Source organism: Hippichthys cyanospilos, unplaced genomic scaffold, assembly GCF_059441005.1.
Source record: "Hippichthys cyanospilos isolate Australia breed blue-spotted pipefish unplaced genomic scaffold, RoL_Hcya_1.0 HiC_scaffold_73, whole genome shotgun sequence".
Taxonomy (NCBI): Eukaryota; Metazoa; Chordata; class Actinopteri; order Syngnathiformes; family Syngnathidae; genus Hippichthys; species Hippichthys cyanospilos.
The window spans coordinates 76-72,164 of record NW_028283429.1 but is presented as its reverse complement, the minus strand read 5'-3'; the positions used below and the strand labels follow the sequence as shown (position 1 = coordinate 72,164).

At 38.8% G+C, this 72,089-nt stretch overlaps 1 protein-coding gene across 1 annotated transcript; it reads left to right on the top strand.

Annotated features, from left to right (window-relative positions):
- Positions 1 to 13,233: 13,233 nt before the first annotated feature.
- LOC148405053 (receptor-type tyrosine-protein phosphatase U-like) lies at positions 13,234 to 71,450 on the top strand (the record flags this gene model as incomplete). Its single annotated transcript, XM_088407296.1, has 15 exons — positions 13,234 to 13,500; positions 26,347 to 26,428; positions 30,515 to 30,630; positions 32,205 to 32,379; positions 35,856 to 36,149; positions 45,494 to 45,811; positions 48,019 to 48,128; positions 51,303 to 51,504; positions 55,925 to 56,027; positions 56,120 to 56,393; positions 62,652 to 62,688; positions 67,281 to 67,419; positions 68,956 to 68,979; positions 69,169 to 69,323; positions 71,263 to 71,450. Coding segments are annotated over exons 1-15 (2,481 nt in total), but the record flags the coding sequence as incomplete, so codon positions are not given.
- Positions 71,451 to 72,089: the final 639 nt, after the last annotated feature.

Sequence of the window (72,089 nt, the reverse complement as noted above, 5' to 3'; positions counted from 1 at the left end):
GCTGTTCTGATGTTGAGGTCTTACTTGAAACCATTACAATATGCAAAATGTTCCTGATTTTACTAGGTTGTCATGTAAAAACACTTTTTTAGTTGCTTTTTTAAAAGCTAGACTCTGACAGTGCTGCAGTGTGTGATAACGGCGATAATAAAAGCAAACTTGAGTACAGATTGCAAGGTTCATGGATTTGAAGGACAAAAATCTGCTCGTCTCTTTGTCTGCATGTACAGAATGTGCAGGGGTTTTTTTTTTTGCGCCTCAAGTACATTCAACAGATAAAATGCCACTCAGAATCCACCAGTCACAGATAATAATAACATAATAACAGTCATAAATCATTTTCCCTCGCAACAGGTGTAAACATGCACATTAACATAGAAGAAATGCATTTCAATTTCCCAGCAATGCATCAGGCAAGTGTCCAAAGCATGTCCATTGTGAGCTTGAAATTTCACCGAGCTGCTAATCGCAATGCATAGGTCGTTGGAGGCGGGCAGCTTCTTGTGCCTGCAAATTCAGTCAGACCGTGTTGGTTATCGTTTGTGTGTGTGTGTGTGTTAGAGTTTACAGCTGGACCACATGGTTGATTGTATTACTCACTGACCGGCGGAGCCCCCGGGGTGATCTTATCCTTGTGGTGGTGCGTGCACATGCATGTCTTAGACCTAGCAGAGTAACAAAGATGGCCCTTGTGTACATTGAAATGCAGTTAGCCCACCACATGGGGCCGAGTGAAAGTCTCATTTTGTATTTCTTGTATTGCATCACACTTAATTTAAGTGCATATGGCCTGTTTGTCCCACAATATTGCAATGCACTATGTTGTGCCCTTGCTGCTCTCGCAGGATGTAGCCTAAAGAATCACACCCACGAACACCTTCGCAAACTACATTTCTCTTTTGTCATTTCTCTTTTGTCAAGAAGCTGCTCGATACTGTATCCCCACATTTGATGATCACATAGCTATTAGTGCGGTGTCAGTCCAGAATTGGAAGACATTTAAGCCCCCATGATATTTGAAATAATTCACATGCAATTTAAAACATTCTATTTCTGAATAAATTCCATGTCCTGAGACCAACAGGAGTAAATGGAGGTTGATTTTGGCATTAGCATTTAGCCCGCCTCACACCAAAACCATTAAAACATTGAGTAAAAACTGTTTCTTAGTTATTTTTATGGTTTTATTATTATTTTAATTCTGCATTTTTCCCATAATGTCACAGGCTATTCACATGTGCAAATCTATGCACTGTGGCATTATGGGAAAATATGCTTTCTTTTTAGCATTTAGCCTACAAGTACATTAAAATATTTGCAAGTGTAATTGAACATACTGTATTTACAGATTTGTTCTAACATATTTACAGTTGTTTGAACATATTTCTAAGTACTATTGAAATCACTTGCAAATATGTTCAGTATTTAAACACATTCAAAAAAACACTCAATAAAAAAGAGAAAAGAATGCTTGGCTATAGTTGTAAATAATGTGTAAGTCTGGAATACCCCCTAAAATCCCATGTTTCACTCGTTCCACTTCACGAATGGCCACATTGCTGTGGGAACATTTGTTTTAATGAACATGATATTGCTCATAATAATTGCTATTCAAGCAGCGTGTGTCCCACAACATGATTAACTGTTACGATAACCATTTCAGATCAAACAAATTAGCAAAAGGATGGGTAGAGCAAAAGTGTATCTATCTCTCCTTTTTTTCATATTTTTATAACAGATAACCTGTTACAGTCCTGTTGGTGTGATTAAAGTGACCGCACTGCAACCACCAAATAAATAATGTAATACAAAAAAATGCCAGTGATCTGTAAAATGAGTTCAACCAGGAATTTGATCCTGTATCTTTCAATCATGAATATGTAGCAGGAATTTGGAATTGAAGCTTTGTTTTTCCAGAATCTTTAAACGTGAACGTCCCCCAATTTTGGAATGACCTAGATCTTCTTACTTATTAGTTTGCAATGCCATACTCATATCTTTTAGCATTTCTGCCATAGGTCCAAATATAGACTGGAGTGAAAAGGATTCTCCACATATTTGTATGAAATGCAAAAGGAACACCATTCTCTGGCTGCGGCTCAGGATGACAGATGGTGTTGAGTCATGTACGCTCAAATAAAGTGCATGGTTTGTCCCATGGTTTGAATTTCTCTGTATATTGTTCATCAAACATGCGCTAGAAGGTTTCGGGTCCAGTATACGAATGATTAAAAACTGCCGTTTTTGAGGTTCATTTACAATAGGGGTGCCCAAACCTTTTTGCCCAAAGATCCACTTTTCCAGCAGCCCTCACCCTGCGTTAGACACATGTACCTAAACTTGAAGTGGCCTCTGAAGATATTAGTTCTCTTAGTTCATCACCAGATGGCACTACATTCTACACACTGTCACATTAAAAGTAAACTAATACAAAGCATTTTAAAAACTTCGGTGCCCTTGGATTTTTTTTTTTTTTTTTTTAAGAGATGTGATGACCATCCATCCATCCATCCATTCATTCTCCATGGTCACTTTTCCTCACTAGGGTTGCTGGTTTGCTGGTTTGCTGGTTTGCTGGTGCCTATTCCAGTTATCTTTGGGCAGTAGGCCTGAACTGATTTCAGGGCACACAAGGATAAATAACATGCGATCACACCTAAAGTGTCCAAAACACATACTACACTTTGTTTTGGGAATGTGGGAGGAAGCCGGAGTGCCCAGAGAGAACCCACGTGGGCACGGGGACAACATGCACACTCCACACGGGAAGGCCGGAGCCAGCTAGAATTGAACTCAGTCTCTTAACTATGGGCGGACATGCAGACATGCTAACTACTCTGTCTCTGTGCCGCATGTGACAACCAAAGATATTAAAACACACAGTGACCGCACTTTACCACACTATAGGCCTGACATGCATTTTATGTTTTCGGCATGTGGGGTTGGTAGTTTTTCCTTTCTTTTTCATTTGTACAAGATCATTTAGTCCTTTATGTCCTTGAAAATTAGATTGATTTATTATTTTAACACGAGCAATAGAATGGGATTTAAACATAAAAATTCCAAAACAGTTTGACTAGCGACTTTTGTCATATCTCTTAATATTGTAGACAAGGATAGCCAGCTTAATTTCTTCTTTGCTCTCACTCAGTTTTTATGAAAATTACTTTTTTATACCCTTATTTGATAGCCATGTACATGGCTATCAAGCCATGTTCTTCTTTTTATTTTAAGGTAATCCACAATAAGATGAAGGCCTCCCCTCCCTAAGGAGCTTCGGTTTTATCGCGCATAACCTTATTGCCGAAACTATATGCTAATGGACTACACAGCACAGTGAATTTCCTCAATCGAAGCGCTGTGTTCATTGGTGTTACATAACACTTATAAGCATTGAACTTCAAGCTGTACTTTATTTTTTGAAGTATGTATTATTTTACCTTTTTGATGCATTCCAGTGTCAAATATATTGGCATCCTTTTGTGTCTTTCTGAGTCATAGAACCACCAAGCCACTTGTACAAGGTTTTAAGACAAATGAAAAGTACATCTTCCCTTCTTTGTGTGTCCGCTCGCTCGCTCGTCCACAGAAGCGTCCCTCCTGGGTAAAAAGGACAGCTGATCGTGAACCGCCTAAGAGGACAATTTTAAAGGTCAGCATAGGCAGTCTGTTGAGAGTACATCTCTTTGGAAAGACGACAACACTCACCGGCGTTGTCTTATCTAACTTAAATGCTGGAAGGCACAGGCTACTGTGACAAAACCACCGCTTGTATTTAATTTATTTTCCACCTTAAAATCAGTCCTCTGCTGTCGGATTCCTTCTCGTTCATTTCCAGCCCTAACCCATCTCAAAATCACCTGGGGGGTTCGTAATGGTCTCCTTGGTTTCTGCTTAGGGCGACAAAGCCCCGCCGAGAAAGCAATCACAACTCTTACTTGGGGCAAGGGAATACAATAAAGTTAAAAGCAGAAATGGTGGAAGTTTTGTCAAGTGTTTTTCAAGTGAGGGAAACCAGAAAAAAGGGTAAGAATGCCCCGTGGCCTGAGAGCCTAATTTTATTCTCTTCACATCGTCACCCATAGGTTTGTGTTTGCATTTACAGTATATGAGAACAGCCAAAACTGGGATCCGAGAACGAGGTTTACAGATGACTCAAGTGTTTTAAAGTAGCCGTGGATACATGATGTACTGAGAGAAAATTGCAGCTTTGATGAAGTGTGTGAGGCCTCTTCCATTATTCAAAATGAAATACACAAGATATGCCATTTGAAATTGATCTTTGGTCAATGAAAAAATACCACAGCCAGAGGGCTACATTGTTTCAAAGAGGGAAAACGTCAATACAGACTGTGTTCACTGGAATTTTTTTCCCTTTAAAGTTCTGCAAGAAACTGTGACAATGACAAACTAAATAAGAAGAGGCCAACAGGTATGTCAGTGGAGAAGTGCACAAAGACACACCTGTTTGGATGATGGCACCGCGCCATCTCAAGGACTGAAAACTATTTTCATTTCATTTATTTCCATAATATTATTGAATACAACAAACACCACACACAAACCCAAAAAGCCATACATGACATGGTTCAATTTGTTTTACTCAAGGAACCACAAGCAAAAAGTCATTATAACAATAATATACAGTGGACCCCGCCATATAAAATTAATCCATTCCAGAGTTGGGATTGTAAAGCAAAATAGTCTTATAGCGGGCAATAAAAACCTATAGTAATTACCTCATGCATGCAAAATCTTGAAAACATTGAGTCTTTATATACGTACTAAAAATGTGTAACAAAATAGTATAGTAAGTACTACTGATATATAAAATACATGTATATAACTAAATAAAATCCTGAATAAAAAACATAAAGGAAAAATGACATTTATTTACCTTTGGAGTGAAGTGACTTGAAGCTAGATACAACCATACTCCCTCGAGAGGCTAGTGATGCATATGCCTTCTTTGTATTTCGATTATCTCCATCTTCGTTTCCATAGTAATCATCTTATTACTCCTCCCTTTAACATCACCAGCAATTAACCGATTAAAGTTTGAATTAAGCATGAAGACGCACAATAAATACGATGTCGTAAGTACTCACACGAGATCAAGTCTTTAGCTTAGCCGCATATTAGTGACACCGTGCCGCCGACCAATAGCAGACCAAAATCCTACGACGTATGCAATGATGCATATAGTGACGTAGGAGTACACAGTAATACGGACACACACACTAACCAGCAAGTTTGAATTTTGGAATTGTTGTTTGTGCTGTAAAGCGGGAAAAATGCCGTAACAAGGGGATGAAAAAACTTCGTATTTCACTTCGTAACGTGAAAAAACAAACAAACAAAAAACGTAACCTGGGGACACCGTAAACTGGGTTACGGCGGTCCACTGTAGTTGAAAGTTATACAAAATAGTTGCGACCCTTGTTCTACATTAATGTCCCTGGCTTTGCCAAAAAAAAAAAGGGGGGGGGAAATAAGACACACAAGCAATTACTACAATGACCGACTTATATTAAACTGAGTTAACCTTCTGCCCCATTCTTGTCCCTGATCCCACATCCTGACCGACCGTACCTCCTATTAAGCACCCCCGAGATATGAGAGCAACGGATGCCAAATTTGTCCAGATTACCTTTGATTGCATATCTAATTTTCTCAAGGTGAAGCGTGTTTGTGCCACTTTTGCAATTATCAGTGCATACGATAACATGCATTTCTGCGCAGGCCTCAGCCAACTTTTTTTGTGTTAACACACACCCACCCACACACGCACACCGGTGTGTGTGTGTGTCTTTGTAATGATTCCCTCACGAACGTTGGCCCTCATCTTTGTCCTTACATTTAATAACATCTGCTTTTACATCAATTGTTTTTGTTTGCTTGTTTGTTTGATTTTTTTTATTTTTGGTGAGGTTTCAAAACAAATGCCTGTGAATTAACAGTGGGTATTATTATATCATTGGTCTATATGTATTGCTGCACCAGTTGTGAATAAAATTTAGTTTATAGCACCGATTCAATGGTAGTTTTGTTAGTATGTCTATCATATTTTGTGCATTAGCATTAAACGTTTTGTGCCTTAGCATTAAAGGAGCACATTTTTAATGTTACTCAGCAATAAATGTTCAATACGGCAGTAACAAAATTTACAGTTGACATACTGACACAACTCATCATAATTCTTCTGTAAACCATTTTACTTGGTTGAAATAATGTACTACCTCTATAATCCTGAGATGAATCAAATTCAGCTACAAGTTATTGCTGTATTAATACTGTGTTGATAGAAACTTTTTTTTTTTCTGCCATGAACTGTCATCTTCATGCAAATTAGAACGCTGTTTGTCAGTCGATAAGTCAGGCGAGAGAAGTGATGCGGCATTCAAAACAGCATTGAAAATGGCTGAACGCCAACATCGTCAAATGGTGAAACTATTTTAGTTGCCAGAACCGGAGTGACAGTTTGTGTGATGTTTTTGAAGCTATGTGGCATCACCACAAACTTCCTCCAACATCAGAGAACTACAGACAAGGCAGAATATATTGACATGCCGCAGCCATCCAAAGAGGAGCGGCGAGGTGCAGCAAAGGCAAGACTGATTTTTTTCCTGAAAACTTTGCTTGGGGTAACTTTGAGTATTCATAAGAATACTGAAACAAAATGACATTTCGTGTCCTAGTTCATGTTGCCTCATGTTCAAATTCTAATTACAGTTTTTTCGTCAGGTCACAGTAAGGTCACGCTCTCATCCTTTGAACATTGTTTATTCGGAGCCAGTTTTTTTCTGGCTGTTTTTTTCATTTGGCAGTTAACTTAAGAAAAAAAAACAGATTCTACCAAGTAATAAGTATCACAAAAAGTTATTTTGTAATACTTAACATTTCATTTGCGAACCATGGGTGTGTTTGTTTTCAATGAAAGACAATTCAACTCATAGCTTAATCAATCTGTCAATCAAACAATATTTATATAGCACATTGCACAAAAACTTTATTTGTATGTCTTATCAATATGATCATAAATCACTTTTAGGTGAGCCTTCACTGGTCTGCATCAGCGAAACAACAAAAATGCATGAACAACATTTTCTAGGATTTCTCTCTTAGGCTCCCTCGCCTGCTTTCTACCTTTTTTTTTTTACCTGTTTTTTTTTAAACATCTTTTTTTAAGATTATTATTGTTGTAAGGCAAATTTGCAATTCAAGTATTGCTCTTTGAGCCTAATTTAAAAGTTACCTGTAGCAGTGCATAGTAATGTTAAAGGGGAAGACAATGCAAACGACGTCTCTACAATAATGTGTTCCCTATACTCCAGCTTGTCATAGTATTCTAATTCAAAACTCAATTTTTCTTCAGTTTAAAAAAAACCCAAAGTAAATATGTCATTCTTGTTTAGTTTTTGATGCAGTCCGGTGCTATTCTTAGAAATTTGCTATTTATATTCTTATAATAACAATATTACTACTACTACTACTACTACTACTACTACTATGAATTACGTTTTTTAAAAAAACAAAAAACATGTTAAGACCAAACAAAACCTAACTAGAGTAGAAATGAACATACAATAAGAATTTAGTTTGTTGTACTCTATGTAATTCATAGACAATGATTACCATTACTATTCTTACACCCATTTGTTAGTCCAAAGTAGCCAGAAACATATGAGGAGGTGTTAGGTACTTTTATAGTAGAAAGGTCTTACATCATTTTCTATTAACAAAAGTGTTGGTGAAGTTGAGCTACAAAAGTATATTTCAAGATTTTCTGAGAATGGAATTCTTATTCCTACATCTGCTAATTAAGTACCGGTAACTGTCATTTGAGATGAAGAAAGCATTCTTATATGCGTTTCAAATGAAAGTCGCGATCGGCATGACGGTTCTTGATGGAAGCCAGTGCGCAGTTCTCTTTTGAGCACCGAGGGAGTATGCGCCTCAAAAGTAAGAACACCAATATTGTGCGTCATTATGAAAAGTCAATTATGGCAGTATAATTTGGCATTATTATTCTGTCCCCATAAAAGATGTTCCCAGGAAGGGGACGAACATCCTCACTATAAATGTTTATTACACAACTTCAGACCTGCCTGGAATTATGCATGAAATTAGACAAGCTTGAACAATAAAGTAGTTGAAAGAATAACGTAGCTGTTTACACACATTAGAGTGTTATGACGAGGCATTGATGTTGTTGATGGCTGGCCCGTCTCATGAAAACTTTTAATGCTCTGTGACAGTTTCACAACATAATGAGGCAATTTTCCATCCGGAGGCTGCTCTTCTAACAGCTCTAATACTGCTCTCAGGCCAGCCCCCCCCCCCCCCACCCCCAATCTCCTTTTTTAAAACATATTTACTGGGTATGGGCTGAAGCATATTGCGGGTGGCAGTGAATAAATACAGAGTTAAGGGAACTCCTGCCAAGCCATGAAAATTGAGTCCAAAAATCTACATGACCTTCTCAGAATACAATATTAGACAGAAGATGTGCCGAGAGCGAACCATAGCTCAATGTAACAGTAATGGCACTGCAAGCATCATCGAGGACACCCCTTGAAGTCAAACACAGCCGTAAATCCCATTAAAGTGTGTATTTGAGATAACTGTGTGGCCTTGGATGTCACGGGGACAAAGCTTTAGCCCACCACAAGTTTTATTACAGGGAAAATAGTACTTTACCATTATCGTCTTTCCTTTTCCTCTCCGTGTTCTAATTTGTTCAAATGTAGCTTTGTCATTCTCCTTTACTGGCCAGAGACAGTGTCACCTCTAGCTCGTGACCAGGTTGGAGTCCAGCAAGAACTCTCTATGAATTATGATGTGCTCAATCATTCCTAATCTTGTTACGGATGTTCGTTTGCCCTTGACAGCAGCATCAATTGATGGAATGCAATTTCTCTGCGCTTTGCTCAGTCATGCTGCGAATGCCTGTATGCATTTGTATGTGTGTGGTTTTTTTTTGGTCTTTTTTTTCAAACTGTGTATATTACTAGAATATGTACAGTGCCAAAATGGCTGCCTTATAGATAGTGCGCCAAGGTATATTTGTGATAATTGCGCAATGTGTTACTTTGAAAAATGGAAATGGACCAATCAGATATCAGTGAGTGTAAAGGGTCATCAACTCCAAAAGAGCAAGAAATTCTTGCTTTGCTAGGGTTCATGAGGTAGAGGCTACTGATCCATTATTGCCTAGTTTGTCATCTTTTTTTATCTCGAGTGCTCGTTATGCTAATGGTATTAACAAAAGACTGCATGATCTCCGTTAACTTTTTCAGTGCCAAGCGGTATCTGAAAAGGCACCCTCTATAGTGTCTTGTAAAATTAACATTTTCACTCATCTTTCAAGGTCATCAGAATATTCTGTGCTATAGCTATGTAAACATAAATGGTATCATATGAAAGATTCCATTCCTAAGTTACTTGTAATACATGTGTTGTAAGTGTGAAAACACTGCCATCCATTGGTCACAGTTATCACTACAGTGCTCAATTGGCTTAATATTAGATAGGTACTAGTCAAGGGTGTCAGCCTCTCTCCATTAAAAAAACAAAAACGTATTTGATGAGAATTTTATTTATTTATTATTTTTATTACTATTTTAAAAGATGAGAATTCTCCTCCATGGCACTGAAAAAGGTAAACTATTTATCGAAAGCCAGGAAAATGTACACAGCTGTGGAGCCTTGTTTTCCTCAATACGGAAAAAAGGTCTGATCCCTCACCAAACACTTCTTACTTTTATCTTACCTCGGCAGTCCACCCAAAGGGAGGGCGAGTCTGCCCAACAAGATTATATGTGCAGCGGTGCAGATCTATCGAACAATCCAGTCATATATGTCAAATCATCATATGTCAAAAGGGGCAACATATGAAATTTCTTTGAATCTTGTTTTGAGTCGTCCAGCTCATTTTGCGAAGTCAAACCTGACAAATTGACAAATTCAAGTCCAATCCATAAAAGTATCTCACTGCGTAGTGTAGTCAAACGTGACTATAATAAACCTCTTCAATTAAGGGTATAGCACTGAAAGCTGTTTTTATATTATAAAAAGGATAAAAGCAGACTGATAGTTTTTGGTGAATAAGAACTGATAGTCACTGCTTCAAGTGTTTTTTTTTATTTTTTGAAAGGGGCTATTCAGCATATTCATATCTTAATGCAAAACTAATTTGGCTTTTCTATTATAGTGACATTCCATCTCATATCTAATACCACTTTTACACACCATGGTTGCAGATGTGATGCAACCAATAACTGAAATACTTTCATGTATCGTTGACAGTAGTTCAGTAATACATTAAAATACATGACGTTAAACATTAGCTCTTCCAAAATTCAGTGTTAATTAGTCTTACTTCTTTGGCACTGGTGTGAAATTCAAGGTCAATGTGTAGGCTACTCTATATATAATAATGTTAACTGGCTGATTTCAGAGTCATAACAGCACATCGAGGGAATCTGTAACTACAATGTGACCTACAACAAAAATGTTTTTGATAACCATGTGGTATGGTATGCATTCATTTCTACTTGTACCAGTATATATTTGTATTTGTTTTGTTCTCAAATGCCCCCCCCCCCCCCCCCCCCCCCCACAAGTAGAAAAGGCTATGTTTAAAATAAAAAAGCACAATATTCTGGTTGAAATGTTAGAATTATAAAGAATTGAAGTCTTATTAACTTATTGTTAATATTTACAAGAGAATACAATATAAAGTTGAGTTGGATTGCGAAGAAAAAGGTAATTTAAGCAGCAAAAGAGTTGGATTAAGCAAAGGCTGCCTTTTTCTTTTCCGTTGTATCTCTTTTGCCCCGCTTTACAAGCATTATTGGTTCCGCAGTGAGACAAGACCTTGGATGCTTGGCAAATTACATGAACTAAAATTACACCTAATGAATTGTCTATACCGAATGATTCACTGTGGGCAATCTCACACTATATCAAGATTATAGCACAAAATATCTCCCGGACTTCTTTAATTTGTCACGATGTTTAATTCATGGATATTTCATACATCACATGTCATCTTATAGGGAACCTCATTAAAATGTCACATGGCTGCACATTCATGCTGAATTTGTTAGTCGCTGGTTCATGAACGATAGCTGTGTGGTTGGGCCATGCACAGGTCTTAATAACGTCTCTATACAATATATTATGAAGAAGCACATATAGGGTCCAACTACCAGTGAGGACGGTGCAGCTTTACCACCAGCCCTTGGTATGATTTTATGAGTCCCCTGTGAGCCTGCAGGATGCACGATAGGAGACTGGATTGTGAAAGATCTAATTAAACAGAGCAATATGAGAGTGCAGTGATCCCCAGCCTCGGACAAGACACAAATCAGTGGCTGTTGACAGTGGGCTGCAGGGCAATTGGGCTTTGCTGTAAAATAAGTACTGTAGCCTCAAGATAACGACCAACCCCGGTCCCCCGGTGTGGTCCCCGGTTTAACTTTCTTTACAAGTTAGGGTGATGGGTTGTTAATCTCAATCCTATAGCACAAGACATTAAAGTAAATGTTTGTCCTGTGCACCCTAAATGGATTATTAGTGTTGTCAGGTTACCTTTTGTCCAAAAACGAGATTTTGTGTTTTTCATATATATAAATATATATATATTTAGGTATTTGGACGGCTGATTGAGTGGTTAAGCCATCGGTCTCACAGTGCAGTGGTCTGCACTGTCTGCATGCTCTCCCCGGGCTTGCGTGGGCCTTCTCCAGTGTCCACTCACATTCCAAAAACATGCATGGTAACTATATTGCTATATACTCTAAATTGCCCTTAGATGTGTTGGTGAATGTGAATGGTTGTCTGTCTCTGTGTGCCCTGTGATTGGCTGGCAACCAGTGCAGGGTGCCCCCCGCTGACTGTCCCAAGATGGCTTGGATAGGCACCAGTAAGCCAGCAACTTGAGTGAGGCTAAGAGGCTGGAGAAAATGTGTGAGCGTGTATATGTATACACACACACACACACGCACACACACACATACACACAGCGAGAGAGATAGAGATAGAGAAAACCGTGTCTGTATTGGACTGTATATTAAACTTTTGAAGATGTACGAGAGTTGATGCGATCCTCTTCCTGAGGAACATTCTCGTTTTGTTTTTTTCTTTTTTTAAAAAAGTGTCTTAATCACATTTTATTGTGCTCATCAGCATTCATTTGCTGTTATGTTTGAGTAGAAAATAACGGTCTTCTGGCCACCTGGCGCCAACGCTCGACTGTGTGGTCTCTAAAGACATTGAGTGAAGGAGAAAGGAGAGGCCTCGGAGTACAATGACGACAGGCTTGATTATGCGAGTACACAGGAAGGTCTCCAGCATTGTTGTGCTAATCATGTTAACGGACAGAAACTCAAGGCAGGACAGATGCTCGGAAAGGCCAATGAGGTTATGTTATCATGATTAGGAGGCTACCATTGGGATTTCTCCTGTACAGTTTTTTTTTTTTTTTCCTATCAGATGTATTCCTTCAACAGTTCACACAAATGACTTCCTCAGCCATTATGACTTTTTATTCACCAGAGTACATATTCCCCCATTCATCAAACGCCTACATGCATGGCTGTGATTTGATTGCGAACAACTTCCAATTTTTTATCATGTGGATTTGAACTGCTAAAAATGGTTAAAAGCAGATTTAATCCTTTGTGATATGTGTGTCTTAGTTCACAGAGTGTCTGCTTAACACAAATCTCTCCTGCATCGCGTATAAGCTCCCAGCAGTTATCTACAAATCAGTTTGAAAAGCTATGAGTTTTTGCTTTTTTTTCTTCTCCATGGCTTCATCTCATTTGGTGCGAGGCTCACGCATTGGTGTAAAAGCCAAACCTCTAATGATGTTCTCAATAAGTAAGTGTTTGAGAACACATTGCCATAACGTCGTAATTGTATCCATGAATATTTTAAAACAAGGACGCAAATTACTAGAAAGAGAACACAAATTATTAATATGAATATGAATCATTAAATTTTCCTGTCTGCTGTTTAACTTCACATATAGTCCGAGTCTGTTTGAGATTTATATACTGTACTCTGGCTATATCTAATAAAGATATAACATGCTTTTACATGTCAGCTCTGGAGAGGCCCCGGTGTAATACAAAAGATGTGTTTATATTTCATCACGTCTGTGTTTTATCATTATGGTGCGCATTTACAGATGTATTATTATTTTTCATTCTCATTTTAGGTTCTTATATGTTGGTGAATGCTTCGCAGCACGCAGCGGGCCATTGCGCTCAGCTGCTGCTGCAGAGTTTGAGTGAGAACGACACACACTGCGTCCAGTTCAGCTACTTCCTGTACAGCCGCGATGGCCACAGTCCAGGAGCCCTCAAGGCCTACGTGCGTGTCAACGGCGGTCCGCTGGGCAACCCCGTTTGGAACACGTCCGGATCTCACGGGAAGCAGTGGCATCAGATGGAGCTGGCTGTCAGCACCTTCTGGCCAAATGAATATCAGGTAAAGATGGCCGTGATTATTAGATTTTTTTGACCTCGTTGACATTTGACTTGAATCTGATTCAATTACTTGTGTGGCTTTGTCATATGCACCATTGGAGGATTTGGTCTAGATTTGCCAAGTTTTCTAACCTACACGCAGTCATTGGAAGAAATGAAATACAGATATTAATTTAGTGCTTTAGTAGATTTTTCGGATACTACTTTTTTGTTGTTGTTGTTGTTGTTTCCTGAGTCAAATGATTACCGGTAGTTTAAATGCAAGCTCTGCAGGAGCTTGAAAATGATCCTAATCATTTGCTACAAATATCTCACAGCTAAAAGACGTCCCTCCAATAGTTAAATCGACAATATTTATACACAATATGTACTCAACTGTCATTTTACGCTGTCAGGCCTAATTACAGCCAGCTACAATAATGCTCATCGTGCTTTATAGCCTATTTACAGTATTGATTCATTGGCTGGCACTGAGTGTGTGTCACAGATTTTCCTGTTGGTTTGCAGATGGTTTGTCAGGCGCTTCTAAGGTAGATCCATCTTTTGATTCAATTTAATTTTTCTGCAAACTCAGTGGAACTGTCAAAAAGCAATTAAGTTGAGTAGTGTGCATTTTATCATGAACTGTCAGCGCCTGTAACTTAATTGAATTGTGTTCAACCCTGCAAGAACTGACCTTCACTTTGTAAATAGTAGTTCCTTGTACAAACAGGTGCAAGATTTAAAGTGAGTCTTTCCCATCCTGTAGCCTGACAATGAGGTAAATGGTGTCTCTGATGGACAGGAGTAAACAGTGAACAATGCTGTTTTTTTCCTAAACCAAGTCTACACAGAAATTCCAAGTTGTTTTTAAACTTGAAGTCCGTATTATGTAAAACATGTTTAATTCAAAAGGACACAGTGTCTGAACTGGAGACAGTGTCATGAGAGGTGTTATTAAAGGCTTTATCTTATATTTGCGGAGATATGCCGATTGTATTTCATGAAGAGTAAATGAGAATACCTAAGCTACTGTTTGCAAATTTGAGCAGCAACATATCAGGCCAATCAGACGCTATTGATGTTTGTGTTTACGTTAGCTGCTGTGCCAGTATCAAAAAGGATCAGATCAATATTCATCCTTCTATTATTTTAACAGCTTATCCCATTCAGGGCCGCAGGAAGCTGGATCCTGTCCCGTCTGGCATCAGAGAATGGACAAATACCGATTCAGTCAGAGGATCAGATCAATATTTCATTTCTAAAGAATTATCAATTGGTCATATGCATTGTTAAATGTGCATTATTCAGGGAAGCCGGAGCCTGGGTAAGAGGTCTGCGTGTCTTGGACTGATCGCTCGATTTTGGTGGGGGGTGTTGACATTTTGCGACTGATAAAACATGCGCATAGCCTTCCGATAGACTTGCTTGATTTGGATTAGATTTGTTTGCTATTTTGACTGTAGTAGGTCAGAAATGGAACACAAATGCCATGAGATGCATACCAATGTGGTTATGACTAAGAATGTGCATTTGACAACATTTCCATGATGGGTGCAGAAAATCACTACCAATTAATTATGTATTAGTATTTTTTTTCTTCTTAGGACGCAGTAGCTGTCTTATATGGATTGCCAACTTTGAGTGCACCAAAAATATGTCAGCTGGATTAACTTTAGATGGCAGACCAGAAACATATTTTCCACTTAATAAATATTTCCATGAATAATAAAACATTCTTATTATAGTTTCTGGGAGTTCTGTATGAATATGTTTGCAAAACTGCTACTCAATTGCTCCTCCATACAGAATTCGTGAGCTTCCTAAACTAGCTAATAAGGTGTCAGGGAATTGGCATCTTATTTTAATCATAATAATTCTCCATCCACTACTTAATTTATCTCAGCATGACATCAGCAGTGTGAATCATCCCATCTTTGCCATGCCCTCATTAAAGATTTTAATAGCTGTGGTTCTTGTGTTGGAAATATGACAGTGAATGAGTTGAACAGTGTCGAGTGTCTTGTTGAAGATGGCCTCAGTGGATACTGAGTTGAGGTGACATCACTGGTTTGCAAAGTGGTATTTTGTCCGCATACAGTTTCAACGTAGCTCTCAAGCTATTATGAATGTATAAAGTATTGGCTATGGTTGGGATGGGGAAGTCGACCAACTCGGGTGGATTGACTTTAAAAATACGTTGACTAAAACTATCTGCCTCAAAACTCTGATGAAGCCATGTTTGCGCTACTGTTTTCTAGATGGACTTTTCTTGCGGAGTATCTTGCAGTATTGCAATGATGGCCACAGAGATAGAATCCGCCCCCAAAAAGCTTGATATAACAAGTTTGGACTCGTTTCCTATTTAAAAAGATGGACAAAATAAAATATTGTGTTATTGCAAAGTGGACCTGGCATAAACACTGCATTGCTTCGACTCTTGCATTGTAAGTAGATGTGAACTAAAGAGTAGTTAGTGTTTGTTGACCTTAAATGGTAATTGCTAGCCCACTAATGCTAATTTGTAGAATATATTAGACTAAGTACAGTGGGCCCCAGGTTTACGAGATTAATCCGTTCCGCAGATGGGATCGTAACGCGAATTCACTGTATGGCAGGCAATCCAAACCTATATTAAACAGCAAATGCGTGAAAAAACATTCAAATTGTATATACATATTACAAATTTGTATCAAAATATTATAGTGAGTGCTGCTTACATATAATATACATGTATACAATTAAATAAATCATAAAAAATATAGAGATGATTTATTTACCTTTGAGTGCTGTGAGATCTTGTTATAGCCATATTCCATAGTGAGGGGGGCCTAGCTAAGCTTAGCTTTCTTCATTCTAGTGACATAAGCAGTGACGCTTGTATAGACGTATGAGCGCGGAACGACTCGCAGTCACGCATGCACACTGACCGCCATGTTTGAGGAGGAGTTTTTGTCGTAGTGTGAAAAAAATAGAGGAAAGAGGGACAAAAAAAACCACGCCACGGTCGCCATCGTAAGGTGAAAAAAACACAAGCCAGTGACGTCGTAAACCGGGGGTCCACTGTATCTGTATTAATATGCATCGATTAATTGTTCAGTCTTAGTAAATTATTGAAAAAATGAATACAATCCAATAATAACAAAATAATTTTGTTGGGCTGCTTGGGTAATGAATTTTTAAAAATATTTGCTATTGGCAGCCCTAGTTTTACAGCTTATAAAAACTCGATGGTACTAAACACACTAATACCACATCATCAGCCCAACATATATCCACTTTATTATTACTGGATAAACATTACTGATTTACTACATAACCTGTACCCCCCATAACAGATTTTTGGTAGTTGTTATGAACCTTTGATCTACATTATTTTTTAAGTGAAACTTTGGAGACAAAAATTCACACCTCAGAATGTAACTAATTTGCATTTGTTTGTGCACTGCGAAATTATAACTGAGCTAGCGGTAACCTTTATCTGTGTGTGCGTTTTGTTTTACTTGAATCACTTTTTATATTCTTTTCACGTTTGGCATTTTACTAATCCCGTTGTTGGTCAGTTTAGCAGCCATTCATGTGTACATTCGGCAGCAAGTAATGGCTCTGTGAATGTTCACACACTTTTTTGAAAATAATGTGTTTGTCTGTACAGGATTACAAAAGGGATTATAAAGGGAATTAACATTTATATTGGAAAGCTTTACTTCAAACCACACGATGAATCAGTGGAAAGGATGCTTCTTTTTTGTTTATTTTGTTAGGTGGTAATTATTCACATTCATGTTTAAAAACAAAAAAATTATATATTTGTAAAAAAAAAAAAACATGCCATTTTCAGCAATGTCTCAAGAGGTTATGATTTTAACAAGTAAAGGTGCTCAATATCAGCAACTAAGTTTTTTTTCATGTTATAGTTTCCTCTCGGCAAATGTTTGGCTTTGTTTTGTGAATCGGTCTTATTGTTATTACTTTTTCTCTTATCCCAGCCCACTTACAGTTTCTCGCTAGTCAAAATTTTTCCTTGGCTGCCAAATGAGAGGAGGATGATTAATATGAGGAGGAGTGTAAGTCTCTTAAGACTGGGCAAACACTACCACCTTTGAATAAAGCAACTCAATCGGTCTAATACACAAGCCATGGATTTTTTTTTTTTTTTTTGCACTTGCATTTTTCTTCAAAGTTTTTGAATGATTGTAGCTTGGACATCTTCCTTTCTTCAGCAGTCATAATTTTGTAAAAAGCCAGTTGTTGTTGTCATCACAGCTCTATCAGTGGTTTAGCCACCCTGTGAAGTGTTATGTAGACTTTCACAATACGCTCTCAAATTAGCTAGCTATTAGAAATAAAATGTTCTCTGTCAAAAATTGTTAAAGGTCAGATGATCTTGACACAGTGTTTGCCACACTCACACTTCTTACGCAAGTGTTGCAAGAGTTGCACAATATAGTACAATGTAAAATACTGACAGCATTTTCACCAATTTGTGCCCAACCTTATTCAAGTAAGTTAACCAAAAAATTAAAAACAGCTCTTTCTGTAATGCAATGCAGTTTTACAATACTGACTATAACAGATTAAATACATAATAAATCAATACCTATTTGATGGCCTCAATCAAAGCCTGTGGAAACAAAAAATAAATCACACACTTATAACCATAAACAGCTGGATTGCTTTAGGGCAGGGGCAATATAAGGCCTAAGAGAGCATTTGAGCTGGACTTCCATGCGACACCGAAATATAATAAAAGGCCTGAACAACTGTTATAAAACCTCAGAGCCTTTTACTGCCGGAATACTGTACAATACATCATAGTTATTCTTTACAAAAGAAAAAACAGTGGCACCTGATGGAATAAATCTTACCAATCCCGGGACTAGGGGCAACACAGTTTTCATGAATTCTCATTAAAGTGGCTCCAAAGCACTGGCTCCAAGTAGCTTGCAAATTTGTTTTCAAGTTCTTGCACTCTTCACAGCAATACAATAACTTTATATTTCTGACAAAAAGAGCTATACCATCTCATTAAACAAGCAAAGTGTGTAACAGAGGTGGAGATGGAACCTCTTGTCATTCACCTTTTGTAAAATTGCCTTCAGGTAGTTTTCAGTTCTTTTTTTTTTTATTTTATTTTTTTAAGGTGGTATAACAAGATCTTAGCTTTTTACCATGAGTTCATGTTGCATCCTTTTTCTCGTAGCCTTTTACATGCCATCGAAAAAGAGTAGCCTACTCAAGTTTGTTGTTTAAGTATACTTTATGATGTGTGGAAGATTTTTTTTCAGTCTGTGGTTATGTCTGAAAAATGAAATTGCCACTGCAATTGTTTTCTTTAATATCCACAATCAAGACATGATGATTTAAATTTCATAAACATATGGAGAAAAAAAGTAATTTATGGCCTTCTAAGTGTTTTTTTCTTGTTGAATTTGTTAATCTACTCCTTATTTGAAAAATTATGCTGTAATTAGGGTTTCACAGTTGATTATACAGTACTTCTTCAACTGGGAAAATGTTTGGTAGGATGTATTCTCTGTTAATCTATTTTAAACATTCTTACATTAGATTAGTTTTATTGTCATTGAACAGAAATACAATGAAATTCAATGCACTCACATACTGGATTCATTGAGAAATTTAAAAGCATAATATGAGGTCAATAAAACATGCTAAAATGAACAAGCAATAAAAAAAAAAAAAAACATGCATTTGTCAGCGCCACATTCATGTCTTCATGTGCTGTACTGTCATTCTACTCATCTATTAATGTCACTGATTACAATGGTGCCCAGACTTACAAGTTTAATTCATTACATCCCCATGCTCGTAACCCAAGCCATCATTCCTGCTTCAAAATGATTAAAATACCATTAATCTGTTAAAAAAAAACACTGTTTTCAGTATTGCGCTTTATAAAACTAGATAGTAAACACAATTAAAATAAAATAATTAAAGTCGTTTTATTCTTGTGTGCCTTGGCCCCCGTGCAGCAATCTTATGTATACAGACATAAGTAATTCCCAAAGGTCTGATGATAAAATGCACAAGATGGTCTCAACTGTTTTGTTTTTGCTGTGGTCAAAAAACATGCCTGCGAGTGTTTTTTGCGCTGTCATCCCGTGTTTCTCCAGCTTGTGTTAAATACAGGTTGTCAAATGTTCATTATTGCTGCATGTCAGTGCTAGTTTTGTTAGCACATCTATGGCCTTATGCATTGTGCCACTGCAAGGGCTTATCACTCAAATTTTGGCCACAATGCCTGACAAAAAATCAGTTCATATCTGGAAAACCTAATAGGTCTTGCTACGTCTGCAAAATGTTCTTATATTATTGTTGTCAACAGCACACCTATTGGTTGCTGTCAAGTTATTGAATTTTTTTCACCTTGATTGCTCACTGAAATGATTTACCAACAAACAGTTCCACATAATTCAATATACTTTAAAATATATTACCATTTTCTCCTATTTGTAGTCTGGAGCTTTACAAACTTGTCTTCCTTCTCCCTATGTATTATTGATTTTTCTAGATGATTCTGTGGAAATATAAAGATCACCTTGAAAAGTTTGACCAGAAGATGTATCTGTGATAGTATGCACCCTTCCCCTTCTTGGTCGGCCTTTCAACTACGAGGAGTATCTTCCCATCAAATATTTAAGATGTTATCTAGCCCTCCAGACAGGCTCCCTCCGTGGTTAAACGTTTCCTCGCTTTCTGTGCTTTACATTGAGCAATTCTCTTCTTTCCACTTGTTGATAGTACTTCAATTTCAGAGCGCAAACAAGTTTGCTCGAATAAAGGCAAATGAAGGAAGGCATCATATCGGGGAAGCAGTTGTTAAAAAAGCCGTTGATGAAAAGCAGATAATTTGCTAGTGTCTCTGGTGTCCCCAAACACTATAGTGGCAACACAAAATGAATGTCAGCAAAGAGGTGAATGAATGATGAAGGAATGGAAATCACTGTGTCCCAAAAAAAAAAAAAAGGATAAAATCCTTGAGCACAGCCTAATTGAGAACCCCAGCACCACCAGGACCTAGCATTTGGTACTCACCCCTTCAGTCATTTAAAAGTCTTCCTCGATGTCATACTCCCACATTAAGCGCACTGTCTGTGTGCACACAGCGACTTTGCATTCAAACCCGTGTCCTCGAAAGGTTTCATAAGTCCATCAGTTCTGGTTTTCGCGATTCCCTCGGGACTCGGTCCGAGATAAATTCTCCGTCATTGTGGAGTGACAACATAAACAATCTCATTCACACCCTTACGAGAATGATTCGCAGCCCGGACAGCCAGTCCAAGCCTCTTCAGTAAACAAACAAATAGAATAGTGTTCCCAGGATAGGATAACATGGGACCACCAATGCGCTGCATCATGTTATGTTGCTGTGCCGCGGTCCGTCAACTTTATGCAGTACTTAAAAGATCTGCTGCGCTGCCGTGCACCGCACTTCCACAGTTCAGAAAGCACCAAACAGGAATAAGAACCTGATGTTATCCAGATTTGCAAAGAAAAAAACACTTCTCACAGACTCCACATTTCTTCTCCTTTGATGATTGAATGAGCCTAAAAATGTTTGGTTTCCCTTCTCTGTGCTATTGTCATCAAGACGAAAACAGCAATCACTTTCCTTCTGTTGATTGGCACTGTAACATGTGGACAAATATACATTTCTGTTTGAGTCCTGATTCTATCATTCACTTAAAAGTTAAACTGAATACTGTATGTAGTCACCCATTGGAAATGAAGCATGCACAACTTTACACAAACGGAGTTTGGTATGTTTATGGAAGTTTAGAAAACGTTTTATTTTTTCTATTTATTTTTTTTAATCTTGCAAGTTAACTATTGCTTCTTGATTTGCTTGTTTGTAGCCATAAGTTGCTACCTTCACATGCTCTTTTCAGACTTGTCAAATAAAGGATTTCCACCCTATAGCAAACGTGAGGTTTTTTTTCTCTACCACCATCAACATACCGCTTTTTAAAAATCCTAATCAGTTGCTCTTTAAGGACACTAAGAAACGGGTAGTCAATTACGCTGTCTTACGGCACAAGTAATCAGCATTAGCGTTAGCAGCTAACTACAGTACGTAGTGGATTCAAATGGAGTCTGACATTTCAAACTCAGGTCCATATATGCATTAAACATTAGTAACTGCAAATATTTAAACAATGTGGTCTTTCTCTCGATCTATTAAAGCGGACATGTAATAAGAATGATGAGGGCTTAATTACGTTGATACCGTATATGAATATATTTGAAATGTTTAGTGGAAAAAAGCACCGTCCCTACAATCCATACTTAAATCAGTGTTAAAAAAAAAGGCCTTTTTAATGTCTCAGTTTGTCATTTTATGTATCTCAGAAAGCAGACGGGAGTAAATCATGACGATGCTTTGCACACCTATAGCTTGAAGCCGAAACATTGTTAATCAAATAATTTTGATTCTACATGTCTTGAATCTGTAATAACTTCTGAATTCACTCATATACCTAAATCTGAGTCAAATTGAATTGGGAGAGAGTCAAAGTACCCACCCCTCGTACATTGGGGATGTCACTTCATGCATTCTTCACTGATATACAGCCATGGATTTACAATTTCAATTTATAAGTAAGTTGTTCAGGTGATATCAAAGTTGGATGTAACTTAAAAAACTATTTTGAGGTTGGAATGCATTGTATTTTTTTTTCCATTTTTTGTGTTTTCACTAGTTAATGTGTTTTCATTTTGTCTGATAACCCCCCATGGCGTCAGATTGAATAATTCAGTTGAGCCCTCATGTTTTTTTCCCCTTCATTACTTAACATTAGTTAGCTTCATCGAGGGTCCGCCTCATAAAGAAAGGCAACTGCCTCTTCTTATCAGGAAGGAAACTATCTTCCCTAATAGCCAAAGATGTTTGTTTAGTGGACTGTAGAAACTACCCGACAATTTGAGAGAAAATTGGAGAAGCATGCCTATTTCCAATTTATTTTTATTCTTTGGTTTTCAACTCCACATGATACACTGCACTTTTTTTGTTTATTGTTTTTAACTTGTTTTATAGTTTATTTGATTTTTATCTTCGTACCGCTCTTTGTTATGGAAGTGGATGTTTTGAAAGTGTTTTATAAGTTAAATGGGTTGAAGGAGTCGTAGCATACCAAATTGTATTGCTGTTTGGAAGTGTGATGATAAGAGAGGTAATTACTGCTACAAACTGCTACACTTGTTTTTTGTTTGCTGGGTGAAAGAGGGCATCAATTTAGGGAGAGGATTTATTTGTTCAAGCGGACCTGGCGAATAACGAAGAAAACATGTCATAAGTGAGGCCGCTATTTGAGCAAATGCATTAAAATTGACGAAAAATCACACCGGGTTATTGTTCTGTGATAAACAGTTGTCTTTGCATCACATCTTATCGCAGTAACATCTACTTGTGGCTCCTTCAGTCAAAAAGTTGCTGTCAAAGATTTGTAGGTGATTAAATTCATGTCAGCTAAGTCTGAAAATGTTTCTTTCTCCACGCTGAACCTGTGGCTACGAAAAAGCCCTTCAGCAAATACAAACTGAGGGTTTTAGACTGTGTTCACTGCACTGTCTTCTACCCTCTGGCATTTTCTGCCTGAGCAGATTGAGTTTGGCACATGACCTTTCGTCTATTATATTTAGTGAGCGGTATATCTATGGCAGGTCTAATGTTGGGTGAAAGACCCTGTGTCTAAGGTCTGAAAAGTCAAAAAAGAATTTTATTTTTTGGGCCTTGAAAACCTCTCTTCATGTGTATGCAAACTGTAACTAAAAGCTCATTCTAAAAGCCAACATTGATGTGTTATTTTGATCAATCATTTTTAACTTTTGCTTTATTAGTTGATGTTCTCCGCTTTTATTTTAGTAGAGAGTCAAATAAGTTATCAGATCGTAACACAGGCGTATGATTATTTATCCCACTGGCAAAGAGGCTTTGAATAACAATTTGGAGGTTGCTGAGGTTTCCGAACAATCAAGCTACTTTGCAGTGAGGAAAAATAGCTTCAATTAGACATGAAAATCATTTTTTTAATCTTTTCTTTTGCATGAATTAACCAAATTAGGCTTTCAGGCTAATTTGGATTTCAGTCTAATGGCATGGTGTCAAGTTTCCAACAGCGATTTAGTTTTGAAACATGATGACTTTTACTCTCTGTAAATTGTATGTTCTGTGAGGAAGGCGGAGCATGTAAAATTTGATGGATTGTGACAATAATAATGGTAATCTTTTCTGTGAAACATTGCGGTAGTTGCAATGGTTCTATGAACAGAAAAACAAACTGAACTCTACGAGTAAAATAACATTAAAAATGATATAGAGTAGACTTTATGCTAATCTGATCGGCTTGATCGTGATCGATATTTCCTATGTAATGCATGATGAGTGATCGACCGTAATTTTCCGAGCGATCGGTTATGCCATTGTTCTGTTCCGTATATTATATTTTGTGTGAAGGTTTTGAATGGCGACATCATATCTTTCATTTTCACTAGTCTTTTTGTAGCATCACTTCCTTATTTGCAGATTGAATTCATTTATAACATTATAGTAATTTACCTACAGTAAGATGTTGCATTTGTTATTTCTCTCACGTTGTTTTTGTTTCACCTTACCAAACTTGAATTTGACATCTAGCCAGTTCTTGCATGCCTTCTAAAGGTCATTGATGTTTTTATCTGTGCATCTTTGTCAGGTTTAGGCATGGCAAAAAAATTATTTCTTTTATTTTTATATATATATATATATATATATATATATATATATATATATATATATATATATATATACTGTCTATATATTTTGATACTCCACAAATAGTATTCTAGTATGTGCAGTACTTTAATTCAGTAAGTTATTTAAATAGACATGCCTCATGTCGTTATCGGATCAGTGATTGGTTATTTTAGTTTTGTTTAGTCGGTTATGTTTAAACTCGCTGACGGGTGCTCGTGAAGGGCCCCCAAAATCCTGATCATCTAAAGTCTGAATATAAATGTGTTATTTAATTAATTGGAGTCTGGGTGTGCTCTGGATCAAAAGACTTTTCCCTCCATTAATTCTTTTGACCCTGCGTACACAGAGCAAATTCTTTTCAAATTGGATTTTCCTTCTGATTTCAGCCACTTATCTTTCTGGAACCTTTTCTCATGATCTCATTATTGTGTGTTTCCACGTTTCATGCCTGAAATTTTAATACAATTTGGGTTGAATATGGCACAAATAATTTTGTTTTTAGACAACGCTCCACTTCTATGTACAGAAATTGGCTCATTGCAGGTTACAAACAGCTCAATATCACATGACACATGACATGCCTTGGGTCATAAGCTAGATAAGATAGAACAGTTGAATAGCGCCAAACTCAGTGTTTTTGTGTATTTATTTATTTTTTAGTTCAGTGACATCCATTCTCTTCAAACTGAAAGATGAATTTGAAAAGCTCATTCAAATGAGTTTGGCTTTACAGTCTTATTCTCAGTGACTGATGCAGAATTTAGGGATGGTAAAAAACTTAATTGGTTTTATGTGAAGATTTTATGACTGTATATACCTGAGCAGATTGGGCTCTAGTTTATGACAGGCGCCCCACACATATGGCGCGTAGTTGGCTGTGCCTATGAGAGCACAGTAAAAGTCAAAAATCAGTGATAGTAGCCACAATGTAATCTTTTGGTCAGAGGATTATGAAAAACAATATATCAAAGCAAGGCTTTCGATCAAACGCACAAATGGAACGTTGTCCTTGGCTTTTGAAAAACAAAGCTCACCCTCGTGTCTCATAACTCGCACCATTATTGAGGATGGTGATTTGATATTGATTGGGTTTCACATAGCTTATTGTTCCATAGGATAGTACAGACGTTTGTCCTCCCTTGCGTCTTGCGGCCCTGCGCAGCTGCACGATATGCTGTTATGGTTTCACAGCAGCCTTTGCTCAGGATGTAAAATGACTCATGCGCCACATTGTGTGCTTGCTGATAAAGCTATTATTTCCCTTGGCCCTGCGGACTCAGGCAAAACTTATCCATCTCTGTTCTCTGGCTTGTTTGTTTCTTCTATTTTTTATCTTCTGGCTTGTTTGGTGTCAACAGATGTACTACAAAGTTTTAATAGGGTTGTTTGTAATTAATGTCTCTGCCGCACAAAGTAGGGGAACCAGACGTCCCGGTTTTGAGCCTTGCGTTATGAGTCCCGACAGATTTTTGCTAGCCAGTTTCATCCCACTTTTAAGCAAGACTTGTCCCCGCGTCCCGTTCTTTTTTTTGTTGTGTGTGTTTGCGTGTGTGTTTTTAACTTCAGTCAGCAAGCCAAGTGTTTGGGCTACGGGTATGTCAGTCACAAAATTGTCATTGCGATCTTTGTGAGAATTCAATTGAAAAAACAAAAAAACCCAAAAAACAACAACCGTTAAATTACTTTCGCATACATGTTTGCGGCATAACAGAACTAGAACTGCTTTCTGCTTCCGTATCGGAGAATCATAGAAAATGTAGTCAGACTGAATGCGATCTAAGTGACTCTGGCGGCGTTTCCAGTGTGGGAATATTCTGCCGATTGAATTCAGTTGTATGAAAAATATTGTGCCAGGAAAAAAGTGCTAGCGTTCAATGATCAATTACTTACTGAAGTGGGTGCTTGTTAGAATGTATCGTTGGCTTGATTTTCAGCAAAATTGTGGGGTACTTGTTTTTAACTTTGAAATGCTGGTCACCCTAAGCAAAAGAGAACAGAGTAATGTTGAATGCGAGTTGTCAATTGTGCATTGAGAATGGCTGTCACTCCATTATAAATATGCCTGGGGTTTTATTAAAACCTGCTCATCTTGCTGTCATGTTTCACTTTTTGCAGGTACTGATTGAGGCTACTGTTTCTACGGAACAACAAGGATACATTGCTATCGATGACATCATGGTGCTCAACTATCCCTGCTGTAAGTGACACCTCTGACAATTTGTTGCAAATACAGAAGGTTGCTGTAGGAAAAAAAAAAAAGAAAAAGATTTAACGGTTTTATACACTTCAAAGCACCATGAAACATAAATAGGATGAAGAAAAGTCACGGTTGATCATCCTGGTTATCCTGAGGGATACTGCTATTAAAACATTTTTGAAGGCCGAGTGTGACGGTGAAAGACGCTCACTTTCATGATCTCTTGTTTGGATGTCAGTGTTGAGAGCTTTAGGTCATACATCTCTTTGAAGGATTTCATATATATATATATATATATATATATATATATATAAAAAGTCTCCTTACAGTTGGTGGCTTTTTGTGCCCTAGGAGAGGAAGTAAAGGCACCAGCTCACTATGTTGCTAGCCCATGGGGACTTTGTGTGAAACATTCATTCAGACCCTTGGGCCCGGACGTAGTCTCTCAGGGTCACTGTGTCTGTTTTGCTGAATGTGTGAGCTCTTGCCAGCGCATGCACATTCATCAACTGTGCTTGGCAATGCTTTGAGGTGAACTGCACTGAAAGGTTCTAGGATTCAATGGTATCACTCATTATTGTTGGTGATCATGATAAACCGACACTGGGTCGCACTTTTCTTTTTATCAAACAAAAACAACAACAGCCTGGTTTACAGTCTCGAGGCATGCTCCTACTGGAGTGCCCACTCCTCGTTCCTCTCTGTGACCACAGATGGTCTTTTGAAGGCTCCCACTGTGGCAATTATACAGTTAAGAATCTCATCAAGACCTGTGCACATCTCACAATGTGGCGCACATCCAGTAAGCAGTATTTGGCAGCACGCAGTGTGAGTGAGAGAAGTAAGATGAAATCCGAGGGGAGGGAAAAGTCACTATGAAAATGCTCATCAAGTTCACTTCTGTGTAAATAACTTAGCATTTGTTCTTTCCCAAACTTTCGTAATTAGACTTTGGATTTTTCGAACTTTCCAATCATCATTATTTTTCAATCATTTCCTCTACCAATGGTTCCCTGTCATCATTAAGCCAAAGCACACATTTTACATTGGTGCTTCGATAATGAGATTTTTCCAATCGAAAACGTCAGAAAATCAATGTCAAGGTAAAAGTTCACTTTGGGTCATTCCGTGCCAACTCACCCTCAAAATCTGAAAATCTGAAAACCAAGCCTTTTTGTGGTAGTGATGGTGATTGTGATTGATGGCGATGGTGCAGCACTTACTGTAATTTAAAATTTTAGGTCAGTAGTGGTTTGGGAGCCACGGCTTGGACAGGGCACCGTAGCTACCGAACCCCTGCTTGGATTGACTTAAAGTGTCGATTTTATTATGTCGCCATCACTATCAAGAAGTACACCAAGACAATCAAAATCGGCTTGGTTAAACCCAGCGGGGGAATTGAATGATACCTTCACAAATGACTCACTTTAGGATCTATTCAGTTTACAGGTACAATTTTCAACAGCCGAAAATGACCTTGGTTAATGTTCTATTTTTTATTCATGGTCTTGGTCTAGTTACTGAAGGCTCAGGTGTGCGCCTTCCGGTGCCATGTAAATCCTTTACTGCCATTGATGACTATAGATGTCAGAGTTTCATTTTTATTGGGCTGGCAGGGAATTTGATAAACATCCTGGGCTTCCATGTTTCCCACATTGCTAAAAATTTTTTTTTTTTCTCTCTCTTTTTGTTCTCAATTTGGCTTCAATGTGGTTTCAAAGTACATTCTGTATGCTATTATATTATTATTACATGACAAGAGGTTGCTACACAGGCAAATTGCAACTTTCTACCATCGCACAGATGGTTTAATTGTCCTGTCTGTCACTTTATATGCGTGGCATAGGTAGACTAACAAAAATACAGCACATTATTTGCTGTAAATACAAAAGGCTGAATTAAGTGAGTTTGAATAGTTTCCCGCAGCACACCTAATAATGTCTGATGGCACATTAACTCATTCACTACCGTAGTTGGCTTAAATATGTTAAAACTCATTCATTGTCAGTAACAGCTACATAAGTCAAAAATCCATTTTAACTGTGAATGAGGTAATGTCTCACAGGACAATGGTTGGGAATAGTGTCCTGCACCACATTTTTAGGTGAATTTGGCTTTAGAGCCTATGCCATTATACTCAATGATGAGATACGCCTTAGACAGAAATGCAGGGCTGAGCGAAATCGGGCTTTGACTAGGAATGGCGTATGGACAATGGAGCTACAGGTATGTCAACCACAACACTCTTGATGCCACTTGCTGTAAGTTGTCTCGATTTGAAGAGCTTGTCATTTTGGGAAAAAAATTATATTCAGTATTTATTGGATTTAACAGCTTCACAGACATCAGCGTGAAGCACAATTTATACAGATCTGACTCATTTGTACTTAAATGACAGCTGAAGTAAACCAACCGCACATCAACAGGATGGGAGCCAAGTCCAGTGTGGACTTTTTTTTTTTTTTTGCCAAAAAGTTTAATAGAAATAATATATACATTTACAATTACATTAGATGCTTCTCTCCATGACTGAGGTTTTGCTGCTTTTCTGTTCTGTTTAAACATTAATAATGGGGGGATATTCTTTATTCCTAGAATGATAATTGCATAGTACAAAAATCCTTTCTTCCTGTATTGATGGTTATCTGAAATTTTCTCAATCATCAGTGTAAAGCTTGAGGTGTATCGCAGAGGTTGCTGTTTTTTTTTTTTTTTTAGCTGTAATTGGTCTAAAGACAAGATTGTCAGCTTATCGAGAGTTTCTGCCAGCCTCTCAAGGTCTCTTTTTTAAGCTTATTACTTATGATGCTATTTACCTGCTCTGGAGAAATGTGCTTGCTATCATTGTCTATTGTGCACACACAAGATCAACAAGTCACCATATTCTTGATCTGCTATAGAGTGCACAGTGGTGAATGCGGAAGCAAAAAAAAAATAAAAAATGTTAGCGTCTCCCTTATGCTTCACCTTCACTGTTGCTCTGCCATCTTTTCCTGTCAGTCATCGGGAGTGACAACTACACACATCCTACCCGATTTCTCAGACATGGCAAGCCGTACGGCGGAACTTATACGCTGATTTGGTTCTGCCAGGCCTTCTCTTTTCTGCTCACTTGTTAATCGTGGAATTGGGTGAGAGGGTTACACCCACACTGATTCATTGGCAGCTCAGCTCAGCATGCCAGGACATTATTAGTCAAAACGTGGAGGATTGACGCTTTCGCTGGCTTTTCCTTCACACGTTCACTCCCACACTCTGCTCTGAATAGATTGCCCTTGATTTAAAATGTTATGTTCTCTTACAAATCACCGCACGTATACACAGGAGTAGACTTTTTATTCACGTCTTAGTGACATTTTTTATTGAATTGACATACCTTTCACGATATGGTCATATATCATGGTATTGAAATTACAGCTCTAAAATACATCATTTTAAAGTCTTTTTTGCTAAATAGTTATTTTTTTACATTATAAAGTTTTATTTTTTCAAATGAAATATATAATACATCATTTGGTACAGTAAAAACATGTGCCATGCTAAATAAAAATAAATATTTAAATCAAATCAAAACAAATCTTCAGGCGCAAAATGTGTTTTTGCTCATCAATAAACATATATATGATTTTCTGATTGAACACATCCAATTTAAATGCACACTTAGTATAGAATAAGTAGTAGTATAAATAAAATTCAGAAGCTTAAATTCTGAGGATTAGGACAATTAAAATTAAAACTGTATCTAAAAGATTAATTGATCAGGAAAAATAATTCTCAATCCCTCAATTATCAATTCATTTTCAAACAATCGTTTAATTTTTGAGACCCAACATTTATTTCTTGATGTGTTCAACGTTTCAATGACACACAGAAAAATCCTCTTGAATTAAAACAAGTTGTTTGCTGTACGCACAAACAGTTCCGTACTGAGGCAAAGGAAAGCAACACGGAACAGACCGATTCGTTCTCGCAAACCAAAAATGACTGTGTTCGAGCCTTGATAAGAATGTGTCCTCTGTGGCAGGCTGGCGTAGTGAGTGGCCGAAAGGTAATTCTTCCTTCTCTCTCCTCCATACGCCTTCTTAGATAAGGCGCCACATTTCTCCAGGCTTGGAGATGAGGAGGTCAACGCGGCACAAAATGCAACTTTTCAATGCGTGGCTGCTGGAAAGGCTTCCGAGGCTGAGAAATTTCTACTGGAGGTGAGTGATTCATTTATCCAGGGATGAATTGACTGTAGCCGGTTGGACTTGGATTCCAAATTGAAGCTTTTACATTTTTTTTTATTGCTGTATGCATGGTTAAAAAAAAACAGAAAAATATTGCCCATATTCAATAAAAACATACTTTTCACAACATTTGTTTATAACATGGCTGACTTTGGAAATAACAAGCTTTGCTGTTATTCAGCCCTGGTGGCAAAAGTAGTAGTAACAATTTGAAATAGTTTTCTTTTGCCCTAAAGGTACCAAAGCTTTTATCTATTACCATGCACAAGTGCTTTGTACGCTTGACCTTACACTTACAAGGTTACAAAGGTTGTAATCAATGTTTCTGAAATGCCATTATTGATCCGTCACATCACAACACAAAGAAACTTTTTATTTGAGTGCATAGTATCAGCTGTACAGCAATCTGTACTTAAATTTTACTAATTAAATATTGGCTAACAGTATGGAAGCCACACAGAGTGTAAAAGGCTGCGAACGTTGTCTGACTGATTGCGCAGAAAAATGGGTTTTTGATTTCTTGTGGTCACAAGATTTTTCTCAGTGTAACCTCAATGACTGGCTTCATGTTTGTCCTGTGGTTTGTGTGGTCTCGGGCTTAAGTATAACTGCAAAAGAAGCAAAACCCAAATGTTTCTGCTGTTCTCAACATGCTCACGCGCCAATGCTAGCACAACTGAAAGATTAGTATACAAGCATTCAGTCGACAATTTCTCTCTTTGAGAACAATGTCTCATTTTAATTTTTATCTTCTCATCGTGACCAATTTAACAAAAGTGTGGCACTTTCGGCGCATCACTAATTACTAATGTCTTAAGGGGATTATGTTCACTTTTAATTAAGCATGCCTAATTGTCTAATGAGTGAATTCGCACCATCCGGATCAATGATGTTTTGTGAGCATTAAATTAGAGGAATGCCATTGCCACTCTAATTAGATTGGACAATGGTTTTTACTACCGATTTAACAACTAATATACAAGTCTATTTTTTAAACATTGTCTCACTATTGCTATTCATCATGAATATACTCCTTTAGTTTTTCTGTCATGGTAAGAACCAGTTAGTTTTATAAAATCTATCATGTAATCTGTGGTTGTCAAGTAATTTGCTGGAGCTTAGTTGCTGGCCATTAAAGTATAGTTTACGTTCTACACCATGACAACGGCATTTGAAAGGTACAGACATTTACTCTGTAGGAGGTCAGAACAAATTTCCCCATTTACTTGTATTCTCATTCTAAACACAGACATGGCAAATGTCGATTCAAGATACACTTTTGGAACAAACGGGGGAGGAAAGGAAATTAGAGCATCTTCACTTCACTACTGCATTTTCTTACTTTTTGCAGATACATATGTTAAGGAGATATTTACTGAGGTTGTTGTTGCATGGTCTAAACATTATCGTGCTAAGTACTTGTCTACTAGATCTCTTCTGCATTCAGTTTTGAGAAAGAAGTCAAAATGTGAAGTAAACTTTGCAAACGTGGCTGTCATGGCTCTTGCATGCTGTTTTATCTGACCTGGTCCCTTCCTGTCTTCCAGAGACACAATGGGGAGATTTTAACCGGCGCGTCGGTCAAGCACTTGAGTCACCGGCGTTTTGTGGTATCATTCCAACTCGACAGTGTCCAGAGGTCAGATCAAGACCTTTACCGCTGCATCACGCAGTCCTCTCGGGGATCAGGGGTCTCCAACTTTGCGGAACTCATTGTCAAAGGTAAAGCTTTGACTTGTTTGTCTCTATTTCAATAATGTTCCTTTTTTCTTCTCATTTTTTTCACTTGAGATTATTTGATGGATGATGAGGGGTAGTGGTCCACCGCTCCTGAATACAAACCGCCACCCCAAATTTCTCGAAAGCTAGACACTACGACCATCTGACCCGGAAAGATGTCTAATTGTACAGTGTGTGCTGATAAAAAAAAAAAAAATGTTTTAAATAGCACGTACATGGATAACAATCTTTATATATTTATTTACGTAATGCGCATTATGTAAAAAAGACCTACCAAAGAAAATGCACCATCGTGTCACACGGCAATGATGTTGTGAAGGCCAACTTCAAAATAAGCACACCGAATAATACATGGCTAACAATGCAATAGCCCTGGAGCACTTTTATTTTGAAGTTGGCCACCATAGCTGTGTTCACAAAGTAGCTAACTTAAGTGCTTGTGACTCATTTTTATTTACATCACTTCACCAACTAATACAACACACCACTATTAAAAAGAAGTCATTACAGTTGCAAAAAACCTGCTGGTCTATTACTCTGTCAACGTATGATACAGCGCAAGTCTCCAGCGTTAGCGCTAGCTCCTAACGTGGCACATTCAAATGCAGTCGGACGTTCATACTTAGAGAGAAAAAGTTCATCATTGCATTAAATTTTAATACCTGCCAATGTCCAAACAATGTGGGTTTTCAATCAATCTATGAATGCTGACATATATCAGGAAGAATGATGGATTTGAAATTATTTTGATATTTTACTTTTTTATTACAATGCATGGTACATCTACTTAGCTTTACAATATCTAATCAAGTAACATTCTCCCATTCTAGTGGTGTGTATGTCAATGAATAACAATAAAGAATAAATCTGCCCTAGGTATATATAATGTTTTCATTTCATTTACCTAAAGCAGTTTTAAGATTGAACTAAAAAAAAGAGCAAGTTCAATTATATTCCAAACCACGGTATGCATATTTTCATCAAACATCTGAGCTGTAATTAGTTTTTACATATCCCTAGCAATGCGCGAACTTACTCCTGGTTGGGAAACACTGCATCGCAGGAGTTCATCACACAACAAGTGCTGACCCCTTTTCATTAAAGGACCCAAGGTCTTCTTTTAAAGTTATATAAAATAACCGCCCTGTTTTTCAGTCGCTGCTCGTTGCAGACAGTTCTTGTTACAGTAAAATATCGGTCACGTATAATATAGTGACTTTCAATCGCAAAATGGTGGACACGTGTACCTTGATGACTAATACCTGCCGCTTTTGACTCAAATGGAAAATCTGCGGTTGGAGAATTCAATCTTGCCGACATGTATGTGAGAGCCGGAGTCATCGCCGGCTTCAGCCTCCTGTCATAAAGCTGCTCACTTGACTTGGTCTCCTGCAGCCCTGTCATATCATGTACCACAGATGGTGACCTCAGTCCCATTACTCACTCCAACCCCACAGTCTGACACCGCTTTGACAGCATAGTAATGACATGACTGCGAGGTGGTTTGCTGGCAAAACATATCAGGCCTCAGCAAAGGGACAATGAGAAGTGGAAATAAGAATGTGACATTCTCACTCTTCTTCCCCTTTGATGACCTTTAGCTCCACATTTTTTAAGACCAAGCAAAGAAGACTTGGATACGGAGATGTTTTTCTTTCTTTGATATGTGCAGTGTTTACTTCTTCCATACATCCATTTTCTATAGCCGCTTATCCTCTTTCACAGTATATGTTACATACTGTACATACATGTCTCTTTTTTGATTTTCCGTCATTATTTCACCAGACTCTGTAAAAAAAAAAAAAAAAAAAAAAAAAAAAAAAACAGCTGCTATTTCTCTGCTTTTCTCCCAAAATGTGGACCATCCCATTGGACAGTGGTTGATCTACCTAAAAGCAAGTGGCACTGATTCAGCCCATTTGTTTGTACATTACAGGTCAAAAATTTGAATACACCTTCAAATTCAAATGTTCTCTAACGCAGTAAGGAATTCACGCTTTTCCTGATTATTCAAAGCAATGAACTATCATCTTACTCATAAAGAATCATCCACTTCATTAAGATTACTGAGAACATACTGAAAAAAGATGCTGTTATCCAGGCAAAGCTACCTACTTCTAGGTGATCTAAAAAAAACTTGTCCTGTTTTGATGACCTTTTTTTTTTCTGCCAAGTAAATCTATCAATATTTTGCCATATTGTTGATGAGCCATTAAAAACATGAAATTTTCAAATAATAAAACACTGAATTTGATGGTGTTTCCAAAGTTTTGAGTGCCATTGTAATTTTATATTTATTACACATAAACTACAACTGTTCTGTCTACCCATCTTTTGTATTGCTTTAGACTGATAGATTAACTGCCAGACAATCACAGGGAACATATCAGTTAACAGTCCTCAATTAACATGCGATATATTGTGGAAGAAGCTAGAGTATCTGGGGAAAACCCTCTCATGGATTAGGAGAACATACAAACCGCACACTATATGGCCCAACAAAGATTTAAACCCATATCATAGGTTCAACATTCGATGCAAGTCGTGCTTCTAATGATACAATTGTTGGGGTTTAATGAAAGTTAGCAATTTCGGATGACTCAAAATCGACATTTCTGGTCTGTGCGATTTGTAACATTGCTACTGGTAAGCTTAAACAAAGATGAGCAAATAGTTATAGAGAGACGTTTTTTTTCTTTCTGGTATGGAGCCGTCTAAGAGATTTGTGCCACACTATTTCCCCCTTACCCAAATGCCACTGTCTGGATGGAATTTGGTCTTTCATTTTGGTTCAGTTATTGACGCCTCAAAGACGAGGAGCCGTCGGCGAAGGAAGCTTTAACGGAAAGCATCAGGGTAGAAGAGGGGTGCGCTACCGATGTATAAATCCTGTTAAGCGAGGGCCCTCAAAAGACAGGGGCGCCTCTGCTGCAATGACAGATTAGTCACAGCCACACATCTAACTGTGATCTTTTCTTGTGCTTTGTCCTCATTCCTTTTGCGCTCCCTTCCTTTCCTTACACTCCTGCCCATGTAATTGTTCAGCGGCTTAGCTGTGCGAGTAACTGACCGTTGGGCTTGAAATTAATCCCCAGTGTCCAATCTCAACTGACAGTAAGGAGAGTCTCCTCTTTCATGCTGAAACGGATGAAGGGCGCCTAATTTTTCTGTGGCAAAGGTTGCTTCATTGTGTTCACACCTGTTTTTTCACATTTCCCTCTGGTTAATGTACGCAAGGTTCTCAATGCCTCGTTAATGGGTGTGACTAATCGGCTATTTGAACGCCGCATGACCTGCTCGCATCCTTCGGTCTCTCAGGACCCATTTAATTCTCTGTGGTTAGTCAGGACTGTGTTTTCATGCAACCGATAAGCTCATTAGCCAAACTGTACATGACTGAGGCAAATGCCTTCACTAATATCATTTTTTCTGTTCTTTTTTGAACCATTCCCTGACAGTACCACCTTCGCCCATTGCGCCACCTCAGCTGCTGCGTGCCGGCTCCACTTACCTAATCATCCAGCTCAACACCAATTCTATCCTTGGAGATGGGCCCATTATTAGGAAAGAGATTGAGTATCGTGCCAGTCAGTCTCCGTGGTCTGAGGTGCACGGAGTCAACATGGTCACCTACAAGCTGTGGCACTTGGATCCGGATACGGAATACCACATCAGCGTGCTGCTGACTCGGCCGGGAGAAGGAGGGACGGGCCCTCCTGGACCTCCGCTAGTGAGCAGAACTAAGTGTGCAGGTGAGTTCACATAGCATCTTAGAATTTGAAGTCATGCCTCTGTGAGCTCTGAAAGAAAGTTCACAGATGTGTGACAATGACACAAACTGGCATTTCTACAGAAAATCACTTCACTCTCAAGCGTCTTCAAATATGGGATGTAACAATTAATCGTCTAGCGATCGAGTTTTCAAGTAACCCATAATGATTTTCAAAAATTGATTAATGGTTTGTGTTGCTTAATAACTCATTCACTTAAAGAATGAATGAGTTCATTTAAAATAGTCCGAATGCTCGAAATTTTTGTCTTTTAGCAATAAGTATTTTCATGTGTTTGGAATCCTCCATGATAGCAGAATTCTTATCAATAGTGTTAAGTCAACATAAAACCTTTTTTTTTTTTTTATTTGCGTTGAAACAATAATCAACAGGTATTTTTCTGATGTTAGAGATCAAACCTCAAACTGAATCAATATTTAAGATAGTGTATTTTCTGCATTTCACATAGTACTAGTTTTTTTTAGTTATGTTTTCTTTTTTTTTAATAATGTTACAGGCATTCAAACATGTTTAAAAAAATTTTTTTCATTGATTATAAAAAAAAAAAAATCTGACTTATTCACTTGAAATTTGAATTTTATTTATATTTCCGTTGTGTTTCGGTAACAACATTATGTTCTGTAATATGACATGTCTCTGGATTTTCTATTCTTCAAGCTAAATTTAGTTTGTTGAAACCAACCCTTAGTAATTAAAAAAGACCACTGGACAGAGCTGTTTTGTTAAAAAAAAAATGTAAGCAATATGTATAAAACATCATATACAGTATATTCTAATTCTGTTAATGCATTTGTCAAAGTTTAATTTCATGACCAAATTAGGCAGGAATTGAAGTAATTCCAAAGTTTCAACTTACTCTCGCAACTGTATGAGAATGCATTTGGTTGTAAAAAATGTTTTTGTGCAGATTTCAGTTTTGTGCATTACTCCAAGTTAATGATTATAATGCGTTTTATACAGGGCTGTGTATCACACATATACACACTCTCTGCGAAAATCCCTCTTTGTGTCATTTTTGCTGCTTTGTGTACTCATCTTAAAAGTTGTTTCTCAGCAAAGCAAGGTCATGGTAGCGACCACCAAATTTCTGATGGGCCAGAATCAGAGCTGTTTGAGACGTTGTACACTGCACCACACTTGCCCTCAACTCAAATTGAAAGTGCCAACTAAAAATGTTTAAAAAGGGCGCAAAGCATGCCTTATTTCAACTCAGCTCTTTTAATTTGCTGCTTTGCTGTTATTTCCAAAAAAGATGATTGATTGCGATTTTGGGTGATTCTTACAGATCAAAGCTAAGATGTTCAACAGCAGCTCCCTGACGATATCTAAAATTAAAGTGCGGTATTGTGACCATCGGGTAAAATTCAATCAGAGTGGAAGTGATTGACAAGTTGAGACTCAGTCGCTGTGACACACTTATCTCCTTAGAAAGGCTACATTTGCTCTCACTGCGTTCTCTTAACTCCGGAGCTGAAAGCACAGAATAAGAGACTTTCTCCTGGCAGCACGGTCATATCGATTTGACGCTTATTTGAAAGATAAGAGCTGGCTGACTATATTAGCTAGCCTAAAGCAAGCACCTTTGCTATCTACTGAAGGACATAGAAAGTTATTTTTTTTTTAAATCAAATGAATGACAAGCAGAAAGTTGATAACTGACAGAAAGTATTATCAGTCCATACATGTATTCACTCATAATATTTGAAGAACTTACTTTGCATTGTAATTGGAATATGTTTGTTGTGATAACAGTTGCCATGCAGTTCCTCTATGGTGCTTCCATTTGCTCTATTATGTTATATTGGATTTAATGTCTGGCTATTTAGGCTCTAGGTTCTCAGTGACACATTGCCAGATCACCAAGCTCAAGCTGTTATTTCAAGCAGCCTTCCCAGTTTCTTTTCAGGTCTACTTTCCGAGTCTAGAATTGAATTTCCAGATCAACTATCCTATATGTGTGTGTGTGTGTGTGTGTGTGTGTGTATGTGTATGTATATATATATATATATATATATATATATATATATATATATATATATATATATTTCTACTCTTATTCTGCCTTCCTAAATCATGTCTTTAAAAGTGGGCGTATAGGCTTAACATATGCCAACTAGATGATGCGTAGCTCAAGTCACCTGTCTATTGATCAGTGCTAAAGAGGCCTAATTTAACAATGCGAACAAAACCTTGTGATGCCTCCCTTGCACATACTCTGAATAATGATATTGCAAAATTAATTCCGTGGTCCCCAGTTGGGTTTCCTTCAAAAAGAACATTTTGCTGTGCCTGTCAACATCCGTCCTCCCTTGTCATCTGTCAAAGTTGACATAAAACACCAAGGGGGTTGAGCAGCTGTGCGCCGCTATGCTTCAATCTTGCATAGTGTGCCACGGTAATGTCAACGTACACACTCAGATGAAGACATTACTGCTGCCTGTATCTGTATGTCGCAGACACGCACCGAATGGAGAGCTTTAGGTCGCCCAAAGGCAGTCGTCATGTCATTCATGGTCATCACTCTTTGTGTGCCCAACAGTCTCTTCCTGCCATATACCATCCCTCACAAATCTCTCTACTGTGCTTCAGTGGAGCACACCAGGACCCCTCCCCAATGACATATTAAAGCCACCCTTTTGTCCCCACAGCCAAAAAGAACCTCATTCATCAAGAGCCATGATTGAACTCACAGCCCTTTCTCACCCCAACACCCATGCACATCTCTAGCACTCAAAACATGAAACACAGTAAATAACAATACCAGCAAGGAAGTTAATAGTAGTCCCAAACTGAGTGGGGGACAGGGGGAGGAGAAGCCAGTGTGTGATAGAGAGTGTGGGCGAGCTTATTTTCTCTTTGTGACATTTAATGTGCACAGTGAATGCGAGGAAGGTGAAGCAATAAAAGCTTCATAGTTGCTGGTGTCAGTGTTTGTGAAAGTCATTAAACTCTTTTAATGAGCATTTACATTTCAATGACTGTGGCATTGGTTTGTTCAGTCATGTGGGATAAGTAATATTATGGAGCTGAACACTGATAAAAAGAAACTTGGATGCACACCAAATCAGGATAGGTGAAATCAAACAAGTTTTCTTATTCACTTCCTTCTGCATTGTTTTCAACCGTCTGTTAAAAATTAAAGTGAGGGCTCTGTGTGTGTGTGTGTGTGTGGGGGGGGGGGTGTCAACACAGTTTGTCAGACCTCAGCCTAATTACTTAGGTCTCGGTCAGACAGGCACACAGTGAAAATCAATTTAAAATAGCACAATAAAGGGTGCTTAGATTTCTGAAGATTTGCCTGCAGGATGGTCAACTTATGCCAACAATGTAAAGTGATTGATAGAAAAATCAACAAATTGTGAATATCATGTTTTTGGACTACTGCACGCAAGCCTGTTGGTAAGGCAGGCCTGACCATACTGTATACTGTCATGCTCAAAGCGCTTTAATGCGCAAATCTCACCAATTCGTATTCACACATCAAATGAGGTTGCTACTATGCTGGGTGCTGCTGGATCCACTGGAAGCAAATTAGGGTTCAGTGTCTTGCTCAGGGACACTTCGATATAGTCGCAGGGTCAGGAATCAAACCCATAACCTTCCAATTGGGAGATGAGCACTCAACCACTAAGCCATGCTGTCTTTCTACCATTTACCCTGTGCCCTCCATGCAGCAGTTTCTGCTTTTCAACAACAGGAACCGCAAATTCTATTCATGTTTAAAAACGGCTGCTTTTTCAGATTTAGTCCCAGGACACTTTTTTTTTTTTGTGCCAAATGTCTCCGATTTTGATCGTCTTTCACAGCTCCGTGCTTTTGTGCGCTGATGTGCTCCACTCATTGTTACCTTGAGATGTAACAATGCAAAACTTCTCCACCTGGTGTAACTCACCTTCTTGACCTTCCAGCAGACTGTAATCACCATCACCTCAGAGCTCCATCTGGTCTACACTTCCCCTGCTGACCCCAAATCCGAACTCCCAATACTCATTGGCCCATTGCTGTTGGCCTGATTAAGTTTAAGCATTAGAAAATTGATGGTGGGGCTGTTGTGGTGAGCTGGTAATTATCTGGTGAGCATTTGCACACTATTTGGAGGAAAGCACATTTTTCTAGCTTCAGTAGCCATGCCTTGCCACCATGACTAATCTGCCCGACCAGGCAGAAACTTCCCCTCCCTTCCAATCATGTTGGGTAGCTGACTCCACCATACCAATACTTTTCCTCAGGCGGGTACTGTAAAACTAATCTCCGTGAATGTGAACATGGTCGCTACCTGCCATCCAGGTGTGCTTGATGAGCCATTTCTTTAATTATCAGCACAGAGCATGAGCACAGCCTGAAACGCCTCAAGTAAATCATGGAGGATAGGTGAGCGTTTGTACTGCAGGTGGTCCCTAAAGTACTCTGCGGTAATAGGCCTCCACCTGCTTCTGGGTCATTGAAACTGCCCCTGAAAGCCCCCGGTCATGTTGCTCTTGGTCTGTATGAAGGGAGCCAACACTAATGCCAGACTAAAATTAGGAATATATCCAGTGCAAAGGCTGACCGCAAGGAAAACGAATCAATCACACTACACAGATTTATGCGCTGGCAAGATTTGAAGGACGAACATTATAGACTGTTGTATAATCTTCATAATATCCATGCTTAAAAAAGTCTCCTCTTTCACAAATATCACATTAAGAGAAAAATATGGAGAAATAAATGTATCACATATCCCATATCGTCCTGAGACCCGGTCTTTTCATTTGTGGCAACTAGATGGTTTTTGATGCATGTCTTTGACTCACTGGAACGACGCTACTAAGGCAATGTCTACACGTAGCCAGGGTTCTCACAAACTGGCAGTAAAGGTCTCTGTTTTGCCTTATTTGCTATACAGTACAGGGTTTGTTTGTTTTTTCCTCATCGAAACCAAATCTTTCAAAACCTCTGGCCAAAGTGGAGGTTTTTCCATGTCCTCGTGGTTGCTTGTAACCAGCTTAAACTGGAGATTTGTGTCATCGCGCTACTCTTTTTTTTTTTTCCCGCCAAAGACACAGGTACTGTCAGAGGCGGATGTTCTTTCTGATTGGACGTGTCAGAGGCGGTAATTGTTTCTGATTGGACATAATTTGGCGACACGACTACCTACCTGGCAGGCTTGTAAGTGAATGTGCTGAATTTGTATGGATGTGATTTCTTTAAATAAACAACAACAACAAGGGGGAGACTATGCGGGTTTAAATAAGCCGGTTACATGGAGACAAGGCCTAAGTTCTATTGTGATCAGTTGATGACATGCTGGCCTTTCTAAAGCTGTTTCATTTGTTCAGTTGGGACGTAACAAACGTTGCTGTTTTGCTGAGACAAAAATATTGCCACAGGAATTTAATGTAAAAAATAGTGAAGGTATGGTGATGTGCTGCTAATGGAACTGGTATACTGGTGTTAAGACATGATATGACTGCTGACATTAGTTACATTTAGAGATGAAGCTGTTTGGGTCATGTCTACATTATGATACAGTAATGTCTTTTTGCAGAGGACAAAGACTATATGCTGGTGACTATTGTAATAGTGTCTTTCTACATGGATTCCTCCAACATTTGTTTTCAGTTATCCATTGCTTAACAAGTTCTCAAACCTCTAATACAATGCTTATAATTACAATTTCAGTGGTGTTTTCAATAGTGTTAGCATTAAGATAATCACACCTAGCTTTAGGAAGGCCATTTGCTCTTTATAAATGAAAGTAAATGCAAAATGCTCTCTGCGAAAGTATGTTCTATGCACCCAGTGCTAGTCTAAAGACTACATTCTGATTGAGATTGTGTTTGTGAAATATAATCAAGCAACAAAATACCCCTGCTTTTATCCTTCTCAGAAGGTGGCCATTTTGTCTGCTGTTGATTGAACATGACAACACTGTTGCTTAGGGAAAGACCAAACACTGCTCAGCTTGCAAACATCACACGACCAAATTTAGAAAACAGGTAAGACATGATTGGTCTGAAACATGATGTATTTTTCAGTAAAGAGGAAATAGCATAATGACTGCCCCTGAAGAATAAAATGAGTAGATTTTGCTGCTCAATTCATACGCCACAAACACCATATTAACTAGGACGCTTTGTACAGACCATAGTGGGGGTACACAGTCACGGCGTCTATACTTACTTATACTTATCCTATAATTACTGATCTTTTTCTTTATTTGTTTTTAAATCCATTGTGATTGAGAATAAACCAAAATATGAAACGTCATCATCCAAATCGATATGAACCTTACTATGTGTATGTGCGCTTTAGGAATGTTTTCAATTCTCGTACACCGAGTGGAACATAAGGCACGGACGTCCTCATATGTTTGTTTTTTCTCAACTGAGGCAGTCAGTCCAAATCACCCTCCTTGGCTGCGATGTACTGTCCCGTGTCACAGTTTTAGGGGAGCCAACAAAGCAGAACCTGTCACTTCCAATCTCACGTCCGATCTCTTAGGATCTACATGGCGCTGTGGGCTTTCGGCCTTGTTGGGGCGGCTGCAGGGTGTCAGCGAATGGCTGCCCGTGGCACACCAACAAATAAGACGAGGCAAGGGTTGGCACGATGTCCACTTTGAGAAAAGCAACAATGGGCACACTGTGGCCTGTTTGCTGATGCTTTTATCAACCCAGCTTTTAATGGCCTCTTTTTATTTCGCTCGGTCTGTGCAGACTATCAATTATGCCGCTAAAATACTTTTCAGCTGCTCTCAACAATAGAACTCCTACTTTTGTATGTGTGCTCTTGTTTATGGATCCATTTCATCACATTAGAGGTTGGAGTCAATGTTTTGGTCATTTTTCTGTCTTGTATGAGATGGTTGAAAGCAAATGAAAGGAGAAGGCCAGTGACTGCAGAGGCACTCTGTGTAGATTGGAAATGTCACAGCATTTTACTTCACTATAATTGCGACCACAAGCAGTAATAAATGTAAATGAATTTGGGCATAGTATACAATGTTATGTTTGTGTTGTAGTAGTGCTTGAGCATGCACAATATAGCAAGTGAGGACATGATAAAGTAAAGATACAGCAATATAAAAACGAGTTATGTATATTAGGATATTAATAGATGGGATATTTGCATGCAGTGTGCTAGTGAGCATCTTTCAAATTGAATTAGTCAACTGCTTTCTACCGCCCCTGCTTAGTGATGCACCTGCCATCTCATTCAAGTTCCATGCTCCAGTCAGTAAAAAAAAAAAAAAAAAAAAAAGTCTTAGCTGAATCACCTCCTCTGATCTCCCTCGAAACCCCATGCATCGCCCTTCTGTCAGTCCCCGCCTCCCTGCCCTTTTCTTATCATGCTATATTTTAATTAAAAAGCAGTGCACTACATTATGTTACTTGACAAAAAAGGCGTTGACTGTGTTAATAACTGATGAATGCCCCTATTGATAGTGAGGATGTCCTTGGCTTTTAGTCCCCAGTTGGGATGCCCTCTTGAACACTGGGGGTTCTGTGTGTTGCTCGACAAGAGCCTCTGTGTATCTTTGAGTATTCATGAAAAAGAGAGTTGTCATTCTTTTAGATGGACAACATTAACAAAGCTATGACCAGAATGAACTTGCTTTCTTCTCTAAACATGTGATGACCCAGCAATAAAAATGCCTCGCAGATAACATCGCCCTTGCAGACTTCCAACAGTTTTTAGTGGAAGTGAGGATTAAAATAAATACAGGCCAAAACACATGACTGGTGAATATTCAAAACTGAGACTGGGGCTTGTTTGAGCGCTACGTCAAGCTGCATAGTCTGTTTAATTAGCACACGTGACATGAGTTCTAGCTGTGCTCTAGGGGGGGCTGCAAGCAATCAATAGAAGATGGTTACTTGATGCCATGGTCGCTTTTTGGAGGAGGACATCCGAATGACTCCCATAGTGAGTCAGTTTGTGTCTAACCCGAACCCAGATAACAATAAAGCTCACAGTGTGTTTGTGGATTCTGGCCTGCAGCTGGATAGTAACTGGAGTAAACGCGTCCGTGCATTTAAAGGGACATTTCTAATACTGCTTTAGTAGCAATCGCGAGGTCAATTCGACCGCCTGCGCCTTGGTAACAAATAAGGAGAAGGTAAAGTGACGTATGCAAAATAGCTTAGTGTCAGTAAAAGGGATACAGACCCTCATGTGCCATAACAAAAGTACTATTCAACTAGTAAGTCGATGTTTCATCAAAAGATTTGTGAAAATATTTTGTGAAAGTTGAAAATTTCATTAGTGCACAACGCACAGTTGTGAACTGAAAGTCATTCAAGGTCATTCAAGCACCATTCACATCATGAATAAGATATAAGATGAGATATACAAAGTTATCTGGAGTAAAAAGTGCCTGCTTTGAAGAATCTAATTTGTTACCTTTATTCTCTTTTTATTCACATATTTTCTTCATAAAATATGTCTGTCAATATTTTGATGTTTTCAAATTTTTTTATGACTTAAGTATTCAATGTTCAATTCAGATTTTTTAGAGAATAAACACCAAAGTAAGGCTGTTTCCAAACCTTCAGCTGGTGCTGTAAATCACTGCTTCTCAAATAGTGGGGCGGGCCCCCCTAAGGGGGCGCGAGGTGATGCCAGGGCGGACGAATGACCCCAGGGAAAAGGCTTTGTTTTTGTCATACCAAGTGTCATTGCAATAAAATGTCATCTTTTTTGTGTTTGTTTTATTTCTTTTTTTTTGGGTTTGTTTTAGGAATAGCTGTAACCAATATTAACACTGTAAAAAAATAACAGTTGTTGAAAGTTGATTTCTATTGCTTTTTTCTTTTGTTAATGTTCAAAAGGATACAGGTTTAGGTATACCTATAAACTTTTTATAGATAATAGTCTTATTTATAGTCAGTCGAGTTGGCTAGGGGCATGAAAAGTTTTCTCTTTCCTTGGCAAAATATAATTGAAAAGCACTGCTTTGAATGCACAATGCAAGATGAGGAAAAGAAAAAGCCAGCCAAGCCACTGCAACAGCAGTGCCCGGTTTAAGATGTACAAGCAAGTCCTGTAGAAGAATTCCCTATTTTTAATGCAGTTGTCAGAACAAAGAACAAGCGGTGTCAGAAGCCAGTTTGTACCCCAAGCTAGTGAAGGGGGCCATATGGCCTTGTGAGTTGGAAGCAGAGTTTGACCAACAAATGCGCATGTAAATTAGGACAAAGAGAGTTCTGTGAAATATTTCATGCAGCCCACTTTCATGTTTTATTTCCAAATGTAGTTTACTTGATCATTTATATTTTTATGAGTAAGGTATATCAATTAATCTGATGTTTCCACCAATCTAGAGCCCATGCGTGCACTTCGGGGACTGACGGCCACCGACATCCAGCCCAGGCAGTTGTCCCTGCTGTGGGAGATTTTGGCCTTCAACGTGACACGCTGCCACACCTACTCAGTGTCCCTGTGCTACCGCTATACCACGGCGGGAGGCGGCGGTGGGCACAACACAACTGTGCGTGAATGCTTGGCTGTGGAGCACAACGCCTCACGCTTCACGCTGCGTGATCTGCCACCCTACCACGGCATCCATGTCCGTCTGTCACTGGCCAACCCGGAGGGCAAGAAAGAGGGCAGAGAGGTCACCTTCCAGACCGAGGAAGACAGTAAGTCCCGGGAGGAGGTCGGGAAAAAAAAAAGAACCAAGGCGCAAAAACAAACAAAGATTTGATGCAAATTTCTATTTTTTTTTATTCATGGAAACCATCAGTTACACTTTGTCAATCAGTTATTCCTGTGGTAAAATGAACAAATTTGATCACGGGTCACTCATTAACATGCACGTACATACAAAACAAAACGACATCTTTTAGTGCCATTTATTCAGCTGTTCCTCTTGCTGGTTATTAAAGGGGAAGCCAACCCCCAAATTTCCTTTGCAATAATTACGGACAACAATAATATTGTGTTTGTGGAATATGAATTTATCAGCAAAAATCCCAGGGGGTGGCCATGGATTAAAACAGGTGGATTTTGCTGCTTAATTCATATTTCACACATGCGCAATTAATGAGAATACCGTTTTTACACTAGTGGCGGTTCATAGAAATTATTATTGTTAAAAAAAATGGGGGATGACCTCCCCTTTAATGAGAGCTGCCGCCTTGCATATTCATATTAAGAAAAGTTATGGCAGTACCAGGAAAAATAGAAGCCTCCATGAGTTATATCATACTGTAGGAATATTAGAATTACAATATTATGTAACCTGTCATTTGAATATTCACGTCATTAAATTACAACCTTATTCTGAAAAATGTATCCCCATAGCGTGTCAACTTTTTGTTCTTTACGTTACTGCAAATAGAATGATGAGGGTACCGATCCAGAATGTTAGTAGGGTTCCAATATATAATAGGACTGCTTTCCATGTTTTATTTTTTAAATTTGAATTAGGTCGCTGTTTTGGTCTGTGACATTCAAAATAAAAAAATCAGGCTGAAAAGACTGAAAGACTAAATAAATCTGATCAGAATAACTGTTGAGAGGCTGAAATTCAGAGAATTTGGACAGCTTGAAGTCACTGTGAGATTCACATTGCCAATACTTGCACTACTACTATACAATGATAATATTTCATGGTTAAAGACAGTATCAGCCAAATGTTTGGACACGCTTCTCATGCGATTGAATGAAAAGATGTGTGGAAACCTTTGATTGGTACAATAACTACTGCAGCACAGCAGGGGACAGGGGAGGCCGCCCTAAAGGTCCAGAATTTTTAACCATTTTTTGGATCAAGCTGGAGCAAAAGCACTTTTGAAGTCCTTAAATACACAAACATGGTTTGTTCTCGTAGGGTATTTTTTCATCCATTCTGTGGTTTTACTTAATTCTCTAAAAGCATTTTGTTGTTTGCTGTATTTCGATGTCTGCCCGAGCAAATCATCTAGTACATACATTACATTTCTATCGGTGAGCTGAATCAGGCATTAGATTGTCAGTGATTACCATCTGCTGTTTACTAAATGCTAGCAGTGCAGTGTTTGATTTAAAATTCGGTACAAGTCAAAGGATGTGGCTGCCTGCCAGCCTCATGTGTACGCTGCTGTTTCAAGCACGTGCTTGACAGTCATCCAGAGTTACTATTGTTATTTCATCTAGATGGATCACATGAATGACTCCAATCGCTTATTTAACTCCCGATGTTAGAATTGTTGAGAGCTTGTTCTGATCGCTGCTTTTACCAGTTTCACTCGCCGTACGATTTGTAGCACATGGCACTACATGTGTGATCACATCTCATCCATCGTAGGCTGTTAAGTAAGTTTTCCAAGCTTTTACAATACATTAATTCAGAGGATGATGTTCTGACGGGCTGAATTAACATAAAAGGTGCTCTTCATAATTCAGAAAATATATGTCACCCTAATGACCTTTAGGTAGCTCTTTCTTTGCTGCTTTATCTGCTAGCAATCCTTAGTGCTTCTGCACATTATTTGCACCATAACTGAGGGCAAATCACTTTCTTTCATGCTAATGAAGACAAAAGAAGAAGTAATGACAAAACAGCTAGAAACAAGCAATTGTGAAATGATAAGAGAGTTATTGATACTGTACATTTAAACATGGTATGGTTTTCAAAAAAGATGTTTGCATATTATCACTTTGATAGAGACTTGTTTAAGAACCTGGCGTAATTCCTGACAAATTTAGGCCATACAGTAATTGATTTGTGATCTGTATAGTCCATGCCTGCTATAAATTTGACTACCAGTATATCTTTTTTTTTGCCCCTTGAACTTTAATGTGAGTATGACCAAGCTGATATAAACAGAAGAGGCTCATCGTCTCTTCTGACAATGTCTTGCAGTCCCAGGAGGCATAGCACCGGAGTCGCTCACCTTCACCCCACTGGATGACATGATCTTCCTGAAATGGGAGGAGCCTCTTGAGCCCAATGGCCTTATTACCCAGTATGAGGTAAGTGTTTTGAAACAAATGTCACACCATAGATGAAAACAGCTGCTGACGGCATTTTTTTTCATGCAGTATCACATAAGTGTGTTCTGTCAAATGCGCTGTATAGGTGTGTTGTATCTATTTCCTAGCATGTATAAGAACGTCTGCAGCTGCCTGGCATATAATTTAGAGAAACTGTGAATGTGTGAGTGTTTTTTTTCTTTTTTTTTTAAACACTGGGTGAACTTTTTACCCCGCTATTCGCTGGATATAACAGTGTATGCAGCTTACGTTGGAGAACATTGTTTAATCAAATCCTTTTTACCTTTGCTCTTTTTTTTTTTTGTTTCTGGAATTGTTCATGACACGCCAGCCTCTTCCATAGCTGCTATCTCTCTCATACATATGGCTTCATTTAGAGAAAGACAATGCTTGACTGATCAGCTGCAACTGGGGTTGGAGACTTATCTATTATTGCACATTTTCCTCTGACAAGAATTCAACCCTTGACATACGGGGGATGAGAGTCAAAATCACCACTTTCCCAACACAAACTAAATTCAGTGGGATTGCCAAAGTCAAACGCCCTAAAGGGTGCGCGATTTGGAATTCAATCTACATCCTTCACAGAAAAAAGTAGCACCACAGAAGGGTACCATTGATTGCACTCTGATTTTCTGGCAACTAGTCTAAGGTGCACCCCGGCTGTTGCTCTAAGTCAGCTGAGATAGTCTCAAGCTCACTCATGACTATAGAGGACAGGTGGTATAGAAAATATATGTTTTTTTTTGTACCACAAATAAAATACTCGTTTAAAATAACAAAGATAGTCGAAGAATATCTTCTCTTGACACTGTACATCAGTGGTCCCCAACCACCGGGAGCCGTGGCACATTTCGCACTGGATGGCTCAAAAAGACCCCAAAAAAATCAACACATTCATCACCCCTACCCCGTCGATTACCTTCTTAGGGGCAATTTTAGTCGAGCTGGGTGATTATATGATTGCGACTTGTGATATTATGTGACCAGCTGGGAGCAATGAGCATATTTACTCAATCTGACACGGTGGAAATGTGCGTGACGGAAGTCAGTCAGAGTCCAGCTTTTCCTTTTAACATTAGTTTGCAAAACAAACTAAAGAGAATGAGAGAGAAAAGGAAAGAAGCAGTAAACGGAACATAATATTAACAATGAACCGGCGCGAATGTGCAGCTAAACGCATAGCTCACGGCAGGCTATGACTTGGCATCATCTTGTGAAGATGAAACTATTTTGCCAAGTGAGTTTTTTCCAAAATGTGTATGGCAGTGTCTCCAGAGTGACTGGAGGAAATGAAAAAGTTGTGCAAGGTAGTATCATCAAAAACAAGGAGAAACTCAACCCTGTTGAATCATTTGAGCAAGTTGGACCCAAGTGATGAAGTGAAAAGCATGAAAATGTGAAACAGTTTGCACAGCCTGCCCATGTTAGCGCTAGCTAGCAGTTTAGCCCGTGTTGAATAGTCATTCAGTGACCCGACCAAAGCAGAAATCATTTCTATCACCTTTTGATCATGCACATCGGCAAGTAGCAATAATGTTAAATGCTTTAGTCAGTGTTCCTGAGGGGTTCTTCTTAGTGAACTGAATTTAAAAGAAAGAAAAGGACATTTGTTGCATTGTTGAAAAATGTTTAAAATGATTGAAAGAAGAAAACAAAACTCATTTTTCTTTTTTTTTTTTTAATTTACAAAAGGTTTTGGGGACCAGTACAGTCCACCCTATCATAAAACTGGTCTTGAACTATAAACTGCAGACAGCCTCTTTAGATAACACACATGCATGTGTGATGCTGTAGGCCATTTTGTTGAGCATGATAATTAGTTGATGTTTACTTGTTCAGACCTTCTGTCTATGGCACGACATCAGCAAGGCCTGCCAACCTTTTGCTTCCTTCGCCTCTTGCAAAGTCCCTTCAAAGCAATTATTGAATGGGATTTCTGGTGGCGGCTGTTTTTTGTTGATCTCTCAGCTCACTGTAAATGCTTTACACAGAGCAATAAAAATTTGCTTCATTTCGCTAGGACTAAAACATTGGTCTACTCTGAGCCAATTGACTAATACAAAGCGTCTTCAACTTCTTACTCATTGCAGCATTTCCACTTTCAGAACCATTAAAATCTCTTCTAGGGACAATCAGTAAATTTGTGGCTTGAGTGGTATCTTCGCACAGTTGAGTGTTGCAGCGGAAAGCAACAGAGGTGGACAATTGCTGGAAAAAAAACAAACTGCAGCAGGAAAACTGTGGCTGGACCTTATGGCTCCATGTACTCTTTTACTTAGTAATGAGCCACAGATACAAGGTACAATTTTCAACGAAGAAACGGATAGCCATAAAATACTGTACACTAGCAAGAATAAGGAAAGCGTAGAATTTTTAGATTTTTGCCCTGCTCAATGACTACAACCGAGTATTTCGATGACCAACACTCTACGCGCTTTTCTTTATGCTGCAGGTACTCATGAATTTTATGTATTTAAGTATTATAGTAAAATGCAAAATGTATACATTATATGCACTGTGTTTGACAGCTTGCCTGCAGGCACCGGCCGGCTAGGTCTCGCTTATGCCTAGTGTTTTAAAACTGATTAGCTGCTACATCTGCAATTGATTACATTTCTGACATTTTAGACTTAGGAAAACTGGGGTCCCTTTTTAAATGTGTTATGCGTTCATTTTAAAGTACATCATGTCTCTGTGTGTGTATGTGTCTCTGTTTCTGTGTGTGTGTGTGTGTGTGTGTGCTCCCTGGCAAAGACTTCTCCCAGCTCTAATGTGCTGTATGGTATGTGCTCATCCTTGTCAGATTGCTGCCATGTGATCTCATTGAGCAGGATATAATTGGTAATTCACTTGAGAGTACTTTGCAAGTGTGGCAAATAACCCCTTCAAGAAAAAGTTTGCAAAAGACAGCAATTTCTGAGCTTTAAATTGATTTAATGACCTTTATTAATGTCTGAATCTCTCGCAGTCTATTTAAACTGCGCTCTTTTGTCCGTGTCCCGCCGAAATGAAGTCGTCTAACTTGTTAGTTTTACTTTTTTTGAACGCCAATCAGCAATTACAGCAATTGAAAATCAAGTTTTTCTTTTTGAAATGTTGTTGGAACTCCCATAACTTGTAAAATTGTTGTCACTTTTCATTGGCCTACAGATCAGTTACCAGAGCATTGAGTCATCTGATCCTGGCATCAATGTCCCAGGCCCGAGAAGAACTGTTTCCAAGCTCAAGAATGAGACCTATCACATGTTCTCCAATCTTCACCCAGGAACAACCTACTTGATCTCTGTGCGAGCCCGTACAGGGAAAGGCTTTGGCCAGACAGCCCTCACTGAAATCACCACAAACATCTCCGGTATTGTATTGCTCAGAAGTTCCATCTGTACTGATATGTCAGAACGGACCATCTGTCCACAATCAACATATGCAGATTTTTTGGGATGCAATCACAAAGCATCTCTTTTGGAGATTGTCTAGTTCCGACCTAGCTATAAAAAGCAGACTTATGAACCGCAATGGAGGATAGTAAAAATGGATCAAATTGGCAACCGAGAAAGCTATTTATAGAGGATTGCCAAAATGAATACTGTGCTACATATAGAGTGGCTCAGGACCATTTGAATTTTGTGGGAAAATACAAACGCGTATCGCATAACGCCACAATTGTGTTTTCATTTCCTCTACTTTTTGGAGGAAAATGTTGACCAATAATAAGGTCACACATGCTGGACCTTAATCAACAACCACACAATTATTGCCAGATTGGACATGATTTGCCAACCTGAAAATCAGAAAATCCTGCCAAAGTAACCATCTTCAATCAGTGATGTGAAAGCTGTACTTTGTGCGGTCAGCGTTTCTCATTGCAGCACACAGGTTCACCTCCACCGACCGTGTGCTACAATTACTCTAAGATGTTCTTTTGACCACGCAGTCTTTCTTTTTGTGTCAAAAGTGATGCTCCCAGATTGCAGCGGCTATTTTCCATAGCGTCTCTTTGCAAAATGTGAGCCTGTCATCTTGTTGTCCTTATGACATTAATTAACTTACGGAGAAACATCACCAAGAGGACTCTGCTGAATATTATTTATAAAGAAGTATGTTGCGTATGTTCTTGGGAGCGGACTGTCACATCTGAGGCTCTCAGAGCTTATTAATGCTGATGGAAATGCAGCCTTGCTCTTTGTCTCTCTTTTTAATGGTGCATTTGTGCTTGTTTAGGGATTGCATAGCACCTCTCAGGTACGCGGCGAGCTGGCACTCCAACCGTGTCTCGCTCACACTGTCTAAATCCCTCTTCTGAGAGGTCGTTTTGTTTAATTATAGATTTAAGGCGCAATCTCTGCCTACTGGCTGTATGTCATAGAGAACTTTGGCATATAGCCAGTCTGCAGAAAGTGCCCAAAGGTCTTTGCAGATCTTCTTCAACTCCCTGTGTTGGCTGTCAATTAATAACTTTGGCTTAAAACAGTGTTTTTTCAACCATTTTTCAGTGATATTTTTTTAGCGAAGGTACCTCTAACCAACTCATAGCGTTTTGGAATGAGGAAAAATAGGACTTAACACAGAATGCTGTTGCATCCATGTCTGATTTGTTAAGCTTTTGAATTACTTTTGTGGCAGTATCTCTAGTCGTTTTATTTAGCTCCTCCTTATATTCATGAACTCCTGAAGATAACCCTAACCCATAATCATTATATTTCTAGTTTGGCTGCCATAAAATTGTGTCCCTAATGACATTGCATGTCCATATACACCTCAACAAAATATTGGCAATTGAGTCATTGTAAAATAATTTAGCAATATGTAACCATATGTTCAAATTAATTTGCCCTTAATTTGAGAAAATAATGTACTGTACCTGTAAAGGCGTTTGAGCAAAACTAATTACATTTTCAGCTTTTTTAAAATATTTGCATTGCACTTCTGATGAAGCTTCCACTTACAAGTAGTTAAATGGTACTTTTTTTTCATGGCATGAAGTGGTCTTTTACTGGTATTTAGCAACTTCAAGGAAGATGGTAGGAATCCTGCCACAGGAAAAAAAACTACTACAATTGTCGTCACTTCCTCTCTTCCCCGTTTGTTATAACCATGGCAGTTGATTCGAATGTCTACAGACAATTACGTCGTGGCAACACTGCAAAAAACAATGAATAAACAAAAAAGGTTTCATCTAGGCCAGCTGTCCCCAACCTTTTTATCACCACGGACCGGTCAAGTCTTGGGATTTATATTGCAGACCGGGTGCGCGTCACCGACTGACCGCTCTCAAAAGCACATCATCCTTCTCACTATGTAATATCAACAGTGACCAGAAGCCGTGCCAAAACACAAAGATCACGCCAAACAAAGCACAAATGAATGAACTGTTAAACTAAAACATTATTTCGGGTGCAGCCCACGTGGCCCGGTACCAGTTGATCCACGCACCAGTACCGGGGTGCGGACCGGTGGTTGGGGACCGCTGGTCTGGGCTACCCAGACAGTCAATGGTCAACACTGGCCCAAGTTTCACTTGTGTCGTGATCTCAAAGACAAAGAGGGATTACCACCTGACGCTGCCACTGTGCTGTTCCAACTGGTAGACTAGTACAGTGAGTAGCTAGCAAAATGATAATGCTGATATTAGCTATCTGAAATTTGTGTGTGGTAGCAATAATAATCTCGAAAGTTGCAGTTCCAAAGACCACAAAGACATGACCAGCCATTTAACTCATAAGCATGATATTGTTCAGGCACAACTCAACTAATTAGGTCATTGCTACTCATCCTTCACACAGCCACTCGGCGATCAAAAAAAAAAAAAATTAAAGCTCAAGTTTTTACAACACTATGCACTGACCTTTTTGAGAAATATAGTCATCAGGCAAAACACTACCACTTTTGTCCTTATGATGCCGCTATAATCAACGCAACCTGAAAATGATCAAGCGTTTGAAATAGCTTTCAATTAGATTTGATGATACCTGCAGAAACCCTGTTAAAGTCTGACTTACCCCCTGAAGTGCCTTCTCTTACCCCATTTGAGAAGTGCTGGCTTAAACTGTATTTTCTGATTGGCGCTAGCAGCTTGCAATCACTGAACACTTCTGCTACCACAACAGTCGGCATCTTTAAATCACAGCCATGGCTGTGTATCTACACACGCATTCAGAGATGCGTGTTCTTCAAGGTCAGTCCACCTGCAAAGACATCAGCCCCTCTTGCAAAGGAATTGTATGGCCAGCCACTCTCCTCCCCTAATTTTTAATGCCCAAACCTAATTTATTTCAGCACTGGATGCCTTGGTGTAAGCCAACCATTTTTAATATAGTAATCATTTATTCTACATGAATAGTTTTAGCTCTCTTCCCTTGCTAATTGAGTGGTGATATTAAAGTGAAATGTGCTGCCACAACTCCAGGGAGGAGCATGACTTAAGCCAAATCCTTTTAAATGAAAAACCCAATCAATTTAGCCTCAAGACCATGACTTTTAATTGGACCTATAGCTAGAAAAACCTGATGAGGAGCTCATACAATGTGCTGAATATGAGGATATGGGCATTTATTATGTTAGCTTTTTTTGAGGAAACTAATGTGCCAACTAAAACAGCCTGAACATGTTAATGGGATAATGACTATGGAAACTACCTTGGAGTTCCTGACTTTGTGTTGGAACATTTTCAGTTAATGGAAACAGGTCAAGCTCAAACTTCTTCTTCTTCTTCAGTTTTTTTTTTTTTTTTTTTTAGAAAATAAAATTCCCATTATGGATGTTGAATGAATCCGTCTTAGAGCAAAACATGTAGCCTTGATATAGTGCCAAGTGACTATGTCACCTTTAAGCAACATTTCTAGTTTTGAATGGTTTCAATTACGGAGCGAGTCTTACAATATTTCACTTCAGCCACATTTAATTCTAGAGTTTCCACTACGTATACTTTACAAGCTAAAGGCAGTTAAAAACATCTTTGGTGTGAGTTTGTTTTCTGAGCAATTTAGTGATGATAATATCTAGCTCCTCTTGGCCATAATTATTCTAACTAGAGGCACGATCGTCATTAGTTAATAAGGTGGTATGGCTCAGTGTGAGAATCCCATCTCTCAACCAAATGGTTGTGGGTTCCATCCCATGTCCTGGTGAGCATGTCAAAGTGTCCTTAAGCAAGACACTGAAGCCTAATTTGCTCCAGGCATCACCCACTTGTATATCAAAGTGTGTGTGAATGAGTGAATGTGAGCCTTTATAAAGCACCTTGAGCTCCATATGGTGTAGAAAGTGCTAGATAAGTGCACCCCTTTTATAATATGTGCATTCTAATGGTGGAGCACTCTATTGGTATTGTATTTGTTTGTTAGTTAGAAGGCCACTTGTTATGCAGGTTTATGGACAAATGGGGAGAATTCATTTACACTTTGAACGCCATTGGCATGAAAAGACAACTGGAACGCTACCAAGCAGTATCATTTGTGTCAATTGAGAACACCTGTTTTTTTGTTTTTGTTTGTTTTTTGTTGCTTGTTATGAACATTTGAAATAACACTATGGTCAATCAGAATGTTTGAAATTGGCTGGCAGATATTCCCTCTTTTTTTTTTTTAATGTCATGCATTAAAAGTTAAGATCCTTGTTTAATGCACCTCTCCCACCTCAAAGTTTTCTAACTGCAGTATATTTTTCTCACTGTTTTACAATACAAACGTGGCAAAGTAAAAATGTCAGATTTGTCATGGTCTCAGACTTTGGCATATACTTTAGTCATGTCTTAATTAAAAACAAATCATTTTCAGCACCCACATTTGATTATGGAGACATACCATCCCCCTTGAGTGAGACTGAGAACACAATAACAGTCGTGCTGCGCCCCGCCCAAGGTAGAGGCGCACCTGTCAGGTGAGAAAATCCATTTCAAATTCTTGAAGGGAATTTTTCCTTGCAGCAAAAATAACATGACAAATGTTATATCCGTATCTATTTGCGTCCAGCACATACCAGGTCGTGGTAGAGGAGGAGACTGTGAAAAAAGTGAAACGGGAGCTGGGGCTTCAGGAGTGTTTCCCTCTGCCGATGTCCCACGGTGAGGCCTTGGCCCGGGGCACCCCGCACTACTACACTGCTGAGCTGCCACCCAGCAGCCTGCCAGAGGCCAGTCCCTTCACTGTGGGAGACAATCATACTTACAACGGCTACTGGAATACTCCTCTGGACCCCCGCAAAAGCTACCTTGTCTACTTCCAGGCTATGAGCAACTTCAGAGGGGTGAGTGTTTGTCGATTCTCACAGGTTGTGCAGCATGTCTGCCATCGCTTTGCCCAGCTGTAGGCTTCAGGAAACACGGTGAATTGCAGTCAGCAATGAGTGGAGTGAATGATTTTTTGTTTGTGCTAATGATGCGTTTAAAAAAGCTGGCATTGTCACTCACAACCCTTGAAAAGAGTGTTTATGCTGTAAAAGGATTGGTAGATGGCAACATTTTAAGCTTGTGGTCTAAGTACAGTACTTGGGTATGATATATGGTTATTTAGCACCATTTTGATTGTCTGCAAAACAAAACATGCCAGGAATTGGGTTTTACTTGCACGCATTTCTCTTGGCCAGTAAAGTTGTAATTAACACAAATTCCTGGGTGTCAACAGCGTCCCCCTCATCGTCTGGCTTTTATTTGATATGCTTGCCTTGCTCAGAGTTTTATTTGACCAGATGCCCACAACTCAATCGTTTCATGTTTGTCCTTAATTTATCCGCTCTTTGCAGGTCGTGCATTTAGCTGATTTTCGATATTCTTGGTTGAGAAGCCCAATGTTGAATTTGCATGTCCATCGATGCTCCCTCACCCTGAGCCTCTCGTGATACCCAGAGGGTATTACCTTCCAAATTCGATTACACCAAGAGCCGCTACCAGGACTAAGCAATTACTTAACAATAATTGGGCCGAGGTGCAGATGATCAGAGGGTTTAAGATTTGCCATACAGGTTTTCTATTAATTGCCTTTTTAGGTTCATAAATGATTGGCATCCAGGTATAAATTGGACCGTTTCAAAATTTACATTGCTTATTATATTTGAAAAAATGTTGGGTCAAATATAACCCAAATTGGCTTTTACAGCGACTGACCCAACATTTTGTGATATTCCCATTAACCCCCCCCAAAAAAAAAAATGCTGGGTCAGTTGGGTAAAACTAAAACATATTGGGTCAAAAAGTGACCAATTTAAGTTTTGGGGTTATTTACATAACAAAATGTTGGTTCAAATAATAATCCCCCCCTCCAAACCAATTTTGCTGGGTCAGCCGTTTGCAAAAAAAAAAAAAAAAAAAAAAAGTAAAAAGGGACAACCATAATTTGTAAATAGTTTATTTAACCCCAAAAGTTGGGTCAAAACAATAACCTACAAAATAACCCAATTTAATGGGTCAGTTGGATTGAAAAAATATCCCAAATTAGGTTTAAAAGGGAATAGCCCAATATTGAGTTATTTGTTTAACTCAAAACAAGCCCAAAGTTGTTATGTGAATTTTTCATTCCATTTAAATCCTGGGTTCTTTTGTTGGTTATTTATTTGTTTTTTTGTGTTTGTTTTTTTGCTGGATTATTCATTTGGCCCAACATTTTGGAGTTCAACAGTTAGCCCAGTGTCTGTCTGAACCAATTGTATTTACAGTGTAGCCTGTCTTTTCCCATTGCCTTTGGTGAATGACTTGTTGTGCCTCAAATAGGAACAAGCATCAGTCAACTTTCACCAAATCTTTTGTTTTGCATTTGTGGATTTGGCATATACATTACATTTTACTGACACTGTGTGCCACTGTATCCTGGTAGAGTTTATTATCATTATTATTTTTTTAATAATAATAATAATAATAATAATAATAATAATAATAATAATAATAATAATGGAATGTGTTTCTTTTGCACAACAATAAATCAGCTATAGACAGCAATGTGACATGGATGGTCATTCAATTCAATGTAGTGGTAGAAATGTAAAATTTACAGCATGTGCGTGTATTTATTTTTATTTTTTTACATATCTCTTTAAAATTTCAGGTTAGGGGCCACTGTACTCGTCTAGATCCCTGCAGTTTCTCCACAATTCCATACTACATAGTTTTCAGTCTTCGCACATTTTCAGCCACTATTTTGTATATAGAAACACTACAGAAAAATAATATACAAATGTGTAATATTCAGTATTTCAGGGAAAAAACTTTACTGGGTCTAAAATAGTTTTTTTTATCATATTATTGAAATGGTTTGAGTGGTTCCAGTTTAACATGCTCGTATACGGCTTCATGTTACTTTGAAGTAACAGGAAGTATGGAAATGTGAGTTGTATCGCTTCATACAGATAATGGTGTACATCTCACCTTCTGATATAGTGCCAGTAATGACTTAAAGTGCAGAATGCAAATTACTGGAGTTAGGTTTGACACAAGCGTGTAGTTGAAACAACAATTTGAGGCAGCTCCGTCCATTGCTTAGTATGATCTCATCTGTAAATGGTCTGTAGCTTTTGTTTAGTCTTTTTCCTATGGAGATCCATGTATTATGAAGTTCCATGAACAGCGGTGAGTGGCTCATCCATTACCACAATCCAACGGAGAAATATAGTGAGGGAGTGCAGTGTGAGCATATTATTTAACTAGTGTACCAAGCGTGGGCTTAAATAGGGTTTACTGGCGGAAGGGATTAGGTTTTGTTTAGTCTGGCATTTGCCCAGACTCCATGACCCACAAAGAGTGCAGCCGTGGCCTCCATTATACAAAAGACACAGTCCTTCTATTCTTGAATTTGTTGCTATTCATAAGATTCTACATTAGTGATTGCTATTGAAATAGAAATGTAAGAGCACGAATTGGATACGTCCACTTCACGGTACCTCTGGCTCAATAATGCTCAATTAGCCATGAGCATTTTTTATCTATCTCCAAGGACTATATCGAGTACTTAGCCAGCTGACATAACAAGTGTGCCTGGACAATACTGAATGGGCGGAGTAGGAAACCGCTGTTTTCTCATTGGCGCATCATTATTGTAATATTTGAGAACACACGGCTCCAACTGACCAAAACGACCCCATGCTAATGCTCGCTGGGCTTGTATCCTCCACTCTGGCCAATTCCATAAAGCTGTCGCGCTGTCCTCAGACTCCTTGAATGCGGTGTGTCTTTATCCTCCCGAGTCCCAGCCGATCCATTTGCATTCACTGTTGTCTATTTCATCTCTGCAAGACAGCACAAGTTACTTCCCATCCAAAAACAAGGCATCATTGGAAAGGTCCTCTGAGTAAACTTGGACCGAGTAGGGTAGCTCAAACGAGTCCAAAGCTATGGAGCAAAATCAAATGTCCACCACAGTGGACACAAATGATGAGGCGGGGTCTCAAGAGGATATAATAAAGACAAGTGTTTTCCGTAATACCAAGTGGAGAACTTAAAGTGCTTTCAATCAATGGCACGAAAACATTGCCACATCAATGCAAGCCCGTCAGCCCACTTTTGATTTTCGTCAGAAAAATCCTCCATGCATTTCATAATGAAAATCTATACATTTGCTCTAAGTAAATTAATAGCTTACCTGCCTCGAGTAAAAAAACAAAACAAAAACAGAATCGTTATAACACTCTGAGTTTGAATCCATAAAAACACAGCGCTGCTGTCGAGTGGGATAAAAACAAGAGGACGAATAATTAGATGGAAAATTCATTTTTGGGGTTTGTGTATGTGTGTGCGCGCGTGTGCATATTCTCGCAGCAATCATGGCGGTTCTTTGGTACAAAGCTGCACCTGCTCTGTTGGACCTAATCACATATTATTCAGTACTTGGAAAAGAAACCTTTTCGGTGCAATTCATGGATAAAAGACTGCGCTGCGTCTTACCTCCTGCAAGTATGAAATGACAACGTTATAAAAATACAACCTGCAATATCTGCATCAGACCACAAGAGAAAATCTATACAATACTGCATTATACAGATTTCCTCCCTGAGCCATATCGACTAGCTCATTAATCAAGTTTCGCTGGGTTGGTGTCAGCCTTGACAATTTTAAGACAGGCAAAAATTACACCCGGTAGTCTGCAACAGTGTGAGTAGTTTGAACAGTATGGGGCCTCATAATATTTAGCGTTTAGCTCTCCTAATTACCTAGAGAGTGGCTGTCAAGCCTGTGTAATTGCTTTGATTGATCTGTCGAAAGAGGCACTTCAAAGTCTAAAGATATAAGACTGGAGCTTTGCTGGCGAATGCAGCATCTCAGACTTCAAACACACACACGGGCAGGCACGCGCACACACACAAACAGGCACACACACGGATATGTGCTTTGGACCCTTGTGCTGCGTGTTGGCATTCTGGGAGTGTGTTTGAAGGTGCCAGGACCCACCTGCCCCTGCGGCATGACTGGCACTGTGCACAATTAAATGAATGTGCGAAGTGTGAGCTTGCATGCCAAGCTTACCAATTAACTCTTGTGCTAAAATGCCAAGCAATAAAGCGCATGCCTGCGGTTAGAGCGTAAACCTCTGTCTAGTAAATTTATACAAATACAGTAGATACTGAAAAGTGTTCTTTATATATATATATATATATATATATATATATGTACACAGTGGGCCCCCGTGTTCGAATTTAATCCGTTCAGCGGCTACGCTCGTAACTTGAACTGCTCGTATGACGGGCAATCCAAACCTATGTTAATTAGTTAATGCGTGCAACGCGCGCAAAAACCTTAGGTAAAAACATCACGACTTTATACACATATTAAAAATGAGTAACATAATCTACTGTACAGTTAAATTAAATAACATATACAAAGGAAAAATGACATTTACCTTTGGGGGCGACGTGACTTGAGCTGGGTGGAGGCGGAGGGGAGCCGAGAGCAACCCGCAGAATTTATTGATTTATTTTCTTAAACGGGAACTTTTCTCAAACTAGAACATATCACCGGCGATTTCCTTCTCTTTAATCCATAATAGAAGAAGCCTCTCAATTTTGTTGTCGATCGAGGTCCGTCCCCCGGCAAGGAAAGTCTTGCCCTTAGAAGATTGCCGAGCGGTTACAGCCATACTCACGAGCAAGGTTAACCATGCGTGCGCCTCCTTCGTATTTTTTTTTTATTATCTCCTGCTTCGTTTCTATTGTCATCATCCTCTTACTTCTTCCTTTACCGCCACTAGCAATTTTAGAAGCCATGTCTAACAGATAAAGTTTGCAAGGTCTTAACAACATTCCTTCCTTCCGTTTTTGACTGGTTTTCTCTCCTTCCTTCCGTCCCGACCAGCTGTGCCATCAAGCTAGATGAAGGCGTTCGACCAATAGCATATCGGCATCTCCGTGACTGACACCGTGACTGAAACGTGACTGTGACATTGTAAGAGCAATAGCATAACAGCGATACCGTGTTGTGCGTGAGCAAATGATTCACACATCCACTACCCTTGTAAACACTCGCAAATGTGTGCATCCCAGTGGAGTAGGGACTTTAGTTAGAAAATTAATTATAGAAAAAATAATAACAATGATGGTTAAATTAAAGCCAAAGATGGCTAAATGGCTAAGTAAAGCTTTCCTTGAGGATATATATATATATATATATATATATATATATATATATATATATATATATATATATATATATATATATATATATATATATATATATATATATATATAAAACATTGAATCAGAGGATTTTTACAAATTTTTGACTGGTGCTGTATATTTGTACATAATTCTAAAACTAATTCTAAAACTAACTAAATATTTGTATATTTGAAGACAGTTGTTTTAAAAGCCAAAAATCGTGTTGTGAATAAGCTGAGTAACTTAAAATAATTTGCCAGTTAATGTTAAATCAAATGAATGATGGTGGGCTATATCTTAAGAAGAGCTTGAAATTAATATTCAATTCATCAAAGTAACTTAGCCGGTTTGAAGAAGGCCATTTTTGCTCGTTTGTGAATTTGCTCATTTGCATAAGTGTCCCGCAATACCCTGATTGGCACCTGTAAGTTTTAATGTGATAATGCATCTCTTCCAAAAGGTAACAGGGTCGAATTGGATTAGCGTTTTGAATTTCATTAGAGTTGTTTGACAAAGGTCCCTTTTTAGAACTCTCAAGATGTCATCAGCTGGCGTTTGAAAAGAATTAATTCCGTTTCATAGTGGTGCATTGGTTTGGAACTCTTCCCCTAATCATCTTCTCTTTTTAACTCTAATCTATTCTCCTACGGCAAAACTCTCTTATCTGTGTCTTTAATACACTACCACAGCTCTCAGATGTGCAGAGATTTCAGAGCATGTTGTTATTAGAACTCTCAAATCTGAGGTAACGTGTCCTTCAAGTCAGAAGACATTTGCAGCTATGTTTAATTTGCAAAGAATGATGCATTGTGAGGGAAACCTTGTGGAGTCCACTCAAAGCTAGTATGTTAAATATGATAACAAAAATGTTTCTTTGTGTTCCTTTGCAAAACAACTCTCACCACTCGTGTGTGCTTTTTTCTTTTTCAGGAGTCAAGAATAAACTGCATCCGCATAGCTCGCAAAGGTAATTTGAATTGAAATGCGACCTTGAGTTCACATTACATTAATGATCTTTAGAGACTTTGTTGTGTTTCCTTTGTGGGGACGAACATCCCATAAAATAGCTCACAAAGTCTATTTTGCACTGCTATTTTTCTCAAGTACAAAATTGGGAAGGTGGACAAATGTTCTGCGACAGCCTTACTTGTTTGGCTGTGGTTTTCAGCGAAAAGGGCAACAGGCAGGGAGGGATTAGAGGTTAGGCTTTCATCGTGTTTGTTTGCAAGTGGCCGCTGGGACCAGTATATCAAAGGCAGCCTCTTTGTTCTCATCAGCGGTCCACGAGATGGGCTACATCTGAGGGGCTCTGACCTCGGCAGGCTCCAAAGGTCCTCCACATCAAAACTTCCGCACGGAGCCTCCTTGGCCTTGCTATGAGAAAATCCCCCACCATTTCTACTGTATCTTAGATTCTGGATTGGAGAGGACATGAAAAGGGCAAGGAAATTGACACTAAATTCTCTTGGCAGGAGAACCCCGCATCTCTTCCTCATGCTCGATAGTGAACACAAGTCATGAGTTTACAAATATCAATCCTCTATAGCAATGAACCTTCGATATACAGAAGTTGACCGAGAATCTTTTTTTGCTTTTTTGTTTTGTTTTGGAGTTATCAGTATTAAAATGACAGTGATGCTTTTCTTTTTAATGGCAGCCAGAAAGCAAAACAGCTTCATCGGTAGACACATGGTACCCTATTAATTCACCAAATGTTGAAGTTGAAGCCAACGTTGGGGAAAAAAAACAAAACAAAACAAAAGAACCAAAAAAAAACAAGATGTCTTCAGAATGTCTTAATGGTTGTTCTGGAAAATGACGGATATACGCTGACTAATTAACTACCTTCAGTGCATGCGTGAGTCATACCCCTGCATACCATCAGTGGCGGTAGTCGCTATTCCACGTTGTAACAAAAAAAAAACAACCGAAAGCCCATGACATTGGCAGGATATAATAACGTGAACATCTTGCTAGATTTTTTGCTCATGATGAACCCCCACACTAAGCACAACTTGACAGTACCATGCAATGCTGACTTAAATCCTACTTCTTATATCCAGCTGCGTCCCCATGTCTTGAGATAATATGGCTTCCTTCACTTTGTCAACATACCCTTTCGGCAGGTTTTGTTCATTAATTTTTGCAAATCCCTGTTTACTTTATTTTAGGTTTTATATGAGTTACAGGTTAGTATGAAACAAAAAAATACTTAGTGCATCAAAGTGCCTCAAAATGACAATCCCTATTGAAACTTGAAACATTTTTGATCAACTAAACTGTTTGTAGAAAAAAATAATGAAATCAATAAATAACAATAAATCTAAATTGCTCTGTAAAATTAACGCAGAAGCACACAGAAGCACAGGTTTGTCATACATTTTAACATGAAGAAAAATCTACAGAACAATGTGCTGATTGTTTTGTCGTCAACATAGTGATTTAGAAAAAAAAAAAAAAAGAGTTTAAAACTGCCGCAAATACTTGGACAATGAGAGAGCCACTGCACCATCTGTTGCCGCTGCTCCCCGCGGTCAGACCTGCCCCCACGGCATCACATCGCGCACATCTATAGGAGAATGTCTGCCTTGCGGTAATGTCATATAATTCTGGTCTCTTTTGCACCATTGCGACAGACATTGCATGTGAAGTCTTTTCTTTGCTTATGGGTATATCTGCCTTCATCACTTCCTGTTTTTGCTCTGTGCCCTGATTCTTCAACTCTAACGGCCTATCAGAGTGATCAAATGTCCAGATGGTCCAACGACGTTCCGACATGTTGAAAATGCTAAAAATGTCCCCCGACACACCTTCAACAGCTCTAACATCATGATTGTTTTTTTTTTTTTTTAACTAATCAGTCGATGCATATCGACACATGGACTCTTCTTGGGTTGGATTACTTTATCTCGGACCCAAAGAACGTCTTAAGAACAATTGCAACCTTTAAGAAACCCTGAAAAATCTCTGATGCGGACAGAAAGCATACAGCTGGAGACAATGTTATTTCCAATTGTGCCAGGTCAAAGATTTCTAATGTGATCACAGTGATCCTTCTATCATTAACATGGACTACGTCTTGTGGTCTACTAAGCTCTTTTTATCATGTAGCACGTCAGGAGCCAAGTGGAGGCAAATGATTCCGGCTTTGATAGGAAAACTGGAGATTACATTTCAACTTCCAGGTGACAGTTTAATTAAGGATCGGCTGGCAGGCTCAGTGTGACAATAGACTTTCATTTCCCCTGCTAAGCGCCAATTTCCAACATGGGGCAACCGGCAAATGCGCAGATTCACGTGGAAATCCATTTCATGGCCATGTTCACTCTGATGGAAATTCCAGGTTAGATGTGAAAAAGTGTGAAGTAACATGAAATGGAAAGGTTTACATCATCTAAATTTCCCGACGCTTGCGTAGCATGAAGTCACCAAGTAAGAGGGCCCAGCAGGGTTAAAATAGTCTTGGATTTTTAACTAAACACTGTTCCCTTGCCTCTTTGCGCTACACTTTTTGCGGCTTTATTGCTTCATGTTTAAAATAAACAAAACACCACTTTTAATAACCACAACCATGATGTACTGCAATAACACTCCCACCCTCAGTCCTAACCTGGAGTCTGAAGCTGTTTAACAGCCTGTTAATACTCGGTCTTGTTCAGCCACAAATGAAGTCACTTTTGCTTAAGACTAAACCACTGCTCATCGTTCTACATTAAGGGAGTCAAGGCATGACATAAGTGTGGTGAACTCATGGCTGTAAGGGAACTGAAGAGACGTACATGTGGGAGATTGAGGTTATGAGCAGATGGACGAGGGAATAAGGAAAAGTGAGGAAGAATGTCTCTAAAAGAAAACTTAAGTTGTGAGTAATGGGAGGGATGCTCACCATGCATTGTAAAAAAAAAAAAAAAAAAAAGTCCAAAAAACGTACTACGGTAAGGAGTTCAATGGGCATGGGAAAAAAAGGTATGCAAGGTTTTATTCATCACATTTCATACACTTTGTTTATGTACATACAATGTTCGTGGCAGGGGGCAAATCCTACTCCCTGGAATTCACTTATCACAGGGCTTTTCTGTTCTCCATTACATGACAGTTTGTTTTTATTTTCATTTAGATTTTTTTATTTCATTTTATTTAATCATTTTTTTGAGCAGAGTTATTTGGTTTTATTCATTTTATTCCTATTTTTAATCACCTTTTTAAATGTTTTTGATTAGTTTTTTATGCGGATTATTTATCAAGTGCAAGATAAAAAAAAAAACAGGTTACGATGTATTTTATGTTCAAGTAAAATATAATGGTCAAATGACTTTTCGATCTTCCATATTGTGTACTGACGTACAGAAATACTCAAATACATTTAAAATAAACCAAGAAAACTCACGTCTTTCACACAGTTTTAATTAGTTCCATGTATGCAAGACATGGTTTGTTAGTTTTCATATATTTTAATTTAAAAATATAAAAGCAGGTTTAATCAACTGAAGTTCACTTTTCCAGGACAATGTCTGAAATTAAATACATTCTTAAGTTAGATGAGCTTTAAAGTCCCAGCGATTACTTTGATTGGGTTTTAGACAAACTGCTGCAGCCTTAAAAGGCTGCCAGCTGCAGATAGTTGGTCTGCAACATTGCCTCCATCAAAGCGCTTACGTCCCCAGCAGGTTGCGGGGTATAGCTGTATCCTTGGGCCTGCTCTGACTTTCTGCCGTTCCCGAGACGTTACGCTGGCCTCGGAAAGGCCGGTTTAAGGTCTGGCAAGGCCTTGAGCGCTGACTGACACAAAGGAAAAGTAGATCAGTGGGCCTCATGAACTAGTCAAAGGAATATCCGCCATGAGGAACAAGTAGAAAGACTTGCGCGCGAGAGGACCTTTTCAGTCGCTCACAGGAAGCGAAGTGCCTCGGAAGATTCTGTCTGGAGCTGCTGTTTGGAAGACTTATGTCTCTGAAATATAATAAATTATTCAGTGTTAGCAGGGAAAGCATCTCATGGGTCTTGTAGCAACAATATGTACAGAACACTTACAGGCTCACATGGCTACACATCATAATTTAAAATGCAACCATCAGTGATCAGGAAAACATTGAAATTAATCTTGAAGCGATCCCATTATGATGGTGATTTATCTTTGCAACGCTCCTATAGAATCGCATTTTATGTCAAACATAAGATGTGGGCCTGAGTGCTACGTTTGTTGGGTTGCTTAGCACTGGCAAGATCTGTCACTACCTTATTTGCATGACGCTTTCATTATTGCCAGCAATTTGAAAAGGCCTTTTGAAATATCACTGCTATTGAAATGCAGTGATGGCATTAAGAAAGCCATTAGAATTCAGCAGATGTCGTCAGTAGTCAGGATAAGTTGAATGGATGCATTGTGGTATGAAAAGTATCTACCTGCAGAGGGAGGGGGGGGGGGGCTTTTCAAAGATGTGAATTTTCTGTGCCGCCACATCCACTTTAAATGACGACTCTGTGAATGATTTCTTGAACACATTCTGCCACCTTTAACCAGCACTGCTTTTGAAAGTTCATTTCTTCTGCTTCCCCCAGCCGCCTGCAAAGACCACCGCAAGGCTTTGGAGGTGTCCCAGAACTCGGAGGAGATGGGACTCATTCTGGGCGTGTGTGTCGGCGGCCTGGTGGTACTCATTCTGCTGCTGGGTGCTGTCATCATTATCATTAAGAAAGGGTAAAGACTAATGATTTGTATGAAGCATGCCTCATTTTGCGCACCTCCATTGTTTTCGCTCATTTTTTTTTTTTTGTAAGGGGATCTGACCCGTAAACAAATTTTCTGAAAGATTACTCTTGTTTTGGCGAGAACTGTTTTGATTGCTTTTACTCCCTTATCATGTATCACAGGGGCCAACAATTCTCATCTGCAAAGCCCATCTCAGTATGTGAAGTATTTAATTAACGGCTGATGCAATTCAATTAGCTACTTAATTACACACACCAAGCACAGGACCGAGGCATAAATGAGATGGTAATTGGGAGGGAAAAGGTGTGCTTTTAGAGACTATTAGCCAGCGAACCCAAAGGTCTCCGGTATATTTATCCAGACAGTTATTTTGCAATCCTCTAATAACTTCTTACTGTGCAACCACCAAAGTCAAACAAAATAAAAAAGTAACTACATTCAGCAGCTCCTGAGGCAATCTGTTACCTTCGTAAGACAGTCCTCACTCTGCAAGTACAAACTTTTCGGGTAACTTTGCCAAATTCATAGGAACAGATAAGGTCATCGACTTCTGTTCCAAAGTGCTGGCCTGAGATAATCAGCTTAATTTTAGCCATCTGCCTCGCGTGGTAAAATAAGTTTGATTTAACCACTCCTCCAGATCTGGCCAGCATTTTAGATCAGCATCCAACTTGACGCCTAAATTTTAGATGCGTGGCTTTGTCAGAGAGCCCAAGGAACAAGATCCAACAAACCGTCGTGCTCGTAGCGGTGCCACCAATACCCATCCCCTCTCTTTTGTCTTTGCAGCAACTTAAAAAAGATCAGAGCGAGCCAGGGCTTTAAACATTTTTAAGAAGCCAAGGGGAGGCAAGTAGACAGGGAAATTAAAAGGGAACCGAGAACAGATCCTTGTGGGACCCCAGGAGGAAACCAGAGAGAACTGCTCCCATTGCTGCCACACAAGAAGTTCAGACGCTTACTTAACTGCATTTTCTAATTTTTGGAGAAAAAAAATATTTTGACATTTTACCACTTCAGGGACAGTCAGCTTTAGATGTTCCACTGTGTGAATGCCCCAACACAAAACAGGAGGTTAGAAGTAGCCCCAGAAAAATCATATTAAACGGCTGACACAGTTTCCTGACTGATAGTGAATAATGTCCATTTTGAAAGTCTGCACTATTTTCCAAATGAGCTCGGGGTTCTGTGCTGAGTGACCATACAGTTTCCCTCTTTCGAAAATTGATTGCTGAATTTGCTGTGACAGGAAAGCCACGTGGTTTAGTGCTGGAAGTGGAGACACATTCTAATGAAAGGGAACACACGCGTTACGCTCCGCTGTGGCTTCTTGTGTCAGCACCTGCTCTTTTATACAGTACTTCTCAATATGCATCACATGGTCACCTGCACAGCTGATTTCCTGCTCCTTTGTTTTCACTGTAATCAATGCATTCTGCTTTCAGCTGACATTGTGTTCATGATACATCTCTTCTTGATTTTTTTTTCCTCCTCCTCCTCTACTTCCTCCTACACTCTTGCCAGAAGGAACTACTACTCTTACTATCCGTAAGTGATTATGGCTCTTTTTTTTCCCATATTTTTCTGATCCATCATACACATGCTTGTGCTTTGGCTGTCTGTCACACAACAGGATGTCGTGGAAATAATTGATAAGCCTATTTTAGCATTTTACTTTGATGCTTGTGTTGCTTTATTTTACACTACCCCACTCTCCCCTCCTGTATTTCTTATCAGGAAACCTGGCAACATGAATAAGACCCCCATTACTTATCGCCAGGAGAAGAGCCACATGGGCTCAATGGAACGCAGTTTTACCGACCAGAGCACCCTCCAAGAGGATGAGAGGATGGCCCTCTCCTTCATGGATGCACACACATGTGGAACCCGAAGTAAGACACAAATTAATTTCCAAAATTGACTTTCAGCATCTCCGGTCCTGAAAATGGGTTGACGAAACATTTGTAGTGCTTTTCTTCCATTTTGGACCAAAACAAGTTTGAGTTTACAAATGGAATTCAGTCTGTAGAAGCCATTTGTGATTCTTGTCATTTCTCTTTGAATTGATTGCCCTTTTTCTATTGTCAGTCTGATGACAAGGAAAGACAGATAGATGTGTTTACTACACAGTTGTAAGTGTTCTCATTTGGCTACTTTAGTAAATAGTCGTACAAATACTGTGGTTTTGATAATAGAAATTGTATACCTCATTGGACTTCAGAATTATTCTGTTTCATGTAGTAAATAGTTTTATCAAGAGGTTAAAAAAAATTGAGATTTTTTTTTAATCTCATCTAAAATTTTCTGAGAAAACCCTGAACCAAAATTTTTCTTTAGATACATTGCAGTATTGTAAAAGTGGCTTTAGTCATTTGTTTTCTTTAACAGACTTTGACAGATGCAGTTGTGGCCATTTACTTTTTGCTGCATTTAAGACAAGTCCCGAGTGCTGGCAGCAACCTCTAGTTTCGATCATCAGGAGGAATGGTGCTGTTTCCTTTTGTTCATGGTCAATCAATTTGAAAACATCATTAAAATAAAATGCAGACTTGCTCAAATGCGGGGGGCGCTCTCGCGTTTAGTTTGGCAAAGACCTTTGCTACGGCTTGTTACATTGTTGCTGTCGTAGCTGCAGTCGCTGCTGCGTGCTTTGCATTTATGTGGTAGGCTAAACACGAGCTTTTTCTGTGGTAAGCAAACTCTTCACATAGAATGCATATCACTCAACCTTTATTAAATGTGCCTTTGGGGCATTTTTTACAAGTTAAATTTACCATTTATCGGACCGTCAACTCACAAACATTTTCACGTCTGATTTCTGCTCCTGAACTTGCACTCCCACCCACAGCAAGACTGTCAATTATGCCAAACACAATGACGGCCAATCAGGGTCCACTTCAGGTTGTGATTCACCCTTTTATTCAACAACCAAAGTGCATAAAAAAGGATCCTATCAGCATACAGAAAGCATAAAGTTAAGGATTAAAAATTACATTAAAAATAAAAATTGATTGCCCAAAAAATATTATTTTGGTACACCTAATAACACTTATGATCCATCAATCTTTCAATAGAACTTTCTTTAAACACAATTTCCATACTTTCATAATTTCATAAATAGTAGCCACCACCAACGCCTACACACACACACACACACACACTCACACGTACAGAGTTAAAAATAATCCTGTAATGACCTAAGGGCCTGAGGGACAGAGCAATGATGTGACACTTCCTAAGTGAAAATAGGTTGTTAAAAACGTTTTTACAGGTTTTATAAAATGCTAAATGGATCACAAAAAACTGTTTTGCTAGATAGGTAAATGGTCTGTCGTTTATCTACGATTCTGACATGCATATGACAATGTGTTCATGAGTGTTCATAGCTGATTTATAGTCCCTGGAAAACATGAAAAATGACTTTTAGCTGTGTTAGTATTATTGCCCTTATTTCATTTTTTGTTATGTTAGAATGATTGCAAATATTCTTTCTTCTGAATCAACAGCGCACATTCTTGGTGTAGAAACTGGCGGCAATGTTTTTATTGGGGAGAAGTTCAAATTATAGCAAAAGGTGGTGGTAAACACTTGAAGGCACATCTATGTTGAGTGTGTTTTGATATTATCTGGCATTTTGGGAAATTATTTGCTCGAAATTTGAACACCAAGCTTATTTTTGTGGTGGGGGTATTTTTGGCCTCTAGCTATCTTTACAGCGTGAAAAATTTACTGGCTCCTATAAATGTAGTTCATCTGCCCGTGAACTTTTCCCGAAAGTTGTTCTCATGTAAAACACTGTTAAGGTTCCATTGGTAAAATTTCCTGTCGCAGGTGATCCGCGCAGTTCTGTAAACGAGGCCAGCAGTCTGCTTGGAGGCTCCCCGAGGCACCCGTGCGGACACAAAGGCTCCCCCTATCACACGGGGCAGCTGCACCCCGCTGTCCGAGTGGCCGACCTGCTCCAGCATATCAACCAGATGAAGACGGCTGAGGGCTACGGTTTTAAACAGGAGTATGAGGTGAGCTATTGTTCTTTGCTCTCACCCTCGGTGGTAATTCTACGTTATCACCGTATGTCATATGCAGAGCTCTCGGGGAAAAAAAGATGGCTTTATGACTCAATTAGTCTGAAGAATATTGAAATGTAAATTCCACAGCATGGGTGTAATTTACCCCCTTTTCTTCACCGTAGATCAGTCCAGAGCGATTGCTTATTAAAACAAACAAAAAAAAAGATCTAGATTATTTCTTTCTTAGTGGTGAAACTTTAAAAATTAGGCCACCTTTAAAACCATGGCGAGAGAGTTTTGTGCATATTTTCAGTATTTACATAAGTGCAATGCATCACTGTGCACAGAGCTCACACAATAAAGATTTACTTGCTACTGCACCATTAAATATTGACAGTGATGTCCAGCACCTATAGAAACACAGCCAATGTAAGTGCATGTAATTCAGTAAAGTTAAATGCATACAAGGTCACTGTCAGTATGCTATTCTAAAGCTTCTTGTTTGAAAGCCACTTAGCGAATCTAAATGAGTTTTAGTTTGCATAGTTATAATAGACGGCATGCATGAAAAACACTTAGATATGTTGTATAATCGATGCAATCCCGCCACTGTTGATATTAATCATGGCCACTGCTGTATATACTGTA